Raw genomic sequence first — 72,089 nt, forward strand, 5'->3', positions numbered from 1 at the left:
GCAAGCTGATGTCCACATACACCATTCACGTGTTTTCATTTAGGCCTCTGCATTGTATATTCACTGAACCAATGCCAATACATCTTCTTGTGGGGGGCATCATTTAGTGCAGCACCACCCCCCTCTTGTTCTGCGTGGCACTCAGGAGGTATCCAGTCAGCTCCTAATTCCTTAGGACAAAGGTGCCTCCCCTTTTCCAGCACTCACATCCAGCATCACCATCTCAGGATGGTTTTTTCGTTTTTGCTTTTTGTTTTTTTGTTTTTGTTTTTGTTTTATTTTTTATTTATTTATTTATTTTTTTTGAGACGCAGTCTCACTCTATTGCCAGGCTGGAGTGCAGTGGCATGATCTCAGCTCACTGCAACCTCTGACTCCGACTCCCTGGTTCAAGCGATCCTCTTGCCTCAGCCTCTCGAGTAGCAGGGATTACAGGCATCCACCACCACACCCAGCTAATTTTTGTGTTTTTACTAGAGACGGGGTTTCACCATGTTGGCCAGGATGGTCTCCATCTCCTGACCTCGTGATCCGCCCGCCTCAGCCTCCCAAAGTGCTGGGATTACAGGTGTGAGCCACCGCGCATGGCTAGGATTGTTTTTTTAAAAACATAAACAGCATGAGGAAGCAGGCATGGTAAGACAGGCTTAGGGCCACGGATAGCTGGCTGCTGGTGAAGCAGCACAGGGCAGGCACATCTGTGGGTGGGGCAATGACAAGCCAAGGTAGCCGTAGTCCCTACCCCCAATAGCCCCAGCCCAGATAGCATTCAAATCTTCCTGGATGGGCCTGATGCCTGTCACTCACCCTCTCTCTAGCACTGCCTTGTGTTGGTTACTCAGGGCCTGGGAGAGGAGGTGGGGATTGTAGATCCAGGGTGGGAACCTCTTCACACCCAGAGTTCACCTGGCCACAGGCCAGCAAGCAAGCCCATGAAGCACAGCTCTAGACACTGAGCCTCGGCACCTCCAGCTGCACTTTCTAGTTATATATTAGGTTTTTAAAAACCATAAATAAACAAGCAGACACAAAAACAGCCACTTTGAGGAGAAAGTGGGAGCTAAAACAGCTGACCCTCAAACAGCTCTGCCAAGCCCCAGGCCAGGCCAGGCCAGGCCATCTGGACTCCAAGGCCCACATGATAGTTACAGAGGATGACAGTTCCCACAGGTACTTGTCAAGCACTGTGCTAGCTTCTCACGGAGTCTCAGAATGCCTCCTCACCCATACCCTGTGAGGGGAGGCCCTGCCTCACTAGAGCACAGGAGTTTCCTAAACTCTTTCCAGGAAATGGTTAGCAAAGTATAGAGCTGGGGGAAAGCCCACTCAGAACAAGTGACTCCCCAGGGTCTCCCTAGACTCCGTCCCCTTCTGCACATGGGGTCTGGAGGTGACGTGAACAGCCTCCTAACCCCCTCCATCCTGCGCTCTCCTCAATCAAAGTGGCTGTTTTTGTGTTTGCTTGTTTATTTATGGGATTTTAAAAACCTGATATTTTATTTATAGTAGTTTCAGGCTTATATGTGTGTATTTTTATAGACTTTATTAGAAGGAAGAGGGCTTAAGACAATAACATTTTTTTTTTTTGAGATGGAGTTTTGCTGTTGTTGCCCAGACTGTAATTCAATGGCATGATCTCACTGCAGCTTCCACCTCCCAGGTTCAAGCGATTCTCCTGCCTCAGTCTCCTGAGTAGCTGGGATTACAGGCATGTGCCACCACTCTGACTAATTTTTGGCATTTTTATTAGAGACAGGGTTTCACCTTGTTAGCCAGGATGGTCTTGATCTCCTGACCTCAGGTGATCTGCCTGCCTTGGCCTCCCAAAGTGTTGGGATTACAGGCATGAGCCACGGTGCCCAGGAAGACAGTAACTCTTTTTTTTTTTGAGATGGAGTTTCACTCTTGTTGCCCAGGCTGGAGTGCAATGGTGCCATCTCGGCTCACGGCAACCTCCACCTCCCAGGTTCAAGCGATTCTCCTGCCTCAGCCTTCCCAAGTAGCTGGGATTATAGGCATGTGCCACCAAGCCCGGTTAATTTTGTATTTTTAGTAGAGATGGGGTTTCTCCGTGTGGATCAGGCTGGTCTGGAACTCCTGACCTCAGGTGATCCGCCCACCTCGGCCTCCCAAAGTGCTGGGATTACAGGTGTGAGCCACTGTGCCCAGCCAACAATAACATTTTTAAAAGGTCTCAGTGGAGAATAGACTTCCATGTCACAAATGATGATATTGGCCTCCTTCTGCTGCCTTTGGGCAAAGTATAAATAGTGTGAGAATTGGTATGTTCTGGGTTGTGGTTTCAGTGTGGGAGGGCGGTTCCTCAAGATGGAAAAACAAATCTCACTGAGCTGTAGGAGCCACACTCACCTTTTATCACATTCCCCACAATGGTCTTTCACTTTTCTTCTGTGCTTAAATTTCTTTAAACATACATATTATTGGCCGGGCGCGATGGCTCAAGCCTGTAATCCCAGCACTTTGGGAGGCCAAGTCGGGCGGATCACGAGGTCAGGAGATCGAGACCATCCTGGCTAAAATGGTGAAACCCCGTCTCTACTAAAAATACAAAAAAACTAGCCGGGCGAGGTGGCGGGCGCCTGTAGTCCCAGCTACTCGGGAGGCTGAGGCAGGAGAATGGCGTAAACCCGGGAGGCGGAGCTTGCAGTGAGCTGAGATCTGGCCACCGCACTCCAGTCCAGGCGACAGAGCGAGACTCCGCCTCAAAAAAAAAAAAAACATACATATTATTTTGATTATATGTATAGGGTATATATATGTGTGTGTGTGTATATATGTATGTGTGTATATGTGTGTGTACATGTGTACACATACAGGTCTCCCTCTGTCACCCAGGCTGGAATGCAGTGGCCGAATGATGGGTCACTGCAGCCTCAACCTCCAGTGATCCTTCTACCTCAGCCTCTCAAGCAGTTGGGACTATAGGCATGCAACATCACACAAGGCCAATTTTTAAAATTTTTCTAGAGACTGAGTCTCACTACATTGCCCAGACTGGTCTTGAACTCCTGGGCTTAAGCAATCATTCCATCATGGTCTTCCAAAGTGTTTCGATTACAGGTGTTAGCCATCAAACCCAGCCAAAAATATTTTTTAAAGAACTGTTACAACCAAATTATGAGCTATGGTTGTGCCACTGCACTCCAGCCTGGGCACTAAAGTGAGACCTTGTATCCAAAAACAAAGCAAAACAAAAAAATTTATGACCTAATTAAACTTCTAAGGTTGCGTCATCTGTGTCCCATTCCTGCCCTGTAAGCTATCACTGTTAAATATAATGGGTATTGAGAAGACTATTAGATGTTAAGAAATTCCTATATATTTTCTAAGTGAGAACAAGGTATTCTGATGTGTCCCAAGATTTCCTCACCCCTACCACCAGTGTCTAAACTAGCAAATCAAACAGGACACCCACAAAGGACAGCTGGCCATTTTCAAATAGAAAATGAAATACCCCCGTTAGTGAGAGTAATCCAGTGATTTTAAAAAAGAGAAGTCAGACTGAGATGCAGCGCAGTCAGGGCACAATTACCCTGGAATAGCCACTTCACACGGAATGACTGAGGAGCCTTTCTAAGATGAACAAATTGGGGTAACATAATTCTTTCTTAACCATTTTCAGCCTCGGCTGCCCCCAACCCTCACCCCATTCCTAATGGACATCCCACGATGTGGTCAGCAGTGTGGTACAGCATGGTGGGAAAGGGGCTCAGGGATGGGATGAAAGTCTTTCCTGCATTATCAAAATGATTAAAAAGTTGTTTAAAAAAAATGTCCAAATGGACCCGGCACGGTGGCTCACGCCTGTAATCTCAGCACTTTGGGAGGCTGAGGCGGACAAATCACCTGAGGTCAGGAGTTCGAGATCAGCCTGGCCAACATGGCAAAACCCGGTCTCTATTAAAAATACAAAAAGTAGCACGGCGTGGTGGCATGCGCCTGTAATCCCAGTTACTCGGGAGGCTGAGGCAGGAGAATCGCTTGAACCCGGGAGGCGGAGATTGCAGTGAGCCAAGATCGCACCATTGCAATGGGCAATAAGAGCGAAACTAGGTACCAAACCAAACAAAAACAAACAAAAACCACAGTCCAAATGTTCTTTTCTTACCCTTAAGTAGTAAATAAGATGCATTATACAAGCAGACCCAGGTAAGGGAAAGAGCAAGTGCATCTCAAGTCTCAGCTCACTTCTTAATTAGCTGTAATTCCCGGTGCCCGTTACCCTACCTACTTCTGCCTGTTTTCCTATCCGTAAAATGCACTAATGCTGAGAGGAGGGAGTGCTGGTGCTTTGTCCAATCAGTGGCGCTGGCGTGGGAACCGCCCAGTTGGAGAGGAGGGCGTGGCTTCCGGCATTTGGTGGAGCTTTTGTATCTCGCCGGCGCCAGAGCTTGGGATAAGTCTCTGCTGTTCTTCGTCCTCCACCTCGGGAGCCCCCGGTGACTGTCACAATCTTTGTTGCCCTGTGATCTGCAGGTTCTGGGAGACGCACAGCTAAGATGCCAGGACATCCTGGAAGATGGGAAAAGGTGAGAGTGCGGGGTTGGGCATCCCGAGAGGAGAGAGCGGTGGGACCCTCCTCCCCACAGTCCGCTCCCGGGTCGCCCACCTGAATCCCCGCTGGTGCAGCTCCGCCCTAGGTCCCTCTCGCTGTAAGATGGCGGCTGGGCCCTCAGCCGGGACCCCGGCGTCCCGCCCCGACCAGACTGTGCGGCGCCTTGTCTGGAGCTCCCTGGGCAGCTCTGCACGCAGCCCGGAGTATTTCCCGGATTGTTCAGGGATGCCAGGTGGGTCATCAGGGCAGAATCCTGACTTGGTGTGTGTGCGTGAGAGGAGCTGCGGCAGGTGAGACTCCCAGTCTCTTTTGTTAAACATTTTGTTTGAGACGGAGTCTTGCTCTGTCAGCCAGGTTGGAGTGCAGTGGCGTGATCACTGCAACCTCCGCCTCCCAGGCTCAAGCGATTCCCGTGCCTCAGCACACGCGAGAAGCTGGGATTACAGACCTGCGCCACCACGCCTGGCAAATTTTTGTATTTCTAGTAGAGAAGTGGTTTCACCATGGTGGAAACTGGTCTGGAACTCCTGGCCTCAAGTGATCTGCCCGCCATGGCCTCCCAAAGTGCTAAGATTACAAGCATGAGCCACCGCGCCCAGCGTCTTCTATTAAAGGGAATCAATGCTAAAACGTTAACGAGTTTATTTGAGCAGTGACTGGTGAAATGGAAAGCACCTAGCCATAATATGTGCCTGAGCGACATAAAGGAAAGGGTTTTATGAAGGGCGTGTGAGAAGGCAAACCAAATTCAAAAATTGGTTACAGTTATGTAGTCATCTTATTTGTATGATTCAGGTGGAAATTTCCTGGTTATGTAATCAGAGGTTAATTGCAGGTTTATGATTGGTTAAGAATTTTGTTTCTGCCTAAAATAGTAATTTATAAGAAATCGAGTTAGGTTTTTTGTTTTTTACTTGTGAACACAGGTTACTAGAGCCACTTCAGTCTAATTTCCTGCTTTTTAATTATCTTAACACTCCACAGGAGGACTGGTTTCCTCTGTGACTTCCTAATGTATGGCAAACAGGACTTCAAATCCACTTTTTCTCCTAGCTTAACTCAGGAAATTATAAATTTCCACTTTCGTTCCCACATTCTCAAATGTAGGAATTGAGGACAACTTCCTCTCTCCAATTTACAACACTATCAACTATTTGTCCTTTATTGTACATTTCAAACACAGTGTTTTAATTGTTAATCATGTTTTTACACAGCAGTGAATGGCAGGTTTTTAAATATTTGTTTTCTGTCTGTAAACAGTTTTTTTTTTTTTTGAGACGGAGTTGTGCTCTTGTTGCCCAGGCGGGAGCCCAATGGCGTGATCTCAGCTCACTACAATCTCCACCTCCCAGGTTCAAGCGATTCTCCTGCCTCAGCCTCCCAAGTAGCTGGGATTACAGGCTCCCACCACAATGACTGGCTAATTTTTGTATTTTTAGTAGAGACAGGCTTTTGTCATGTGGACCAGGCTGGTCTCAAACTCCTGACCTCAGGTGATCCACCCACCTCAGCCTCCCAAGTCTAAACATTTTACATAAAAAAGGTAGAAAATAATCCTCTGGAACTCCACTGTTAAAAAAAAAAAAAAAAATCTCTGCACCTCTCCTCCTTTTATCTTCCCTAGGCACACATACCTTATTAGTACATATTTGGGTTGAAGTTTTGCTTTGGAGAAATTACAGGACCCTTTACAACAGCCCTCCAGCCTTTTCTTGGTCATGAGATTCAGAATGGTCTGGGATAACCCAAGATACCCACAGTGGCCATATCTCTTGGAGTGTCTAATGAATATCATCCCCTAGGTCATCTCTTAGAGGACAGCCTGAGGAGTAAGAGTATAGCCTCTCAGAAGAGCAGCTGGATGGCCTAGGCCTGTGGAAAATTTCCTTGTATACCATTTGTCTAAAAAGCTAACCACTTAGAAAATTAAAATGATTTCTCACAAAGGAACTCTTATGCACTGTTGGTGGGAGTGTAAATTAGTTCAGCCATTATGGAAGACAGTGTGGCAACTCCTTGAAGACCTAAAGACAGAAATACCATTTGACCCAGCAATTCATTATTGGGTATTTACCCAAAGCAATGTGAATCATTCTATTATAAAGACACATGCATGCGTATGTGCATTGCAGCACAATTCACAATAGCAAAGACATGAAATCAGCCTAAATGCCTATCCGTGATAGACTAGATAAAGAAAATGTTGTACATATACTCCATGCCACTGTGCACCCATAAAAAAAATGAGATCATATCCTTTGCAGGAACGTGGATGGAGCCATAAGCCATGATTCTTAGCAAACTAACACAGGAATAGAAAACTAAATACCACTTGAACTTAAAAGAATTTGGTAGCTTTTCCAATAATTCCCTGACAGCATTTTGATTTTGTTTGTATATGACACCTATTATGTATAAGACATTTGGATTACACAGATGAACAGGGTTCAACATACCTACCCTACAGGAGTTTATAGTTCATTGGCATGGATAGGTGTAAATGATTAATTTATTCTGGAGAATAATACTTGTAAATAAAAAGACTTGTATTGAGGAGCTGAATGGTAATAGTGATCAATTGTGCCACTGACATAGAGGGAAAATCAAAGAGGGCTTTATAGAGGAGGTGACATTTGAGTGAGTGTTAGGGTTTAATACAACCTTTTTTGTGTTAATGCTGCTGGTGCAGAGTATACTCTTTTTTTTTTTTTTTTTTGAGACTGAATCTCACTCTGTCACCCAGGCTAGAGTGCAGTGGTGCCATCTCGGCTCACTGCAACCTCCGCCTCCCAGGTTCAAGGGTAGCTGGGATTACAGGCGTGAGCCACTGCACCCAGCCCCAGAGTAAAAAATTATTTGCAGCCTGGCCAACATGGTGAAACCCTGTCTCTACTAAAAATACAAAAAATTAGCTGGGCGTTGTGGCGTGTACCTGTAATCCCAGATACTCATGAGGCTGAGGCGGGAGAATTGCTTGAACCCGGGAGGCGGAGGTTGCAGTGAGCCAAGATCGCCACTGCATTCCAGCTTGGGCAATAGAGCAAGACTCCATCTCAAAAAAGAAAACAAAACAAAAGCCTGGGTGTGGTGGCTCATGCCTGTAATCCCCGAACTTTGGCAGGCGGAGGTGGATGGATCACAAAGTCTGGAGTTTGAGACCAGCCTACCCAATATGGTGAAACCCTGTGTCTGCTAAAAATACAAAAATTCGGCAGGCATGGTGGCGGGCACCTGTTGTCCCAGCTACTCGGGAGGCTGAGGCAGGAGAATTGCTTGAACCCGGGAGGTGGAGATTGCAGTGAGCCGAGACCACGCCACTGCACTCCAGCCTGGGTGACAGAGCAAGACTCAGTCTCAAAAAAAATTATTAAAAAAAAAGTTACCCATTGACTCTGAAATATATTGAAGGGTCCTCCCCAATGACATAAAAATGAACAAGTGTGTAAACAGTTAAAAAGTTTCTTCTCAACCTTTTTTTTTTTTGAGAGACAGGGCTCTGTCGCCCAGGCTGGAGTGCGGTGGTGTGATCTGGGCTCACTGCAAGCTCTGCCTCCCGGGTTCAAGCTATTCTCCTGCCTCAGCCTTTCAAGTAGCTGGGACTACAGGTGCCCGCCACCACACGCGGCTATTTTTTTTTTTTTTTTTTTTGTATTTTTAGTGGAGACGGGGTTTCACCATGCTAGCCAGGATGGTCTCGATCTCCTGACCTCGTGATCCGCCTGCCTTGGCCTCCCAAAGTGCTGGGATTACAGGCATTGAGCCACCGCGCCTGGCCATACATTGGTCATTTTCTTATTTAAAACTAAGTGAGTAAACCTGACTGGTGAGTAGAAGCCTGAACTCAGTGACTCCAAGTTAAGGATAGTTTTGCCTGTAAAGGGAGAACATTGAAGGAGCAGCCAGTTCTGCCTGAGGAGCCTCCCCTACAGATGTCCCAGCCTGTTCACAATAGCCATAGACAGAGCATTTATACTTAGAGAAGCCACGGAGCCCTGAAAACCTTGAAATCCACAGGCAGATGCAGTTGGGATTGGCACAGAAGTGGGGTTGGGAAGCTCTTTCTGGGAATAGAGTTGTTACTATTCTGAGATTGTTTCTAGATTTTGTAAAATATGACAAATTTAGATTTAGGTAATAAGTCATTTAATTTTTTTGAGTCTCATTCTGTCACCCAGGATGTAGTACAGTGGTGCAATCTCGGCTCACTGCAACCTCTGTCTCCCATATTCAAGCTGTCTTCCCGCCACAGCCTCCCTAGTAGCTGGGACTACAAACGTGTGCCCCGATGCCCGGCTAATTTTGGTATTTTTAGTAGAGATGGGGTTTCACCATGTTGGTCAGGCTGTTCTCAAACTGTGGACCTCAGGTGATCCACCCATCTCAGCCTCCCAAAGTGCTGAAATTACAGGTATGAGCCACTGTGCTTGGCAAAAAGTTACTTATTTTTTTTTTTTTGAAATGGCGTTTTGCTCAGTTCCCCAGGCTGGAGTCCAATGGTGCGATCTCGGTTCACTGCAACCTCTGCCTCCTGGGTTCAAGCAATTCTCTTGCCTCAACCTCTCAAGTAGTTGGGATTACAGGCACCTGCCATCATGCCCAGCGAATGAAGTTACTTAATTTTAAAGTAGTATTGCAACAAGGGGAAAGCACCAACTATAAGATGTTGGAGAATTTTAAAGGTTAGAGAGAAAAGGACTTTCTTTCATAAGGAAGAGAAAACAAGGTCAGAAAAAAACTGGGAAGGGGAGGGATAGAACATGGTGAAAGTAGATGCTAGATCAGGGAATATTTTACGCAGAAGTCAGCCTGGTGTTTTTTTTGTTTGTTTGGTTTTTTTGAGGCGAGGTCTTGCCCTGTTGCCTAGGCTGGAGTGCAGTGGCACAGTCTCAGCTCACTGCAGCCTCCGCCTCCCAGGTTCAGGCAATTCTCTCACCTCAGCCTCCCAAGTATCTGGGATTATGTGTGTACTACCACGCCTGGCTAATTTTTTATATTTTTTTATTTATTGTATTTATGTATTTTTTTGTTTGTTTGAGACAAAGGCTAGTTTTGTTGCCAGGTAGAATGCAGTGGTGTGATCTTGGCTCACTGCAACATCTGCCTCCTGGGTTCAAGCCGTTCTTCTGCCTCAGCCTCCTGAGTAGCTGGGACTACAGGTGCAGGCCAGCACACCCAGCTAATTTTTGTATTTTTAGTAGAGACAGGGTTTCACCATGTTGGCCAGGATGGTATTGATCTCTTGACCTCATGATTTGCCCACCACGGCCTCCCAAAGTGCTGGGATTATAGGCGTGAGCCACCGCGCCAGCCTGAGTGCTATTTTAAATCATCCAGAATCAGCTGTGTATAATTCTCAGCAAAGTCAATGATTTAGAAGCATACTTTGCAAATTGTGTCGTGTGCAACAATAAACTGGAGATCTTCTTGAAATGCAGATTCTCATTCAAGAGATCCGGGGTTGGTCTTATGTTTCTGCATTTTTTTAAAAATTATTTATTATTTATTTATTTTTTTGAGAAAAAGTCTTGCCTATTTCCCACGCTGGAATGCAGTGGCAATACTTCTGTCTCAGCTTTTTGAGTAGCTGGGATTACAGGTGTGTGCCTGTAATAATTCATGGAGAATATGAAATTGAGAGTTTTATAGGATTTGCAGGTTTATAGCATTATAGCAAGAATGGCAAAAATCTTTTTTTTTTTTTTTTTGAGACTGAGTCATCTGTCACCCAGGATGGGGTGCAGTGGTGTGATCTGGGCTCACTGCGACCTCTGTCTTCCAGGTTTTAGTGATCTCCTGTCTCAGCCTTTTGAGTAGCTGGGATTGCAGGTACGCACCACAAAGTCTGGCTAATTTTGTATTTTTGATAGAGACGTTTCACCATGTTGGTGAGGCTGGTCCTGAACTCCTCAATTTAAGTGATCCTTCTCCTTTGGCGTCCCAAATTGCTGAGACTACAAGCAGGAGCCACCATGCCTGGCAACAATCTTTCTTGGACTATATTGACTATATACTAAATTTTATCCTAGCAATTTTTTATGTATTAATGAACAATACAACAAAATAATTTATGAGAAGTAATAATATTCGTCCCTGTTTAATATGTGTCCCTGAGCCAGACGCAGTGGCTCATGCCTGTAATCCCAGCACTTTGGGAGGCTGAGGCAGGTGGATCACAAGGTCAGGAGTTCAAGACCAGTCTGGTCAACATTGTGAAACCCCATCTCTACTAAAAATACAAAAATTAGCTGAGTGTGGCGGTGGGCGCCTGTAGTTTCAGCTACTGGGGAAGCTGAGGCAGGATAATTGCTTGAACCCTAGAGGCAGAGGTTTCATACCATTGCACTCCAGCCTGGGCAACAAGAGTGAAACTCTGTCTCAAAAAAAAAAAAAAAAAAATTATCAAATATTTAGTACATAGTAGAGCTTTTTTTTTTTTTTTTTTTTTTTTTAATTGAGACAGAGTCTTGCCCTGTTGCCAGGGCTGGAGTGCAGTGGCACAATCTTGGCTCACCGCAACCTCCTCCTCCTGGGTTCAAGCAATTCTCCTGCTTCAGCTCCCAAGTAGCTGGGATTACAGGTGCCCACCACCATGCCCAACTAATTTTTTATCTTTTTAGTAGGGAGGGGTTCTTCCGTGTTGGTCAGGCTGGTCTCGAACTCCTGACCTCAGGTGATCTGCCCGCCTCGGCCTCCCAAAATGCTGGGATTACAGGCATGAGCCACTGTGCCCAGTGATTCTTTTCTTACCTGGGCTTTGCTAATAGTAGAGGTTGTGACCTGTCTCCGGGTCCAGCACTTGGATGTTATGACTCTCTTCCCCTGCCTGGTCCAGGCCCACAGAAAAGAAAGTGACTTATCGCTAGGCTCAACGCACAAGTGATTCGATTCTTCTTCATGATCCCAGCCCACACAGCTTATTGTGACATCTTTAGACCAATCACCTAGGTGATGTGACTCTCCTTTTCTTCCTGGAAACTGTCCATAATGAGGAATGTGACACATCACTTGGCACGGCACTTATGTGATATGACTCTCTTCTTTTGCCTGGGCCTATCAAATTAGGTGATTGTGTCATACAGCTTTATTCAGCACCTAGATAATGTGACTGTCCTGTTTCTCCTGAGTCCTACCCACAGAGGTCATTGCAACATATCTCTGAGCCCCTCATTTAGGTAACTTGACTCTCCTGCCTGGGCCCTCCCCTCAGTGATTTTTGTGACACATTTTTTGATTCAGCATCTAGGTAATGTGACTTTTCCCCACTGCTTGGACTCTGTCACAGAAGGTATTGTGATGTATCACTGGGCCTGACACTTAGATGAAGATACTGTCTTCTTCTGCCTGGGCCCTGCATAAATTGTATATTTTGACATGTCACTGGGTTCAACATATGGGTGATTCAACTCTCTCACATGTACCATGAGCATGGGGTTATTGGGACATTTATTTTTGCTCATCACCTAAGTGATATGACTCCTCTCCCCCCTGAACCTTGTCAAAAGGAAAGATTGTGACATATCACTGAAACCAGAACTTAGGTGATGTGACTCTTCTATCTAGCAACCACATATTTTGGGAATTGTGACATTTCACTGGGCCAAACACCTAAAAAATGAGAGGCTCCTGCCTCAGCCCTGTCCACAGGGGTTCTTGTGACATATATCTGCATCCATTACATAAAAGATGTGATGCCTTTTCTGCCTGCACTCTGCCCACAGGAATGATTGTGACACACTGCAGGACCCAGCCACCAAGTGATGTGTCTCTCCTGCATGTGCATAACTTTCAGGGGAAAGTGGTAACATATCACTGGGTGAAAACCCAGATGATGTGACTCTCCTGCCTTGTCACAGCCCTCAGGGAAAAAATTTACATATCATTGGCCCAGCATCCAGGTGATGTGACTCTCCTGGGTGCTTTCTGCCAGCAAGTTGATTGGTAACATGTATCTCATCCCAGCTCACAGGTTTGATGATGACTCTAATACTTCATACCAGCCAATAGAAGAGATACTGTCTCTCACAGCTAGGCTTAGAAAAAGGAGTAAAATCCCGGGTCTCCTCTCTGCATGAAAGTTATAGAGAATCACCACTCTCTCGTATATTGTATAAAGCACTCGGATGGTACAGTGTACAGAGCATGTCATCATAGGACCCAGCAAACAGGTTAGATCATGTTTCATGTAAGCACTCCCTGCCAATTTTTAGAATTGTCATCCTCACACATGGTAAAAGCCCACTGATGAGTTCATAATTCTCATGCACAGATGCAGGCCACAGTTAAAATTGTGACTATCATATGTGAACATGTGTGTTCACATATCATATGTGGCCACAGTTGAGATGTTGACTCATTTCTAAACCCAGCTCATAGGTGGCTGAGGACTCTTCTCTCTGGAGCCAGCCAATTGGAGAGATGTTGACTCTCATACCTAGACTTAGGATCATGTTAGATCATGGGTCCAAAGCAGCGCAGAGTTCTCAGAGCAGGTTTCAACTCTCATGCACACCATATACAGTCCACAAGAGAGTGCCCTGACAGGGCCAAGCACACAGGTGAGATTGTGAAACATATTCACACCCAGTCAATACCAAAGATTGTCATTTACTTAAATAAACACACCCTACTTTTGAGGTTCTGAACCTCACTTTTGGAGGGAGTTGAATGTTAGAAAATTGACTCTCATTTGTGGAGTTTGTCCATAGTTGGGTTAGTGACTCTTTAATCAAAATTCAGCACACCTTTGTGACTGTAACTTCACTAAGGAGCTTTATTTATTTATTTATTTAGAGATGAAGTTTCACTCTTGTAACCCAGGCTGGAGTGCAGTGGCCTGATCTCGGCTCACTGCAACCTCTGCCTCCTGGGTTCAAGTGATTCTCCTGCCTGATTCTCCTGAGTAGCTGGGATTACAGGTGCCCACCACCACGCTGGCTAATTTTTTGTATTTTTAGTAGAGCTGGGGTTTCACCATGTTGGTCAGACTGGTCTTGAACTCCTGACCTCAAGTGATCCGTCCACCTTGGCCTCCCAAAATGCTGGGATTACAGGTATAAGCCACCGTGCCCAGCCTAAGGCACATAATTTGCAAAGGAAATTGAAGCTCTCACACAAATCCAGTCCACCATTGAGATTGTGCCCCCTGTACTTAGACCCAACATGCCGGAGGTGTTGACTCTCATCCCTTGACTGAGGACACGTGTGTAATTGTTGATGTCATCACAAGACCTTTCGACAAGTGTAATTGTGACATACACCTGGGCCCAGCTCACAGTGACATATCACTGGACCTAGACCCTTGGTAATGTGATTCTATTCTGCCTTGATACAGCCCACAGGGGTCATTGTGACATCCCTGGGCATTGCACCCAGGTGATTTGAGTCTCCTCCTCTGCCTTGGTGCTGCCCACAGGTGTATTGTGACATATTGCTGGGCGTATGTTATGTGACTCTTTTGCTTGTGCCCTAAACACATAGGTCATTGTAACATTGCTGAGTGCAACACCCAGGTGATGTAACGCTTCATCCTGGACCTGTCTACAGAGGGCATTGTAATATATGTCTTCACCAATCACCCAGGAAATGTGACTTTTTATTCCTGCCTGTTCTCCACTCACAGGGGATATTGGGACATATTGTTGGGTCCAGCACCTAGCTGATGTGACTTTTCTTTTTTCTAGGTTCTGCCGACAAAGGAGATTATGACATATTGCTGGGCCTAACACTAAGGTGATGTTACTTACTTGCTTTGGCTGTGCCCTCGGAAGGCATTGAGACATACTGCTGTGCCCAGCACCAAGATGATGTGAGTTCTCTGCCTGAACCCTGACCACAGGAAGCATTGTCACCTACCTATTGACCCATTGCAATCTCTCCTATGGGAAAAGCACAGATAAATGCCCTCTTTTACCTACGTGATTTGACACTCCTCTACTGCCTGGGCCATGCCCACAGAATAGAGTGATTTATTGCTGGACCAAGCAGTGATGTAATTATTCTGCTTGGTCCTTGCACACACAAGTCACTGTGATACATGTTTGGACCCATAACCTAGATGATGTGCCTCCTCTTCTAGGGTTTGTCCACAGTGGCAATTGTGATCTATCGCTTGACGTAGCTCCTATGTGATGTAACTCTTCTTTCATGCTTGGGCCCTTCCCACTGGGATGATTGGAACATAAAGCTGAGCCTAGCACCTAGGTTATGTGACTCTCTTCTTCTTTATGAGCCCTACCCGCAGGAGGCATTGTGACATATCTCTAGGCCTCTCACTTAGGTAATGTGACTTTTTTGCCTAGGCCCTCCCCTAGGTGAACCTAGGTGATATGACTCTCCTCTTCTGCTTGGGACCTGCATACATTGCGTGTTGCAACATGTCTCTGAGTCCAACACCAAGGTGATGTGACTGCCCTGCATGGATGCTCCCACGGAAATATTATAACATCTCCTTATTCATTATCTAGGTAATGTGACTCTTCTCTTCTGCTTAAGGCCTGCCAAAAGAAAAGATTGTGACAGATCACCGGACCCAGCACCTAGGTGATGTGACTCCCCTCATTTGCCTGAGACCTGCTATATTTTGGATATTGTGACATACAACTGGGACAAACACCTAGGGGCTGGAAGGCTTCTGCCTGAGTCCCTCCCACAGGAGACCTTGTGATGTTTTTTGTTTTTTTGAGATGAGTTTTGTTCTTGTTGCCCAGACTGGCATGTGGTGGCACTACCTCGGCTCACCGCAACCTCTGCCTCCCGGGTTCAAGCGGTTCTCCTGCCTCAGCCTCCCGAATAGCTGGGATTACAGGCATCTGCCACCATGCCCAGCTAATTTTCTAATTTTAGTAGAGACAGAGTTTCTCCATGTTGGTCAGGCTGGTCTCAAACTCCTGAAATCAGGTGATCCACCTGCCTTGGCCTCCCAAAATGCTAGGATTACAGTTTTGAGTCACCGTGCCCAGCTTTGTGATGTATTTCTGCATCCATCATGCAGGAGATAAAACCCTGTATTTTTGCCTGCATTCTGCCCACAGGGAAGATTCTGACATATCGTTGGGCCCAGCAACCAGGCGTTGTTGTGTCTGTCATGTCTAGGCCCAGTAGCCAGGACATCTCACTCTCCTACCTGTGCCCTGCTTTCAGGAGGGGATTGTAACATCCCTGGTGAAGCCCCCAGTGATGTGATTCTCCTGCTTGATGCCTGCTCTCAAGGAGGATTGTGACATAGCCCTGGCGCAACACACAATTGATGTCACTCTTGCATTTGCTCTTTACATACAGGTAGGATTGTGACATATATCTGGCCAAGCATGCAGATATAATGATAACTGTCATACCTTGCAGAAGCCAATAGGAAAGAGAATGTTGCTATCAGCTAGGCTGAGGAAAATTAGGAAGTCTTTCTGTACAAAAGTCATAAAGAATTAGTACTCTCTCACATATATAAAGCCCTAGTGTGTTACAGAGAATGTCATAACAGGGTCCAGCACACAAGTGAGATTGTATTTGTCCTGTGCACACCAAACCAACCTTTACAGTTGTCACCCTGACCCACTGACAGAGTCCACTAGTGAGGTCCTGAATCACATGTGAACACAGTCCACAGTTGGAATTGTGACTGTTATATGTGAACATCTGGCTACAGTTGGGATGGTGAGTGATTTCTAAATCCAGCTCATAGGAAGGTGAAGACTCTCCTATCTGGACTCAGTCAATTAGAGAGACGTTGACTCTCATGACGTTGACTCTCATATCTGGGCTTAGAACCTCAGGAAAGATTCTGGAGCTCCTTCTTGTGCAAAGGTCACAGGGGATTACCAATCTTGCATATTGTATAAAGTCCTCAGGTGACACAGAGAGTGTCTGTCCAATGCACACCCAGGCAACAGTAAGGATTGTCATTCTCCCATGTAAACACATCCCACTGTTGAAGTTCTGAATTTCACAGAGGCTGTCAAAAGTTGGATAATTGCCTGTCGTGTGGATCTGGTCCACAGGTGGGTTAGTGACTTCTAGACCAAGAGTCACCACACGTGTAAGTCTGTGACCACACTAAGAAGATACAGTCTGCAGAAGAAACTGGCTCTTTTGCACACATTCTGTCGATCATTGAGATTGCGACTCATGTACTTAGACTCAACATACAGGAGGTGTTGACTTTCATACCTTTAGAACCTGGACATGTTTGGAATTTCTAATCTAATCCCTGGACTTTCCTGCAGGTGTGATTGTATGCATCTGCAAGGCACCTTAGTGATCAGACTCTCCTGCCTTGGCCAAGCCCACAAACGAGATTGTAACATATGGTTTGACTCTGGACCTCCAAGATGTGACTCTTTTTTCCAGCCTTGGAGCTGCCCACAGGGTGCATTGTGACATATCCCTAAGCCCTGCATTCAGGTTATGTGACTCTCCTTTTTTGCTTAGGCCTGAATATTTTTCATGTTAAGACATATTACTAGGTCCAACACCTATAAAATGGGAGACTGCCACCTGGGCCCTTTCTACAGAGGGCCTTGTGACAGACCTCTGCATCAGTAACCTGGGAGATGTGACTCTCCATATTTACCTGTACTCGCCCCACAGAAAAAACTGGCCGGCCTAGGTACCAGGTGATATGTGTCTGCTGCCTGGGCCTGGACCACAGAGGGCATTGTTACTGATTGCTGGGCTCAGCACCCAGGTGATGTGATTCTGCTACCTGTGTGCTGTTTTCAGGAGAGGGTTGTAACTTATTCCTGGCTGAGTACTCAGGTGATGTCACACTCCTGACTGGTCTCTGCCCTCAGAAAAGGTTGTGTCAAGCCAGGCCTGGTGGCTCATGCCAGTAATACCCAGCACTTTGGGAGACCGAGGTGGGTGGATCACCTGAGGAATTTGAGACCAGCTGGCCGACATGGTGAAACCCCGTCTCTACTAAAAATACAAAAATTAGCCAGGTGTGGTGGCAGCCGCCTGTAATCGCAGCTACTCGGGAGCCTGAGGCAGGAGAATTACTTGAACCCGGGAGGGGGAGGTTGCAGTGAGCCAAGATCATGCCACTGCACTCCAGCCTGGGCAGCAGAGCAAGACTGTTTCGGGGGAAAAAAAAACTACAAAAATTAGCTGGGCATGGTGGCATGTTCCTGTAGTCCCAGCTACTTGGGAGGCTGAGGCACAAGAATCATGTACTTGAACCTAGGAGGCAGAGGTTGCAGTCAGCTGAGACTGTGCCATTGCACTCCAGCCTGGGCAACAAGAGCGAAACTCCATCTCAAAAAAAAAAAAAAAAAAGGTTGCGTCATATTCCTGGCTAAAAACCCAGATGATGCGACTCTCCTCTCTCCCTATTCACAGGCAGGATTGTAAAATAGATTTTTTTTTTTTTTTTTTTTTTGAGACAGTTTCATTCTGTCCCCCAGGCTGGAGTGCAATGGCATGATCTTGGCTCACTGAAACCTCCACTTCCCGGGTTCAAGCAATTTTCCTGCCTCAGCCTCCTCAGTAGCTAGGAATACAGGCATGAGCCACCACACCTGGCTAATTTTTGTATTTCTAGTAGAGACAGGATTTCCCACTGTTGGTGAGGCTGGTCTCAAACTCTTGAGCTCAGGTGATGCACCTGCCTCGACCTCCCAAAGTGCTGAGATTACAGGTGTGAGCAACTGTGCCTGGCCTGTAAAATATATCTTGACCTAGATCACAGATGCAATGATTACTCTCATACCTCACACTATCTAATAGGAGAGATGCTCTCTCTCTCTCTCTCTCTCTCTTTTTCTTTTTTTGAGACAGTTTCGTTCTTGTTGCCCAGGCTGGAGTGCAATGGCGTGATCTCTGCCCACTGCAACCTCTGCCTCCCAGGTTCAAGCGATTCTCTTGCTTCAGCCTCCCAAGTAGCTGAGATTACAGGCATGTGCCACCACACCCAGCTAATTTTGTATTTTTAGTAGAGATGGGGTTTCTCCATGTTGGTCACGCTGGTCTCGAACTCTTGACCTCAGATGATCTGCCCACCTCGGCCTCCCAAAGTGCTGGGATTACAGGTATGAGCCACTGCACCCAGCCCAACCAAGATGCTTTCTCTTACAGCTAGCCCTAGAGTCATGAATATGGTTCTGGGTCTCCTTGTACAAAGGTCATAAAGAATTACCACTTTCTTGCATACTGTATAAATCTCTTGTGGTACAGAGAGTGTCATTACAGAGTTCAGCATACAGGTGAGATTGTGTTTCTCATATACACTCCCAGCCAACTGTTAGAATTGTCACCCTCACAGGTGGACAGAGCCCACTGGTGAGGCCCTGAATCTCATACACATACACAGTCTACAGTTAAAATTGTGACTGTCATATGTGAACATCTGGCTAGAGTTGAAATAATGACGTATTTCTAAATCCAGTTCATAGGCAGGTGAGAATTCTATCTGTCTAAGCCCAGGTAGGAGAGTCAACATGGGGGACATGTTGACTCTCCTACCTGGGCTTAGGGCCAAACAGTTCATGGAAGGGATGAAGGCTCTCAGCTCACATGCGCAGATCCAGTTGGTAAGATTGTCACTAGCATACTTAGACCCAACATACAGAATGTGGTGACTCTCATGTCTAGAACTGGGATATGTGCAGGATTTTTAATTACTGGACCTTCCTGCAGGTGTGATTGTGACATATGTCTTTGTTATGCACTGGAGTGGTTTGATGCTCCTGTCTTGGTTCATCCCAAAGTGAAGATTGTGATGTATCACTGGACCCAGCATCTCGGTGATGTGACTCTTGTTTTTGGACACCATAAATTTTGGGTATTGTCAAATATTGCTGGATCCTGTACCTATGTTATGTGACTCTCCAACCTGTGTCCTGCATGTTGTGCCATATTGCAGCACAATGTTTCACATTAGACATCATTACATATTGCTGGGCTCAACACCCAGGTGATGGAACATTATTTTCCTGGGCTCTGACTACAGGGGGTTTGTGACATAACTGAATGCCCATAACCATGGTGATGGTACTCTTCTCCTGCCTGGTCTCTGCTCACAGGGAAATTGTGACATATCATTGGCCTAGCATCTTGGTGATGTGACTCTCCTCTTTTTTCTCAGGCCCCACATATTTGGGTATTGTGACATACTCAGATGTGACACTGGGCTCAACACCTAAGGGATGGGGAGTCCCCTACCTGGCTCCTTCCTCCAGGGGTCATTGTGATATACCTCTGCACAGGTATGTCACAGTTATTACCTAGGAGATGTGACTCTCCTCTTCTGCCTGCACCCTGCCTACAGTGAAAATTGTGGCACATTTCTGTGGCCAGCAACCAGGTGATGTGTTTCTCCTGCCTGGATCTTTATTACAGAAAAGATGGTTGACATATCACTAGGCCCAGCATCTAGGTGATGTGACTCTATTCTTCTGTCTGGTCCCTGCTTACAGGAACATTGTAGCATATTGCTATGCCCAGCACTTTTCTTTTAGGTTTTGCCTACAGGAGACTTTGTGATGTTGCTGGGCCCTGCACTGACATTATGTGACTCTTATGTCTCTGTTTTGTCCACTGGGGCCACTGTGACATATTGCTGGGTCCAACATCCAGGTGATGTAACTTTTATGCCTGGGGCCTGGCATCTGAGGACATTGTCTTTGCACCACCACACAGGTGATGTGATTTTCTTCTGCTACCTGGTCTGTACATACAGGAAGAATTGTGACCTTGGCCAGGTACAGTGGCTCACGCCTGTAATCACAGCACTTTGGGAGGCCGAGGTGAGTGGATATCTGAGGTCAGGAGTTCGAGACCAGCCTGGCCAACATGGTGAAACCCCGTCTTAGTTAAAACACAAAAATTAGCTGGGCATGGCGGCAGGCACCTGTAGTTCTAGCTACACAGGAGGCTGAGGCAGGAGAATCGCTTGAACCAGGGAGGTGGAGATTGCAGTGAGCCGAGATCGCGCCACTGCACTGCAGCCTAGGTGACAGAGCGAGACTCCATCTCAAAAAAAAAGGATCGTGACCTTTTGCAGCACATAGCTGATTTGACTGTGCTTTGTGGAGTATACCAAGCAGGTTGTCAGACTGATGGTCCCTTTACTGAAATTTTATTTCCACGATGGTGTTGGAAGGGCAGCAGCAGAATCCGTGCCTTTTCTCTTGGAGTGTGCGAGAGTCTGTAGTCCTGAGTATCTCACACAGATGTGGCAATTTATGTGATGTTCTAATTAAGACCATTAGTACAGAAACAGATTCAGACGTCTTCTCGGAAATAATGCATTGTTTAGCAAAGTGCATTGAAGTAATGGGAGATGGATGCCTTAGTAATGAACACTTTGAAGAACACCTTTGCCACATGTCCTCAGGACCTTCTGAGGGCTGTGTCATGGGGCATGGTCACTCATATTTGACTCTGAATAAATTTCTTCAAATATTTTAAAGAGTTTAACTCTTCGTTGACACAGCTGATGTATGGAGCACGCTTGCTGTGCCAACTAGTGTTTCAAAGCTTTTTAGATATTTTTACTCATTAAATCTTCAACAGCAAAAACTCTGTAGGTAAGTTTAATGATTGCTCGTGTCACAGACAAGGTGACTGAAAGAAGAAAAAATTTAGGAACTTGCCCAAAGTCAGCCAGGTAGGAAGTGGCTGAGCTAAAGTGTGCTCTGACCTAATCCTTCCTGCTTCCCTTTTACAGACAGTGTTGTTGTGCATTGATTAAACAACTATTCATTGATCACCTGCCATGGGCTGAGCACTGTGACTGGCACTGGGAATATAGTGGTAAACAAGACATAGCTCCCTGGAACAAAAGTATAAGGAAGTAAACAACAAACACCAAGATTATATCAAAGATGTGAAATGCCAGAAGGTGCTGCTGCTATAAAGAATTCCACAGGGTTATTGGGGGGTAGATTGTAATTAAAAGGAGGTGGGTAAAGCAAAGCTTTCCATAGAGGGCTAGAGCTGAGCCAGGTCTGGATGCTCTTATCAATGTGAGTACTTAGAGTTTGTCTCAGTTTATTTGTTTGCAGCCCCTAAAATCTAGAATTTGTCTCAGTTTCTTTGTATGCAGCCCCTAAAATCTTTGGAATGTCTGAAAAGAGAAGCATCTTTTGTATGTTAATGAGATGACTTCTGGCTGGAGGCTTCTGGACAGCCTCAGGACCAGGGTTGATTGCCAGAGAAACCAACTGTGTAACAGCATTAAAACTCAGCTGGCGGGGCATGGTGGCTCCTGCCTGTAATCCCAGCACTTTGGGAGGCGGATCACCTAAGGTTGGGAGTTCAAGACCAGCCCAGCCAAAACCGTGAAACCCCATCCCTACTAAAAATACACAAATTAGTTGGGTGTGGAGGTAAGCGCATGTAATCCCAGCTACTTAGGAGGCTGAGGCCGCAGTAAGGCGAGATCAAGCCACTGCACTCCAATCTGGGTGACAAGCAAGACTCAAAACAAAACAAAAAAAACAAAACAAAAAAACACTTCTTACCTCCTTGGATGGTAGAGAAGCCACCTGGGCTTTGTAAAAGTAAAAAGAGTACCTTATTTGATTCAACTAAATAAATAAATTGTTAAAGGGGAATATCAGTGAAAAGCTCTTCCACCCCAGCCTCACTAGTTAAGTACCAGTTAGGGGAAGTTTTTTTGGTATCCTTCTGAAATTGCTTTCTGCCTTTCCATGCATATCATTAAGAAAGGGCACACTCTTAAACCAATCTGTAACCTCATACCATTCTCAAAAAAAAAATTAAGATTAATTTTAAGTTTATACCAAAAGTGCACAATTTAGCAATTTAGCTGTTTTCATCAAGCCAACAATATTTTATAAGCATACCCAAGCCAAGATTATTCTGTCCTGTGCTGGGTTTTATCATTTATAACCCTTAGGGCAAATCTTAGAGTATTCTTGTAGGAATAATCATAAAACCACTTTTTTTTTTTGAGATGGACTCTCACTCTGTCACCCAGGATAGAGTACAGTGGTGCAATCTCGGCTCATTGCAACCTCTGCTTCCTGGGTTAAAGCCGTTCCCCTCCCTCAGCTTCCTGAGTAGCTGGGATTACAGGCATGCACAACCATACCTGGCCAACTTTTGGTATTTTTAGTAGAGATGGGATTTCACCATGTTGTCAAGGCTGGTTTCGAACTGCTGACCTCAAGTGATCCACCCGCCTTGGCCTCCCAAAGTGCTGAGATTATAGGCATGAGCCACTGCGCCCGGCCGAAACCCCCTTGATTAAAAAATTGTTGCTGGGCCCGGTGGCTCACAGCTGTAATCTCAGCACTTTGAGGGGCTGGGGCAGGTGGATCACAAGGTCAGGAGTTCAAGACTAGCATGGCCAAGATGGTGAAACCCCGTCTCTACTAAAAATACAAAAATTAGCCAGGCCTGGTGGCAGGCGCGTGTAATCCCAGCTACTCGGGAGGCTGAGGCTGAGGTTGCGATGAGCCCAGATCACGCCACTGCACTCCAGCCTGAGCGACAGAGTGAGACTCCATCTCAAAAAAAGTTAACAAAATGCTAACAATATTTAAGACATTGCTGATACTATTTTACCAATAATTTTAAAGTTGCCCTATTTGTTAAAGATTATACGTAAGTCACATAAACCTTTTTTTTTTTTTTTTTGAGACGGAATCTTGCACTCTCGCCCAGGCTGGAGTACAGTGGTGCCATCTCTGCTCACTGCAAGCTCCGCCTCCTGGGTTCACGCCATTCTCCTGCTTCAGCCTCCCGAGTAGCTGGGACTACAGGCATCCGCCACTACGCCTGGCTAATTTTTTGTATTTTTAGTAGAGAGGGGGTTTCACCGTGTTAGCCAGGATGGTCTCCATCTCCTGACCTCGTGATCCACCCGCCTCGGCCTCCCAAAGTGCTGGGATTACAGGCATGAACCACCGTGCCCAGCCTCTAATTTCTTATTTCTGATTTAAAGTTGGATGTCTGGCCCGGCGCGGTGGTTCACTTTGGGAGGCCGAGGTGGGCGGATCACGAGGTCAGGAGAGGGGGACCATCCTGGTTAACACGGTGAAGCACCGTCTCTACTAAAAATGCAAAAAAATTAGCTGGACGTAGTGGCACGCGCCTGTAATCCCAGCTACTGGGGAGACAGAAGCAGGAGAATAGCTTGAACCCGGGAGGTGGAGGTCGCAGTGAGCCAAGATCGCATTGCGCTGCTGCACTCTGGCCTGGGCGACAGAGTGAGACTCCGTCTCAAAAATAAATAAATAAAGTTGGATGTCTTGTAAGATAATGCTGAGTAATGCAGAAATACATATAGACATTTATGCATGTGATTTGTCCTTATACTCACACAGACCCCCCACACCACAAAAGAAAACAGGTAACTACAGCCTGACCATTAGGGCCAAGATCAAATAGCAAAATGTTTGCCTTTAATGTGTTTTCTTCATATATAAACATCGGAGGTCAAGACTGTGGACAGGGCTGGGCTCCTGCCTGTAATCCCAGCACTTTGGGAGGCTGAGGGGGGGTGGATCACGAGGTCAGGAGTTCAAGACTAGCTTGGCCAAGATGGTGAAACTTTTGTCTCTACTAAAAATACAAAAGTTAGCTGGGCGTGGTGGTGGGTGCCTGTAATCTTAGCTACTCAGGCGACTGAGGCAGGGAATTGCTTGAACCCAGGAGGTGGAAGTTGCAGTGAGCCCAGGTCGTGCCACTGCGCTCCATCCTGGACGAGCGCGGTGGCTCACGTCTGTAATTCCAGCACTTTGGGAGGCAGGGGCGGGCAGATCACCTGAGGTCGGGAGTTCGAGACCAGCCTTACCAACATGGGGAACCCCATCTCTACTAAAAATACAAAAGATTAGCTGGGCGTGCTGGTGCATGACTGTAATCCCAGCTACTTAGGAGGCTGAGGTAGGAGAATCGCTTGAACCCCAGGGGTGGAGGTTGTGGTGAGCTGAGATCGCGCCATTGCACTCCAGCCTGGGCAAAAAGCGAAACTGTCTCAAAAAAGACTGTGGACAGATATGAAGACATAGAGTTTTTTCTGCTGTCACCCCATCAGTTTTTGTTCAGTGTCTAATCTCTGGAAGGAAGGTGGGCAACAGGTGGCCAGCAGTGGTCTGTGTGTGGCTATCTTATTCTTGCTGCTTTCTGCTTTTTTTATGACCACTATCTGTTCCAACCTGGGAACTGAAGAGAGATGTTGGTAGGAAGAGGCTTTCCCCCACCTCTGATGTGCAGGCCCTTCATTCAGCTGACATCTCAGGCACACTTCAATATGGCAGCTATTGGCCACGTGTGGCTACTGGGTGCGTGGAATGTCGCTGGTCTAAACTGCGGTATGCTAGAAAGGTAAAATACAGAGTTAGTTTCAAAGATTTAGTTTATATAGCTTTATATTATATATATAAACTATATATATTTCATTAATTATTGGTCACGAACTGATAATATTTTGGATATATTGGGTAAATTAAATTGTTACATTAACTCCACCTTTTTCTTGTTTATTTTTAAAGTTGGCTACTAGAAAGTTTAAAATTCACATGTGGCTTATATTTTATTTCAGAGGATTGCCTTTTAAAAAAAATCTCAGGCTGCTTACTCAAATGCCAGAAGCCAGGAAGATCATCAAAACTGAAATTTTAAAATTGTTATATATTTTTCATTTGTGAATAGCCATATAGTATATTATTTATAAATACATGAAACCTTATACACGAGGTTAAATGCAAATACCCTCCGGGGTGGGCCTGGCTCAGCTCAGGGAGGAAGGCCTGCCTGAAAAGGCTGCACCTTAGGCTGTCACTCTTACTTCATTCAGTCCAGCATTTGGTCACGTCTTCTGTCACTCAAGGCCTGAAGGGGCCGGGCCTTAGACGTTTTCCAATCAGGGACGCTGAGCTGGGGACCGTCCAATCAGGCACGCAGCTGGAGCGGACAGGGCGGCTTCCGGGATTTGGCGGGGCCTTTGTCTCTCGCTGCAGCTGGAGCTCTAGGTCTCGTCTTCCCTGCTCTGAGTCCCTGCTCCTAGAGGCCCAGCCTCTGTGGCCCTGTGACCTGCAAGTATTGGGAGATCCACAGCTAAGACGCCAGGGTTCCCCTGGAAGCCTAGAAATGGTGAGAGTGGCGGCTGCGACATCCGGAGAGAGAGGGAGGGGCTGGTTGGAACCGGTGGGAAGTGGCTGTGGCGGACTCGGGCCTCCCCTCAGTCATCTCCGCAAACAGCCCCGAGTTCTCCTTGCCCAGCTCGGCCTCAGTCCCCTTCAGCCATAAGATGGCGGCTGCGCTGATAGCCAGGCCCCCGGGCGTCTTGTCTGTTCCCAGCGCAGTGACTGTGCCCAGATCTGGAGCCCTCTGGGTAGTTCTGCACCCGCAGCGCCGCGTCTCTCCCGGATTGTGCAGGGACCACGGGTGGGTAGTCCGGAGAATCCTGACTCGGGGTGCGGGTTCATGAATGGGAAGAGCTTTAGTCCGCTGCGTTTCCAGTTCATCTTTCGCCCTATTAAAAATTTATGGGAGGCAGGGCGCGTTGGTTCACGACTGTAATCCCAGCACTTCGAGAGTACGAGGCAGGCGGATCGCCAGAGGCCAGGAGTTCGAGACCAGCCTGGCCAACATGGCGAAACCCCGTCTCTACTAAAATACAAAAATTAGCCTGACGCAGGGGCCCATACCTATAATCCTAGCACTTTGGGATACTGAGGCACGCGGATCACGAGGTCAGGAGTTCAAGATCAGCCTGACCAACATGGTGAAATCCCGTTTCTACTAGAAATACAAAAAATTAGCCTGGCGTGGTGGCGTGGTCCTGTAATCCCAGCTACTCAAGAGGCTGACGCAGGAAAATCACTTGAACCCGGGAGGCGGAGGTTGCAGTGAGCCGAGATCGCGCCATTTGCCCTCCAGCCTGGGTGACAGAGCGGGACTCCGTCTCAAAAAAAAAAAAAAAGCCGAGCATAGTGGCGCATGTCTATAATCCCAGCTAGTCGGGAGGCTAAGGCGAGAGAATCGCTTGGACCCGGGAGGAGGTTGCAGTGAGCCAAGATCGCGCCACTGCACTCCAGCTTGGGCGACAGAGTAAGACTCTGTCTCAAAAAAACATAAAACAAACAAAAAATGGCAGTCTCCGCAAAAATATTAAATAATTTCATCAAAGAGTGGTTCAAAAATTTTAGATCACCCCTGTGGGTTGTAGTTTTTGGTTCATAAGAGGGGCTTGAAAGACTTTTATAAGGTGCATGATGCAAAAAATCCCAAATTCAATAATTGGTTAGGTACAGTTATGTTTTTTCTGTCTTACTGTCTTTGTTTCTCCTTTTTAGGGTTTTTTTTTTTTTTAATGGAGTCCTGCACTGACGCCCAAGCTGGAGCGCAGTGGTAGGATCTGCAACCTTCGCCTCCCAGGTTCAAGCGATTCTCCTGCCTCAGCTTCCCGAGTAGCTGGAATTACAGGCTCCTGCCACCACGCTCAGCTAATTTTTATATTTTCAGTAGAGACAGAATTTCTCTATGTTGGACAGGCTGGTCTCAGCCTCCTGACCTCAGGCGATCCACCGGCCTTGGCCTCCCTAAGTGGTAGGATTACAGGCGTGAGCCAGCGCTCCCCACCTCAGTTTCTTAGTTTCTTAATTTTCACCTTGAGGGTACTAATTTCCTCGTTATGTAATTGGAGCTTAATTGACAGTTTGTAGTTAGTTAAGCCTGAATTTTGTTTCCTCTAATGTAGTAATTTACAAAAAAAAAAAAAATGCATTTGAGTTAGATTTTTTTCAAAGCAGGAATACAGGGCCTAGATTTCCACCTCAGACTAATTGCCTGCCACTTAGCTATTTTCATACTCCACAGAGGACTGATTTTCCCCTACATTTTTTACAAGCGTTCCAAGCAGAGTCTCCCGTGTATTCCCCAGTTCTCCTTACCTCCAGCCTAACTCTGGTTTGAAGTAAAAATGCATAGTAAATTTCCAGTTCTGACAATCTCAAGAACTGAAAATTTAGTATTTTACTTGAAGGAACTGTCAACTTTCTCTCCCTAATTCACATTATGAACTATTTGTCCTTTAGTGTACGTTTTTCATACTGTATTTTAATTATTTACCGACAACACATTGAAAACATTTTAAAAATGTATTTTCTGTTCTTAAATATTTTCCATGAGAAGAAAGCAAAGAGTAATCTCCTGACACTGTATTGTAAAAAATCTGTGCCTCTTTTCCTTTTATCTTCCTGAGCACAGAGATCATGTTTTAGGGGTCAATGTTTTTTGGAAACTTTATGAGGTGATGTGTCCTCAGCCACCCTTTAGTTTTTTCCTGGTCCTGTACTGTCAGAATAAACCAAAATACCCACCGTGTCTGTCTGCTAGAGTTAATATTAGCTCTTGGGTCATTTTCTCTTGTAGAACAAGCTGAGGTATGGAGTGTAGCCTCTCAAGGAAGCTGGTGAATGCCCTGGGGCTTAGAGGAATCTCCTGGTGTATTCTTCCTTTGAAAAGCTAACCCTTTGAGACATTAAGATTATTTTTATCCAAGCCAGCTTTCATTTCTTGGAGACACATTGCTGGTCAGTGATCAGATGCTGGTATTGAGGGGAAAACAGAAATAATTTGTGCCACCCGGATTCTCTTAAGATTTGTGAAAAAAAATCGTATCCCCAAAGACAGAAAAAAACCTGACCTCAGTGAGATAGTATAAGAACTTGCCAAGTAAAATGCATTTGGGGCACTCACTGGGGCGTAATGCAGTGTCTCCTGAGAGGGTGGTCACTGGGCACTTAAGTGAGCAGGATGGGGTGAGAGAATCTCTCCAGGAATTGGATGGCCTGACTTGACACATGAGTCAGACACATTGGTTTTCTAATCAGCACTGCCACTCCTTTGTTTTGTCACCTTGAAAAGATCTATTCACTTATATTGACTCTTTTAAACTGTAAATTGTATTTTATTAGTAGAGCTTGAAAGGTAAGAAAATATTTACAAAAACATAAAATAGGCGGGTTTCAAAAAATATCTAATCATATATTCCATTGTTAAAAATTCTCTTTTTTTCCCCCAATGTGAGTTTAGACATTTTCTCAGGTGTGTTTTTTATTTTTTGAAACGGAGTCTCATTTTGTTGCCCATGCTGGAGTACGGTAGCATGATCTTAGCTCACTACAGCCTCTGACTCCCGGGTTCAAGCGATTATCCTGCCTGAGCCTCCTGAGTAGCTGGGATTACAGGTATACGCCACCATGCCCAGCTAATTTTTGTATTTTTAGTAGAGACGGTGTTTCACCATGTTGGCCAGGCTGATCTTGAACTCCTGACCTCAGGTAATCCACCCACTTCGGCCTCCCAAAGTGCTGGGATTACAGGGGTGAGTCACCGTGCCCAGCCTTCTCAGGTGTGTTTTTATGCCTGGATGTTTTCAAACAGAATTTCGAAAAGAGTTAGCTTTTAGAGAGCTATCAAGGAAAAGAATAAGGATAATCTCTTTTCCATTTTGGCTGTAGAAAATGAATACACAAGAAAATGTGTATTCATTCACATTTCACAAGAAATGTGGTAGATAATTGCTGAGTTACATAGATTCATAAAAACATCAGTTCCTCTTATTGCAGGGTAAGTTTCTGAGAGTGAATATCTCTGTTCTATATCTTGTAATCTTGATGTATGAGTTTCATGCTAATTTTTTTTCCCCCGAGACAGAGTCTTGCTCTGTCATCCAGGCTGGAGTGCAATGGTGCGATCTTGGCTCACAGCAACCTCCGACTCCCGGGTTTAAGCAGTTCTCCCTCAGCCTCCAGCATACCTGGGAATACAGGTGCACGCCACCACTCTCAGCTAATTTTTGTATTTTTAGTAGAGACAGGGGCTTCAGCAGGTTGGCCAGGCTGTTTGTTATTGAACTCCTGACCTTGTGATCTGCCCACGTCGGCCTCCCAAAGTGCTGGGATTACACGTGTGATCTACCACGCCTGGCCAGTGCTAAATTTTATAAGATAAAACTTGGTAGGTACCTCCTAGAAGTGTCCCCATATGACTAATTGTTTACTACATGATTCATAATGGAGATAATAAAGTAGTACATTTATTGTCTGAAAGAAATAGATTCTTTTGCTTTTCTTGTTGAGGTATAAAATGTAAGCACCTTAAATTTTTTTTTCTTTTGTATGAGCACTGTGTTTGAGTAATTTTACTGGATTTTTCAAACACTTAGTTTCAAAACCTGAGTGAATAACTCTTACTTGAAAATTAAAACTTGAGCCCAGTGACTCCAAGCTAAAGGCTCATATTGAGCCTGCAGAAGGAGGTTATTAAAGGCCCAGTTAGTTCTTCCTGGGGAGCCTCCCCTGCAGATTTCCCAGCCTGTTCACTCCAGCCATGGAAGAAGCCTTTTATCTGGAGAGAAGCTACAGAGCCCTGGAAAGCTGGGGACCCACAGACAGGTGCAGTTAAGATTAAGATGGAACAGGACCGAAAGGATCTTACTGAAGATAAAGTTATTCTTGCTTTGAGACAGTTTCTAGACTTATAAAAATAAAACAGGCCGGGCGCGGTGGCTCAAGCCTGTAATCCCAGCACTTTGGGAGGCCGAGACGGGCGGATCACGAGGTCAGGAGATCGAGACCGTCCAGGCTAACATGGTGAAACCCCGTCTCTACTAAAAAATACAAAAAAAAACTAGCTGGGCGAGGTGGCGGGCGCCTGTAGTCCCAGCTACTCGGGAGGCTGAGGCAGGAGGATGGCGTAAGCCCAGGAGGCGGAGCTTGCAGTGAGCTGAGATCCGGCCACTGCACTCCAGCCTGGGCGACAGAGCCAGACTCCGTCTCAAAAAAAAAAAATAAAAATAAAAATAAAACAAAGTTAGATTTGTATTAAAAAATTAAGTTCCAAAGGAGTATTGCAACAGGAGAAAGTACCAACTATAAGATCTTTAAGGATCTTAAAGGTTAGGCAGACAAGGGTGCCTTTTCTTCATAGAAAGGAACAACCAAGATTAGAAACAAAGTGGGAGGGGAATGGCAAACGGAGGGTGAAAAAAATCAGATTCTAAGTCAGAGAATGTTTAGCATGTTCTTAGGAGGAGCATATAATGGGGTTGTACATTGGCTCAGACTGAGGGTAGCTGAAAGCTCAGGAGCTGTGGGAAGGAGATAAACTTAAGTTTGATTAAGTAGTATTTTATTTTGATCACTGAAGACAAATTCAGCTGATTTTTCTAAGAGAAGAAGAAGAAAATGGGCAGAGTCTATGTCTGGCTATGTGATAGGTAAGAAAAGAGTGCATCATCTAAGTCATAATGGGATGTGTGTTTCTTTCCATAAACTGTTTCTGAAGCACACAAAAGATGGAGAATTTTATTAATTATAGCCATTTACCAGGATTACTTATGTGCTTCATCTTTCCCCACCTCTTTTCTTTGTCTTACACATTTCTTTCATTTGACTTTTCTTGGGTTGTATCTTTTATAATAATCCAGTCAACATAACTACAGTGTTTTCCTGAGTTCTGTGTATAGCACTGTTAAGTTATTGAACTTGAGCAAGTTTATGGGAGTCCTGAATTTTTAAACAGTAGCTCATAATGGCCTCATAATTTGGAAGCATAAATGGGCCCATGGGGTTTGTTACTGGCATCTGTAGTAAGAACAGTATTTTGAGACCAAGCCCTGAATCAAGGTCTGTGCTGACTGTGGGTGGTGTCAGAATTTGAATGTTAGACAAAGAATTGGTGTTGGAGAGTTGCTTGGTATTCAGCAAACTCTATAGATTTTGTGCCAGAATAAAAATACCATAAAGGGCTGGCCTGGAGTAAAACTCAGAGTGTCTGGGAATGGGAGGCTCTACTCGCCTGTGTACTGGCTGTCACACTGCCCATTGTTTTCTGATTCCAGGTCTCCTCTTAGAGTGAGAGAGGACTGAAAATTTAGAGGAAAGAGAAGCTCTGATGACAGACCTTCTCTTTCCACAGCTGCCACCACAGGATTCCCACCAACTCACAATCATGCCCACTAGACACTGATGCATCCACACCCCTCTCAGGACAAGGCACCACCCTCAGGAACTTCACAGCATTTTTGATTCTAGCATTTCTTGCAAAAATCCTACAAAAGTGTCTACAAGTCTCCTGGCATATTCCCGTTCCCCAGACACTGAATCTGCAGCAGCAACCTGTTTTCCCCACCAATTTAGGGTTCTGGGCCACTTGTTCATAATCTCACGTGCCTGCATGGACCTAGAAATAAATAGCACAAACCGATCTTTCAGCTTACATATTGCACTTACCCCCACCCATAGAGTTTTTTCCTTTCAACTTTTAATTTTAGTTCAGAGGTACACATGTAAGTTTATTACATAGGTAAAATTGCGTCATGAAAGTTTGATGTAGATTATTTTTTCACTGAGGCACTAAGCATAACACCAAATGGGTATTCTTTTATTATTATTATTTAATTTTTTTTATTTTTTTTTTGAGATGGAGTTTCGCTGTTGTCCAGGCTGGGGTGCAATGGTGTGATCTCCGTTCACTGCAGCCTCCACCTCCTGGGTTCAAGTGATTCTCCTGCATCAGCCTCCCAAGTAGTTGGGATTACAGGTGCCTGCCATCACGCTCAGCTAAGTTTTATATTTTTAGTAGAGATAGGGTTTCACTATGTTGGCCAGGCTGGTCTCGAATTCCTGACTCAGGTGATCTTCCCAACTCGGCCTCCCAAAGTGCTGGTATTACAGGCATGAGCCACCGCGCCCGGCCCAAATAGGTCTTTGTCCTGCCAACCTCAACTAGGCCTGTGTCTGTTTTTCCCCTCTTTGCATCCATGTGTTCTTATTTAGCTCTTACTTAAAAATGAGATAATGCATTTGGTTTTCTCTTTCTGCGTTAGTTTACTTTTTTTTTTTTTTTTTGAGGCGGACTCTTGCTCTGTCACTCAGGCTGGAGTGCAGTGGCATGATCTCGCCTCACTGCAACCTCTGCCTCCCAGGTTCAAGTGATTCTTCTGCCTCAGCCTCCCGAGTAACAGATTACAGGCATGTGCCACCACGCCTGGCTAATTTTGTATTTTGTTGTTCATCAAGGATGTTAGCCTGAAGTTTTCTTTGTTTTGTCTCTGCCAGGTTTTGGTATCAGAATGATGCTGTTATATAAAAAGCTGGGGAGAAGTCCCTTTTTTTTTTTGTAATAGTTTTAGAAGGCATTGTATCAGCTTTTCTTTTTACACTTGGTAGAATTCAGCTGTGAATTTTCTGGTGTTGGGTTTTTTTAGTTGGTAGCCTATTTACTACTAACTTAATTTGGAGCTTGTTATTGATCTATTTAGGGCTTCAACTTGTTTAGTCTTGAGAGAATTTATTTGTCTAGAAATTTATCCATTTCCTTTAGATTTTCTATTTTTGTGTATAGAGGTGTCTATAGTAAACTTCAATAGCTATTTGTATTTTTGTGGGGTCAGTGGTAATGTCCCTGCCGTCTTTTTTTTTTTGTTGTCTTTTTTTTAATGAGATGGAGTCTCACTCTATTGCCCAGGCTGGAGTACAGTGGCGTGATCTTGTCTCTGCAACCTCTGCCTCCGGGGTTTAAGCAATTATCCTACGTCAGCCTTTCAAGTAGCTGGGATTACAGGTGTATGCCACCACACCTGGCCTAATTTTTGTATTTTTAGTAGAGATGGGGTTTCACCATGTTGGTCAGGCTGGTCTCGAACTCCTGACCTCAGATGAGACACCTGCCTTGGCCTCCCAAAGTGCTGGGATTACAGGCATGAGCCACTGTGCCTGGCCCCTGTTGTCCTTTTTTTTTTTTTTTAGGCGGAATCTCACTCTGTCACCTAGGCTCAAGTGCAGTGGAATGATCTCAGATTACTGCAACTGTCACTTTCCTGGTTTAAGCAATTATGTGCTTAAATCTGCTGTTTACAAAATGAAGGGGGCCAGCCCCTCTACAATCTGTGGGTTCTCATCAGGTGGGACCAGAGACTGAGAAAAGAAGTAAAATACAGAGACAAAGTATAGAGAAAGAAAAGTGTGCCTAGGGGACTGGTACTGCTCAGTATAAGGAGGACCCGCATCCTCCCTCCGGCACTGGTGTCTGAGTTCCCTCAGCATTTATTGATCATGATCTCTTCCAGATAATGATATGGCAGGACAATAGGGTAATAGTGTAATAGGGTAATAGTAGGGAGAGCCTCTGAACAAAGGTCTCTGTGTCATAAATAAGTTTAAAGAAAGGTGCTGTGCCTTGATGTGCACGCACACAAACATCTCGCATCTCAAACATTTTGCATCTTGGTGCAATAAAGAGCAGTATTGCTGCCAGCATGTCTCACCTCCAACCTTAGAATAAAGAGCAGGATTGCTGCCAGCTTGTCTCACCTCCAGCCCTAAGACAGTTTCTCCTATCTCAGTGAATAGAACATACAATTGGGTTTTACACCAAGACATTCTATTCCCAGGGACAAGCAGAAGACAGATGCCTTCCTCTTAACTGCAAAGAGGCCTTCCTCTTTTACTAATCCTCCTCAGCACAGACTCTTTACGGGTGTCAGGCCGGGGGACGTCAGGCCAGGGGGATGGTCAGGTCTTTCCCTTCCCATGAGGCCATATCTCAGGCTATCACATAGGGAAGAACCTTGGACAATACCTGGCTTTCCTAGGCAAAGGTCCCTGTGGCCTTCCACAGTGTGTTGTGTCCCTAGGTACTTGAGATTAAAGAACAACGATGACTTTTAACAAGCATACTGCCTTCAAGCACTTTTTTAACAAAGCACATCCTGCACAGCCCGAAATCCATTAGACCTTAAGTCAGCACAGCACATGTCTCTGGGGGCACAAGGTTAAGGCTAAGGTTACAGATTAACAACATCTCAAGACAAAAGAATTTCTCTTAGTACAAAACACATGGAGTCTCTTATGTCTACTTCTTTCTACATAGACACAGTAACAGTCTGATCTTTCTTTTCCCCACACAAAAGACAGAAAAAAACTGGTCTGTTTAGGATCTACCTCTTTCCTTAAATGTTCAGTTCCATTATGTCACATTTAAGCATGAGTGACACCATTTTGGTTAGGTTTGTCTGTTTGAACCTAGTGCACAAGCTCAGTCCAGAATAATGTCCTCCGATGATTTTGTTTAAAATTGTTTCCCTTTTTGGTCAGAGTGTGACCAAAACTCTGGGCCTTAGTGCCATTCTCAGTTTTCATGCTTTTTGGGTTTGTCCTTCTCTTTTTTTTTTTTTTTTTTTTTTGAGACAGAGTCTCTCTCACCCAGGCAACCTCTGCCTCCCGGGTTCAAGTAATTCTCTTGCCTCAGCCTCCAAAGTAGCTGGGACTACAGGCGTGCGCCACCTCGCCTGGGTAATCTTTGTATTTTTAGTAGAGATGGGGTTTCAACCTGTTGGCCAGGCTGGTTGGTCTCAAACTGCTTACCTCAGGTGATCCACCTGCCTTGGCCTTCCAAAGTGCTAGGATTACAGGTGTGAGCCAAGGCACCTGACCCTCTGTTGTCATTTTTAATTGTGCTTATTTGGATCTTCTATTCTTCACTAATCTTGCTAGTGGTTTATCTTCTTAATTTTTTTCAAAGATTTAACTCCTGGATTACTTGATATTTTCTATGACTTCTCATATCTAAATCTCCTTCAGTTCAGATCTAATTTTGGTTATTTCTTGTCTGCTGCTAGCTTGGGAGTTGGTTTTCTCTTGCTTGCTTGCTTGATTGATTGATTGAAACAGTCTTGCTGTGTTGCCTAGCCTGGAGTGCAATGGCACAATCTTGGCTCGCAGCAACCTCTGCCTCCCGGATTCAAGGGATTCTCCTGCCTCAGCCTCCTGAGTAGCTGAGATGACAGGCGAGTGCCACCATGCCTGTCTAATTTTTGTATTTTTAGTAGAGACAAGGTTTTACCTCCCAGGCTGGTCTTGAACTCAAGTGATTCGCCTTCCTTGGCCTCCCAAAGTGTTGGGATTACAGGAGTGAGCCACTGTACCCGGCCTCATTCATTTATTTATGATGTTAGGTATTTAAATTGATTTCTGAGCTTTTGATGTGAGTAGTTAGTGCTATAAATTTCCTTCTTAACACTGCCTTGGCTGTGTTGTGGCGATTCTGGTTTGTGTATCTTTGTTCTTATTTGTTTCAAAGAACTTACTGATTTCTGCTTAATTTTATTATTTATCCAAAAGTCATTCAAGTGAACGTTTTTAAATTTCCATTTAATTGTATAATTTGAAGTGGTTTTCTTTGTATTCAGTGATATTTTTGCCAAGCTGTGGCCTAAGTGTGTGTTTGGTATGACTTTGGGAAAACTGAATTTGCTGAGGACTGTTTTATTTCTGATTGTGTGGTCAATTTTGTATGTGAGTATGTGACATGTGGTGATGAGAAGAATGTATACTGTGTTGATTTCAGTTGAAGAGTTCTATAGGTGCCAGTTAGGACTATTTGGTCAAATGTTGAGTTTAGGTCCTGATATCTTTGTTATTTTTTTGCTCCAGTGATCTGACTAATAGTGTCTGTGGGGTGTTGTAGTCTCCCACTGTTATTGTGTCAGAATCCAACTCTCTTCATAGGTCTCTAATTATTCATATGCACTCATGGATTTTTTTAGAACACCTTTCTGTCTTCTGCTTTTTTCTTTAGTGTGCCCAAGGCTGCTCCTTAGATGCCTAAACCTAGAGTCTACTGAAATTCAGATGTCCAAGAGATCAAGAACCTGTCCAGAGATTTAGCTGTTTTTGTTTTTGGTTTGAGATGGAGTCTTACTCTGACGCCCAGGCTGGAGTGCAGTGGCACGATCTCAGCTCACTGCAACCTCTGCCTCCTGGGTTCAAGCGATTCTCCTGCCTCAGCCTCCTTAGTGGCTGGGATGACAGGGGCACGCCACCACGCCTGGCTAATTTTGTATTTTTAGTAGAAACAGGGCTTCACCGTGATGGCCAGGCTGGTCTCCTGACCTCAAGTGATCTAACCACCTCGGCCTCGTAAAGTGCAGGGATTAAAGGCATGAGCTACCGTGCCTGGTCGAGATTTGGCTGTTATGGGAGAAAATATAAATTAGAAATTTATATTTCTATATTTTATTAATTTATTATTAATCATTAATAATTACTACTAATGTATATTAGTCTTTATTTTCTTACCTCATAATAAGGGAGGATATTTTGTTCATCTCTCTTTATTGAGGCATTTTGATTATATGTAGATATTCTCTGCTTTTTGAAATACACATAAATCATATTTACAGCTAAAGAAACCTTTTGTCATTCTTTCTGTCTCAGGATTGTCTATCTAGGTATCTAGGACCGCAGAACCATTACAGTGTTTTTGCTTTGGCAAAGTTGTTTTTTTTTTTTTTAAGGTGGAATCTTGCTCTTGTCGCCCAGGCTGGAGTGCAACGGCGTGATCTTGGCTCACTGCAACCTCCGCTTCCCACGTTCACACCATTCTCCTGCCTCAGCCTCCGGAGTAACTGGGACTACAGGTGCCGCCACCACGCCTGGCTAATTTTTTATTTTTAGTAGAGATGGGACTTCACCATGTTAGCCAGGATGGTCTCGATCTCCTGACCTTGTGATCCGCCCACCTCGACCTCCCAAAGTGCTGGGATTACAGGCGTGAGCCACCGCGCCAGACCCCAAAGTTGTGTTTTTTTTTTTTCAGTCTCTTAAAGTAGATACAGATTTGTTTAGAAACTTATTTTAAGAGCACACAAAAAGTGGAGCACAAAGATAGGATTAAACTTACCAATACAGAATGATAAAGACTAAAAGATGCTGAGGAAGTTTCTTTGACAAAAAAACTGATTATCCAAGGTAATTATCCAATATTTGCAGGCTGAAGTACTTACACTGCAAAAGAAAGAACAGTTCTGTGTATAAACTCAACAGTGGAGTCAGTGGTTATGCTTTGGTTCCTATTTACTACTTCAAAACAATTAGCATGGTTATGTGTAGTGTTTGTAGACAACTTGCCTTCATATGAATTATACAGTATTTTCTTCCTTTCTTTCTTTTTTTTAGACGGAGTCTTGCTCTCTTGCCCATGCTGGAGTGCAGTGGCATGATCTCAGCTCACTGCAACGTCCACCTCCTGGGTTCAAACGATTCTCCCACCTCAGCCTCCTGAGTAGCTAGGGTTACGGGCATGAGCCACTGTGCCCGCCCTAAATTGTGTGGTATTTTCTACAATAGTATGAATATAAGACCACAATATTTAGGATGAATGTCTTAGTCATTTTAATATTAGTCATACTTTTGAAATATAAAGTATTTTAACTAAATTATGGTTACAGAAAATTTTTAAAAATTCTACATTATTACTGTACATTAAAAGTACATTAAAATTATTTATGCTTAGATGTTTATATCTAATAACCAAAAAAATTCACTACAAAATTGTTGTGGTAGATATTAGCCTGACATGCATATTAATTTACCCAATAGATGTAGGTAAGCATGATTTCAGTGTCTTTTATTTTACTAAACTTGAATACTGCTATTACAGTACAAATAAACGTGATGCGTAATGTGACCATGCAAGAAATGTAGTAGCTTTTCAGTTAGCTATGTTGTAAGCTCAAATATATTTTACTACATAAACAAAGTCATATTCCAATTCTTCATCAAAAACTGTTGGTGAAGGCTGGGTGAGGTGGCTCACTTCTTTAATCCTAGCACTTTGGGAGGCCAAGGCAGACAGATCACTTGAGGTCAGGAGTTTGAGACCAGCCTGGCTAACATGGTGAAACCCTGTCTCTACTAAAAATACAAAAATTAGTGGAGGGTGGTGGTGGGCGCCTATAATTCTAGCTACTCAGGAGACTGAGGAAGGAGAATCGCTTAAACTTGGAAGGCGGAGGTTGCAGTGAGCTGAGGTCACGCCACTACACTCCAGCGTATGTGAGAGAGCAAGACTCTGTCTCAAAAAAAAAAAATTAAAACTAAAAAGTGCTGTTGGAAATTGTCAGATGTATTCCAATATAAATCCCCCATTTAATGGCTAGGAGATAAGAGAGCAGCAGAGATAAAAGAGAAATTTTATAAAATTTTGCTGAGGATATGTCCCCTTTCTTCATAATACTCATGCTTATCATGCTGAGAGTGGCTGTGCAGTTTGGGTGTTTAGAGAGACGTTTATTTTAGGGGAACATTTTCTGGCCAACATGATCAATCTTATATCTAATCTGAGTTTTTTTTTTTAAAGATGGCTCTTCTTTTGTACTCTCAATATAATTTTGCTAAGATGAAGAGCGATTTTTCTCTTCAGTGCTTTGGGTGTCTGTTTCAGAAGCCCTATTACTATCCCATGGTGTCTGTGAATGAGGTGGGCTGTCAAAGGGAGAACTCTTTATGTGGACTCATGCTGAAAATCCAGCAGTATTTTTTTTCATGTCACCATTATAAATAGAAACTGAAGCTGAAACAATGCTCCCATTCCCATTATCATGAAGGTGCAATTTTACCTAGGAGGGCTGAAGGCTCTCTCCTGCAGTTCAGGCTTCGTTACCTGATGTGGGACTGGAGTGCTGCTCTGGCAGTTGGGGTTCATGTAAGATGTGAGCTGCCAGCTATGAGCCCTGTGGTAGGAGTCAAGAGAGGACACTGGCTGTCAGAAAAGGGCAAGCAGAGTCTAGTAAATTGCAAAATTACCTCCTGTCATGAGGATGTGAAAAGTTAATTTTGTCATTGAATATAACCAATTAGCATACACGGATCGCCTCCCCCATTACCAGGTGAATTTAGGATGAACCATGTATTACATGGTGCTGTGAATTCTTTTACTTGTGGACTAATTATGGGAGTGTCTTTTTGTCTTTGCAATCTCTCTTTTTTTTTTTTTTTTTTTGAGACGGAGTCTCGCTCTGTCGCCCGGGCTGGAGTGCAGTGGCCAGATCTCAGCTCACTGCAAGCTTCGCCTCCCAGATTTACACCATTCTCCTGCCTCAGCCTCCGAGTAGCTGGGACTACAGGCGCCAGCCACCTCGCCCGGCTCGCTTTTTGTATTTTTTAGTAGAGACGGGGTTTCACCGTGTTAGCCAGGATGGTCTTGAACTCCTGACCTAGTGATCCGCCTGTCTCGGCCTCCCAAAGTGCTGGGATTACAGGCTTGAGCCACCGCGCCCGGCCTGCAATCTCTTAAGAAGATTGACTGTGATGCATGTCACATTCTGGTTTAATTGTGTAATGAAATAGTTTACTTTCTGTTCTATCATTTTGGAGTTTCTCTAGGGCTGGAGAAATTTTTTCTTTTAATTATATTTTCCAAACATTGTCTAGAATTACTAGACATAATATAAACACATACGGTTCCAGCCAAACTTTACTCTAGAGGGGGCTTTTCCTCTCAGGCTTCCAGTCACTTCAGATTTCTACAAACTTCACAGGGTAGCAGTCAGCCATTTTACCTCTTATTTTGTCTGGCCCCACCTTGAAGTCTGGCCTCACAGAACTGACTGATTGGAAGTTTTGACTGGTGAATCTGTTACATTTTTTAGAGCTGGTGCTCACAATTTTCTGAAACGCGAAAGCAGATAAAATTGGAAAAATAAAGTATGTATTTTAGCATCTTAATTTTTAAATTTTCTGTTAAACCAATACTTGCAGAGACATTTTATTTAGCAACTTGTTTTCTATTCCTGCAGATCCAGTAGTTGCTCCACAAGTCACAAAGAAGTAAATATGAACACAATAAAAATTTCTTTAAACTACATTAAATTCTTTCTGTATCTCTCTCATCTGTCAATATTTAGTATTCTGTACATTTTTTTAAAAACCAAGGACAGAGAAACGAAAGATGAAATAACAGTGCTGAGTCCTTAATCTAAATCCTGGGAATTATTAAACATCTGTGCTAACTCCCAGTTTGTTATGAGAATTAAATCACATAATGTGTTATTCCAAGCATAGTGCTCTGTGACATACTCTTGAGCACAGGCGTTGCTACTTTCTTTTGCCTCTGTAAACTTTACAGAACCAGCAAAGAGTATGATACTTACAGATGGAGATTAGTTGTCTTCATTTGTGCCAGAAGTATTTGTGTTGTGACAAGAGTGCTGAGTGTAAGGGACAGTGCCTGCTTCTCTAACTAATTCTAATGATGAGCCTAGAAGAAACAACATCAGCATTGACTGGGGACTTATTTAAAACACACATTCATGAACCCTTTGTAAACCTACAGAATCAAATTACATAGGGAAGGTCCAAAGTTACCAAGTGATTTATATGCTTATTAAATATTACAAGACAACTGGGCGTGGTGGCTCATGCCTGTATTCCAGCATTTTGGGAGACCGAGGTGGGTGGATCACCTGAAGTCAGGAGTTTGAGAGCAGCCTGTCCAATATGGTAAAACCCCATCTCTACTAAAAGTACAAAAATTAGCCGGGCATGGTGGCAGGTGCCTGTAATCTTAGCTACTTGGGAGGCTGAGGCTGAAGAATCTCTTGAACCCAGGAGCTGGAGGTTGCGATGAGCAAAGATTGTGCCATTGCACTCCAGCCTGGGTGACAACAGCAAAACACCGTCTTAAAAAAAAAAAAAAACATTGCAAGGCAATGCTTAGCTAAATGGTTATCAGCCGGATGAACTTCTCTTAGGTTGGTGCAAAAGTTAATTGACATTTTTGCCATTCTAAGTAATGTGGATTACTTAGGTGTAGACACTCAGATTACATGTGTAATTATTAGAAATCCCTTTACTTGTGCCCTCTTCACAGGTTCTGTTTATTGTTTTGTGTGGACATGTTTATGTTGTTTTAATTAAGTGCCTCATGTGACTCTAAGGTAAGGCCAGAATCAACTATGAGGGGTTCAAGATACATTCATGTGAGTTATGTTTTACTTTTCCACTGAAGGATGGTCACAGGGCCTGTTCTGTTTGGGTTTAGTAAAGACAGGGCAACATGGCTCATATTACCATTATTGTAGCAGAAATTGCTGGTGTCTGTGGTGAGGAGGGTACCTAAGGACAGGAAAGGAGAAACTTCTATTTTTCTCTTCATCATTTCTGAATCTTTTCTGAAGAGTCACCCAGAAATGGGTGGACTTTTTCTGATGATTTTGGTCCTTTTGCCTGTGGGTGTGGTCGTAGCATTTAAACAGGTGGAATGTTCTCAAGATGCAGGTGTAATTGGTCCAGAAAATCTCATCTGAAAATAAATCCCAGAGAAGGAGGAGATAGAGGAAAAAGTGGCATTTTTTTTTTCGGCTGAACTTGTCTCAGATCAAGAGCTGTGTCCGCTCTGCCTCCTGGAATGCTATGTGTTTAGTACTTGCAAACCTTGCCTTCTATAGTTGTGTTTTTTTCTCCCTAATGAGTTTGTTTTAATTACTTTTTAAAATTCTTATGATAATCAAGGGTCTCTGAAAAATATTTCTTTTCTATATACCAGAGTCTTCTCTAAATTTTTTACATTGTGCCTTTTTATATGCTTTGCAAAATTCTCACCATTAATTTATGATCTGCAGTATTAAAAGTGTTCTTTTTGTGGCTGTTGAACATGGAAAAGTGTGGATACTCAAGATTACTATTGGGGAAAATCTGGGATCCTTAGTAAAGGTGGAGAACATGTAATGTTGAAGTTCCATTTGTGTTTGCTATTAGCCCTATGCAGAACAGAATTTAGAAAATGCTTATTTAAACAGGATGGCATTTATTACCCAGAAAGTTCTGAAAAAATATTATCAGGAGATACCTGTTCTCGAGGGTGCTAAAGAAAGATTACTTAAAATCACTATTAAACATTACAGAACATAGAAGATCTTGAATAGAAGATTCCTATATTTTGAGATATCCTGTATCAAGATAGAAGATACCTGTATCTTGAAATTTGCATAAAACTGTTGTTTCCACATAGTTGAATTTAGACTATAATTTACTTATTGGAAACAATATTTCAGCAGTGATGCTGTGTCCTTCTGAGTGTTTTAGAACATCATGAAAATTTGTCCTAGTGCAGTTGATGCTAATGATTCACTTGGTAAAGAGCTCTCTGACAGATTTTTTCACTGTAGTGTTATTTTTTTCTTCGTTATTAAGTATCTTTATGCAGCTGATGGGTATAAGTTATCAAATGTAATCTGGCAGCTGCTCTTCTTTCTTAAGGTTTCTTTCCATATATTTGTCTTTGGAAAATGAAGACTATCATCTCTCTCTTATAGGCTATGAAAACCAGAGGGAAAAAAACAGGTTATTTCACTTATTGGATGTTTGATAAAATATTTTTCTTTGGGGCAAAATCATTGGCATTTCTTGTGAGCTTATTAAAAATTCAGCACAGACTTTATTCCAGATCTTCTGCAAAAAAAAAAAGCATAACAAGATTTCCAGTTTATTGTACACATTAAAATTTGAAATATACCTTGTAACTCAACATATCTTTCATCTCAACAGAACTCATTATGTATAATGTGAATATAGCACTCCAGAATGTACATGCTTGTGTTCATGCCCTTAATTTTATATTTTATTATCCAGAAAAGTATCATATATAAATTGATGTTGTGGATCTTATTCTAGTCTTTTCTCAGAGTTAGAGAATACATCAGAGAATATTTCTGTCTTTAAAATTACTTCATTTGGGTAATTTCATTCACTTTTATAAGTCAGAACCAGTACTCTTTAGTCATTCATTTCAACTTGAGTCAAATTAAAAATTTTGCCCATGGCCACTTGGTAAATATGTGTGTGTGTACTTTTCAGGGACCATTGACATTTATGGATGTGGCCATAGAATTCTCTCTGGAGGAGTGGCAATGCCTGGACACTGCACAGCAGAATTTATATAGGAACGTAATGTTAGAGAACTACAGAAACCTGGTCTTCCTGGGTGAGAATAACTTCAATATACAATTCCTAATATACCCTAAAGATTTCATTTTTTTTTTTAGAATGTTTTTTGGTAATTGATCTTTGTATAAATGAGTATCAGATCTCTATTTCTAAGAAAATCTTGGGGGCCAACCGTGATGTCTCATGCCTGTAATCCTAGCACTTTGGGAGGCCAAGGCAGGTGGATCACCTGAGGTCAGGAGTACAAGACCAGCCTGGCCAACATGGTGAAACCCCATCTCTACTAAAAAAAAATACAAAAATTAGCCAGGTGTGGTGGTACATGCCTGTAGTTCCAGCTACTTGGGAGACTGAAGCAGGAGAATCACTTGAACCCAGGAGGCAGAGGTTGCAGTGAGCCGAGACTGCACCAATGCACTTGAGCCTCGGTGGCAGAGTGAGACTCCATCTCAAAAAAAAAAAAAAAAAGAAAGAAAGAAAATTTTGGGGATTTGTCAGTGTAGAAAAAAAAAATTCAAGATGTTTCATTTTGATCTGGACTTTTTACATTCCTGAACTGATCTATATCCTTCCCTCTAAATTAGTGGTAATTCCAGAAATTGAGTGGCATAAAATGTTGTTTTCTATACCTTAAAATCTAATTATCATCTCCAGTTTTTGATTCAGTAATACTAAGTAGTAAAATTAAGAACCTACAAATTAAAAAAGTCTAAATATTTAGAAATTTCTGTTTTAAATTAGTATTTTGTAATTAATTTACTATTCTATTAATTACACTCTCTTTACTGAGCACATTATTTGAAGAATATGAGCAGCATTCATGTTATTTATTTTTAATAAAACAGGTATTGCTGTCTCTAAGCCAGACCTGATCACCTGTCTGGAGCAAGGCAAAGAACCCTGGAATGTGGAGAGACATGAGATGGTGGCCAACCCGCAGGTAGGTGATAGTGAATATAACAGAAGACACAGATGAGAGGTCCAAATGTCAAGGAGAAAGTCAGTTTTTGAAATACGATTTGGGGCCGGATGCAGTGGCTCATGCCTGTAATCCCAGCACTTGGAGAGGCCAAGGCGGGCGAATTACCTAAGGTCGGGTGTTTGAGACCAGGGTGAACAACATGGAAAAACCCCGTCTTTACTAAAAGTACAAAATTAGCTGGGTGTGGTTCACATGCCTGTAGTCCCAGCTACTCGGGAGGCTGAGGCAGGAGAATCGCTTGAACCCGGGAGGCAGAGGTTGTGGTGAGCTGAGATCGCGCCATTGCACTCCAGCCTGGGCAACAAGAGTGAAACTCCATCTCAAATAAATAAATAAATATATAAACGAATAAAAATAAATACAATTTGGGAGTTGTGCTCCAAGAAAAATAGTTTCAGGGAAGCCTGAAGTTTATTTTTTATTTTATTTTTTCTCTTACATAGGTGTGTCTTTTGTCTTATCCTTCTAACTTTTCTAAGGAATATACTTTCCCTTCAGTTATCTTTCCAGTTTTCAGTGAGAGCCAAAGTCCCCTTTTTGGCATATACAAGACTATAAAATCTGCTTTTTTAATGTTTTGGCGGACACATAAATATCTGTGAAATTTTAAGAAACTCTATGTTAAACTATTTTTTAAAGTTTTCTTTCTACATCATGTCTGAAATATGTGAGAATAGTGGTTTCTGTTTCATCTTTTTGTTCATTTTTTTCTGCACATTTCATCCTGTTTTTATTATAGTCTTGAAATATAGTTTGAAATTATAAAGTATGATGTCCTCCTGCTTTGTTCTTTTTCCTCAAGATTGCTTTCATTATTCAGAGCTTATTTGAAGTTTCAAGTAATGTTATGATTGTATTTTTCATTACTGTGAAAACAAATACCACTGGGATTTTGATAGGGAGTTTATTAAATCTGTAGATCACTTTGGATAATATGTCACTTTAACAGTATTTATTCTTTCAATCCATACACACAAAATATTTTAAACTTTGTGTCCTTTCTAATTTCCTCCATTGATATATCATTTATTGTAAAGGTTTTTTAGATCGTTGGTTAAATTTGTTCTAAGAAATTTATTATTTTAATGCTATTGTCCATGAGATTGTTTTCCTCCTTTATTTTATCAGATAGTTTAAGTTTATGGAAGTTTAAATTTATGGAAGTATAAGTTTATCTTATAAATGTATGTTAATTTTATATTTTGCTAATTTACTGAGTATATTAATTAGTTTAGACATGTTTAAATGTACTGTGTATGATTTTTTATATATGAGATTATATGATCTACAAACAGCAACTTTTTACCTATTTGTCTTCCATTTTAATGGCTTTTTAAAAATTGTTTTGACTATTCTGCTGCATACTTCCAGTGCTATTTTAAAATAGAAACATTGACACTGGGCACCATATAGTTTTGCACTGGTGTCTGTGAATTTCAAGAAACAAACACCTCTTCAAGTTTTTATCAACTGGTTTCAGGAGGTAAAGATCTTTTGTTGGGCTCCCAAGATAATAGGATGCCCTCTGAGTTTGTAATGAAGAGGGGTTGTAGGTTGCTCACAAGGCTGCTATGTCTGCACAAGGGTTTACTTTAGTTGGCTTGTTACAAGGGGATTGTGTAGTTGTAATTTGCATTTTATTTTTGGACAGGCTGAATATCCTTCAGGACTTTGATCAGTAGGGCAGTCACTAGGCAGGTTTCTGTAGTCATGTCTGCATGTGGTAAGCATTACATCAGGATGTGATTGAGTATGGCTTTCACTGAGCATCAAAGAGGATTTTGCCAGGTCACTGTGTGGGTTTCTATGTAGGCAGAACTGGCCTTGAACTGAGTCATGGAACTGCTTCAGGGACCACAGTAAAGGCTAAGGTCTTGCAAACCTGCCTGCATGACTATAAATGGGTATCTTCCTCCAGCCCTGTGGAAGGGCAGGACCTCTCCCAGACTGTGACTAGGAGGAATATGAGATTGTTACAGGGTAAGTTTAATATTCTCAGTGGGACCAAGTTGGGTGGGCTCTTTTTTGGTCTGTAGCCAGGAATAGAGGTGCTATAGTTTGCCACCTGAATGAATGCCTGCCTTCTGAAAAGGATGCGCCTCAGTCTTGGGCATTATCAGTTTCATAACTCCCTCCCTGGATCTCAAAGCTCGCTCTCTCTTTTTTTTTTTTTCTTTTGAGACGGAGTCTCACTCTTGCTCAGGCTGGAGTGCAGTGGCACCATCTCAGCTCGCTGCAACCTCCGCCTCCCAGGTTCAGGTGATCCTACTCCCTCAGCCCTCAAGTAGCTGGGATTACAAGCATGTGCCACGATGCCCGGATAATTTTATTTTTGGAAGAGGGGCATGGAGTCTCGCTGTGTTACCCGGACTGGAGTGCAATGGCACAATCTCGGCTCACTGCAACCTCCACCTCCCAGGTTCAAGCGATTCTCCTGCCTCCACCTCCCAAGCAACTGGTACTACATGCACATGCCACCACACCCGGCTAATTTTTGTATTTTTAGTAGAGACGGGGTTTCGCAGTGTTGGTCAGGCTGGTCTCGAACTCCTGACCTCGGGTGATTTGCCCACCTCGACCTCCCAAAGTGCTGGGATTACAGGCGCGAGCCATCCTGCCTGGCTGTGCCTGTATTTTTGTATTTTTAGTAGAGATAGGGATTCGTCATGTTGGCCTGGCTGGTCTCGAACTCCTGACCTCAGATGATCCACCCACCTCAGCCTCCGAAAGTGCTGAGGTGACAGGCGTGAGCCACTGCGCCTGGCCTTTTTTGTTTTTTGTTTTTTGTTTTTTTTGTTTTTTGTTTTTTGTTTTGAGACGGAGTCTCATCTCTGTCACCCAGACTGGAGTGCAGTGGCCCGATCTCGGCTCACTGCAACCTCTGCCTCCCGGCCAGGTTCAATCAATTCTGCTGTCTCAGTCTCCTGAGTAGCTGGGATTACAGGCATGTGCCACCATGCCTGGCTAATTTTTGTATTTTTAGTAGAGATGGGGTTTCACAATGTTGGCCAGGCTGTCTTGAACTCCTGACCTCAGGTGATCCACCCACCTTAGCCTCCCAAAGTGTTGAGATTACAGGCATGAGCCATTGTGCCCAGCCATGCCCAGATAATTTTTGTATTTTAGTAGAGATGGAGTTTCGCCATGTTGGCCAGACTGGTCTTGAACTCCTGGGCTCAGATGATCCACTCACCTTAACCTCTCAAAGTGCTGAGATTACAGACATGAGCCACTCACTACGCCTGGACTTTTTTCTTTTTTTTTTTTTTTTTGAGACAGACTCTCATCTCTGTCACCCAGGATGAAGTGCAGTGGCCTGATCTCAGCTCACTGCAACCTCTGCCTCCCAGCCGAGTTCACTCAGTTCTGCTATCTCAGCCTCCCAAGTAGCTGGGATTACAGGCATGCACCACCATGCCTGATTTTTGTATTTTTAGTAGAGAGAATGTTTCAGCATGTTGGCCAGGCTGGTCTCAAACTCCTGACCTCAGGTGACCCACCTGCCTCAGCCTTCTAAAGTGCTGGAATTACAGGCGTGAACCACCGCGCCCAGCCTTTACAGCCCCCTTAAAGGCACTTATTTTGGAGGTAAGGACTTGCTGCATACCCCAAGCTGGTCTTGAACTTTTGACCTGAAGAAATTCTCCAACCTCAGTGTACCATGTAGTTGTCATTACAGGTGTGAATGATGCTTGGCTGTCTCATAAAGGCATTTTTGTTAGGGATGGCTGACAAATTTTCTTGCTCTCAGGGTGTAAGAAAATATGTCATCTTGGCCGGGCGCGGTGGCTCAAGCCTGTAATCCCAGCACTTTGGGAGGCCGAGATGGGCGGATCACGAGGTCAGGAGATCAAGACCATCCTGGCTAACACTGTGAAACCCCGTCTCTACTAAAAAATACAAAAAACTAGCCGGGCGAGGTGGCGGGCGCCTGTAGTCCCAGCTACTCGGGAGGCTGAGGCAGGAGAATGGCGGTAAACCCGGGAGGCGGAGCTTGCAGTGAGCTGAGAACCCGCCAGTGCACTCCAGCCCGGGCGACAGAGTGAGACTCCGTCTCAAAAAAAAAAAAAAAAAAAAAAGAAAATATGTCATCTTTTATTTTTCCATCAAACTAATGTCACTCTATTCATTTTTCTTTATATTTTGTGTTTCAAATTTGTCCATAATTTTGGATTCACACATTTAGGACAATATGTCACAATTTAAGTGTTATGCATGAAGTAAATTAGATACTTAGTAGGCACTCCACATTTACTAAAATAGTTACTTATACATTTGTTTGCTGCAGGCAAAGAGGAATTACAGGATTTGCACTTTCTTTTTTTTTTTTGAGACGGAGTCTGGCTCTGTCGCCCAGGCTGGAGTGCAGTGGCCAGATCTCAGCTCACTGCAAGCTCCGCCTCCCAGGTTCACGCCATTCTCCTGCCTCCGCCTCCCAAGTAGCTGGGACTACAGGCACCCGCCTCGTCGCCCGGCTAGTTTTTTGTATTCTTTAGTAGAGACGGGGTTTCACCATATTAGCCAGGATGGTCTCGATCTCCTGACCTTGTGATCGCCCGTCTCGGCCTCCCAAAGTGCTGGGATTACAGGCTTGAGCCACCGCGCCCGGCCCAGATTTGCACTCACTTTCTTCAGCCTATATCTAAATAAAAACATAATTTATTTCTAAATATTTGTTTTATATATATCAGAGGCTTTAATTATATTCTGCAAAAATATATATTTCTTTTTAGTTTAGCAATATAAGGCTATTATTTTCTTCTAAATTTGATTTTTTTTTTTTTTTTTTGAGATGGAGTCTCACTCTGTTTTCCAGGCTGGAGTGTAGTGGTGTGATCTCGGCTCACCGCAACCTCCACCCCCTGGGTTTAAGTGATTCTCCTGCCTCAGCCTCCCAAGTAGCTGGGATTACAGACATGCACCACCAGGCCTGGCTAGTTTTTTGTATTTTTAGTAGAGATGGAGCTTCATCATGTTGGCCAGGCTGGTCTTGAACTCCTGACCTCAAGTGATCTGCCCTCCTTGGCCTCCCAAAGTGCTGTGATTATAGACGTGAGCCACCATGCCCGGCCACAATTTTTTTAAGGCTAAATAAAATTCCATTGTGTATATATGTTACCTTTTTTATGTTTATGAATCAAGAGACATCTGGGTTACTTCAGCCTTTTGCCTTTTGTGAATGCTGGTACAATAAATATAGATGTTTACGTATCTCTTCTAGGTCCTGTGTTGCATACTTTGGATATAGATTCATAAATGGGATTGCTGTATTTAATTATAATTCCACTTTTAATTCTGTGTGAAACATAACATTTTAAAATAATGGCTGCATCCTTGTTTTCCATCAACAATCAATCTAAGTTTCATTTTCATAGCACCGTCAACAGATTTGGTGGTCGGTTTTTTTTTTGTTTTTTTTTTTTGGTTTTTGGTTTGAGACAGAGTCTTGCTCTGTTGCCCAGGCTGGAGGCAGTGGTGCGATCTCAGCTCACTGCAATATCCGCCTCCTGGGTTCAAGCGATTCTCCTGCCTTAGCCTCCCAAGTAGCTGGGACTACAGGCGCATGCCACCATGCCTGGCTAACTTTTCATATTTTTAGTAGAGACGGGGTTTCACCGTGTTAGCCAGGATGGTCTTTATCCAGCCTCCCAAGGTGCTGGTATTATAAGCATGAGCCACCGTGCCTGGCCAGATTTGGTGTGTTTTTTAGAAAAATGATAGTGGTCATTCTAATGGGTGTGGGGTGATTTTGCTTTTCCTTGTGATTTCTATGTGTGTCTTCACAAATTAGTAAATTTATGTGTCCTTTCAAATGCTCTTTCCCATTTTTGTATCTTTGTGTGTGTTTTTTTGTTTGTTTTTGAGACACAGTCTCCCTCTGTCACCCAGTTTGGAGTACAGTGGCGCAATCTTGGTTCACTGCAACCTCTGCTGCTCAGGTTCAAGTGATTCTCCTGCCTCAGCCTCCTGAGTAGCTGGGATTACAGGCGCCTGCCACTGTGCCTGTAGAGACTGGGTTTCACCATCTTGGCCAGGTTGATCTTGAACTCCTGACTTCGTGATCCATCCACCTCGGCTTCCCAAACTGCTGAGATTACAGGTGTGAGCCACCGCACCCCACCTGTTTGTGTTTTTTTTAAGATGGAGTCTTACTGTGTCACTCCGGCTGGAGTGTAGTCGTGTGATCTTGGCTCACTGCAACCTCCGCCTCCTGGGTTCAAGTGATTCTCCTGCCTCAGCCTCCCAAGTAGCTGGGACTACAGGCGTGTGCCACCATACCTGGCTAATTTTTGTGTTTTTAGTAGAGACGGGGTTTCACCATGTTAGCCAGGCTCATCTTGAACTCCTGACCTCAGGTGATCCACCAGCCTCGGCCTCCCAAAGTGGTGGGATTACAGGCATGAACCACCACGCCCGGCAATGTATCTTTTATTTTTGTTTTGTTTTGTTTTTTTTGAGACAGAGTCTCGCTCTGTCGCCCAGGCTGCAGTGTGGTGGCATGATCTTGGCTCACTGCAAGCTCCGTCTCCTGGGTTCATGCCATTGTCCTGCCTCAGCCTCCCGAGTAGCTGGGACTACAGGTGCTTGCCACCACACCCTACTAATTTTTGTATTTTTAGTAGTGACAGGGTTTCACTGTTAGCCAGGATGGTCTCGATCTCCTGACTTCATGATCTGCCTGCCTCAGTCCCCCAAAGAGCTGGGATTACAGGTGTGAGTCACCGCACCCGGCCCAGCTGTATATCTTTTTAAATGAAAATTTTGTTCAATTATTCATCCTTTTCTAAATCAAGTTATTCAAATTTATTGCTCAGTATTAAGAGTTGCTTATATGTTCTGAGTATTAACTCCTATTATATGATTTGTAAATATTTTTACCAGTTTCCTAGGAGGCATTGGCACTTGAATTTTTTTTTTTTAATCTGCAGAAATTTTGAAGTATAGTGTGGTTAAATTTTCCTTTTCTTTTTTGTTCATACATTTAATTTTGTATCTAAGAAAATGGTGCCAAGACCAATATCATGTCTTTCCCCTATATTTTTTTCTAAAAGATTTGTTAGTTTTTTTTAATGTTTAAGTATTTTATTTAAATTATTTTTGCATATGGTCAAAGGAAAGGATCCAGCTGTATTAGTGTAGATGTCCAGTTTTGTTTTTGATTTGCCTTAATGCGACCCCCAGGGCAAATGCCAGAGAAAAGGCAAGTAGGCAAGGCAAAAAAACTTTATTTACAAGCCAATGTGAAGGAGGGGGCGAGGTTCACCGTCCCGGTGGTGGAGGCCAGGAAGTCGCTCCGCCTTCTCAGGCCAGGTTCCTAGGTCCGCATAGGAGCAGGGGCCAAGGAAGTTAGCATCGCACGCGCGCCCGCAGGGAGCGGCTTTTATGTCCTGGGCCCGGGAGTGGGCGGGCAGTGGGCGGGACATAGGCGGGTCAGGGGTGGGGCGGTAGGCGTGGCTAGGTGGGTTCCGGTTTTTCTCCGTTGGAGATCGGGTTGCGCCTGTGCAGTCGACCCGTGTCTTTCCCGGAAGCGGGAAAGTTGAGGGTGAAGAACCCGGAACTGCGCCATCTTGCCTCCGTTGGTCCAGTTTTCTCTTCCCTTTCCTTTCCTTTTTCCTTTTTCCTTTTTCCTTTTCTTTTATTGAGATAGAGTTTCTCTCTGTCAGACTGGAGTGCAGTGGCGCATCTCGGGCTCACTGCTACTTTCGCCTCCCAGACTCAAGCAATTCTCCTGCCTCAGCCTCCTTAGTAACTGGAATTATAGGAGCCTGCCACCACACCCAGCTAATTTTTACTCCTGACCTCAGGTGATCACCCTCCTCGGCCTCCCAAAGTGTTGGGATTACTGGCATGAGCCACCACGACTGGTAATATCCAGTTTGCAACATGATAGATTCTTTAGTTTTTGAGACAGAGTTTTGTTCTTGTTGCCCAACCTGTAGTGCAATGGCACGATCTCAGCTCACTGCAACCGCTGCCTCCTGTGTTCAAGCGATTCTCCTGCCTCAGCCTCCCAAGTAGCTGGGATTACAAGTGTGTGTCACCACGCCCGGCTAATTTTGTATTTTTAGTAGAGACGGGGTTTCACCAGGTTGGTCAGGCTGGTCTCGAACTCCTAACCTCAGGTGATACACCCACCTCAGCCTCTGAAAGTGCTGGGATTAGGAGTATGAGAAACTGTGCCTGGCCTCATCATGATTTTTTGAAGAGATTATCTCTTCTTTACTGTGTGGTCATGGCAACTTTGTGGAAAATCATTTAATTATATACAAAAGAGTTCATTTCTGGGCTCTCTATTCTGTTCTTTCATCTGTTTATCTGTCTCTGTGTCAGTAGCACATTGTTTTTGTTATTGTAGCTTTTAATATGTTTTGAAATCAGGTAGTATGATGCCTCATCTTTTTCATGGGTGTTTGGCTAGTTATAGTTTGTAATCAAATTCAAAAGTTCTTAACAATGTTTCTGTAAAAATGTGCTATTGAGATTTTTATAGAAATCTCACTCTGTTGCCCAGGCTGGAGTGCAGTGATGTTATCTTGGCTCACTGCAACCTCTGCCTCCTGGGTTCAAGCAATTCTTCTGTCTCAGCTTCCCAAGTAGCTGGAACTACAGGCTCATTTCACCATGCCATGCTAAGTTTTGTATTTACAGGGTTTCACTGTGTTGGCCAGGATGGTCTGGATCTCCTGACGTCATGATGCACCCGCCTCAGCCTTCCAAAGTGCTGGGTTTATAGGTGTGAGCCACCGAGCCTGGCCACAGTTTCTTTTTCTTTTCTTTTCTTTTTTTTTTTTTTTGAAGATTGTTGGCCATGTTTTTAATTTATTATTCTTTAATTTTTAAATTTAATTTTACTTATTGAGACAGAGTTTCACTCTTGTTGCCCAGGCTGCGGTACAATGACGCGATCTTGGCTCACCACAACTTCTGCCTCCTGGGTTCAAGTGATTCTCCTGCCTCAGCCTCCCGAGTAGCTGGGATTACATGTCCCTGCCACCATACCTGGCTAATTTTGTATTTTTAGTAGAGATGGAGTTTCTCTATGTTGGAGAGGCTGGCCTCAAATTCCCGACCTCAGGTGATCCGCCCTCCTCAGCCTCACAAAGTGCTGGGATTACAGGCATGAGCCATTGTGCCCAGCCTGTTGGCTATTTTATTGTCTCTTGAGATTCCTTATACTTTGGGGTTGTTTCAATTTCTTCTAGAGTGAATGAGAAATTTAAAAGAAACTTGCATTAATTCTATAATTACGTTGAGCAGTATGGACATCTCTAAAATAATAATTTCAATCTTTGAACAGGAGTGTGCTCAAGAGTCTGTTGTTTAATTTCAATATATTTGTAGATTTTGCAGTTTTTTCTATTATTTTATTTTATTTTTTGGAGACAGAGCCTTGCTCTCTTGCCTAGACTAGAGTGCAGTGGTGCCATCTCAGCTCACTGTAGTTTCCAACTCCTGGGTTCAATCGATTCTCCTGCCTCAGCCTCCTGAAGTAGCTGGGACTACAGGCGTGCGCCACCACGCCCAGCTAATTTTGTATTTTTAATAGAGATGAGGTTTCACCATGTTGGCCAGGATGGTCTCAATCTCTTGACCTCATGATCCGCCACGCTCGGCCTGTTTCTTTTTTATTTCTACATTGATATTCTTTTACTTCTTTCTTTTCTTTTTTTGTTTTTTTGAAACAATCTTGCCCTGTTGTCACCCCAGCTGGAGTGCAGTGGTGCAATCTCGGCTCACTGCAACCTCTGCCTCCCGGGTTCAAGCAATTCTCCTGCCTCAGTTTCCTTAGTAGCTGGGACTACAGGCATGCACCACCATGCCTAATTTTTTTTTATTTTTAGAAGACGCGGGGTTTCACTGTGTTGGCCAGGCTGGTCTTGAACTCCTGACCTTGTGATCTGCCTGCTTTGGCCTCCAAAAGTGCTGGGATTATAGGCATGAACCACCGCCCCGGCCTATTTTACTTCTTATTTTATTTTGTGTATCTGTGCAGATACATTATCTGTGGTATCTTGGGGTTTACATAATACTTCTAAAACATATAACAATATATTTTAATCTGGTAAAAAGTAAACTTAAGTTGCATACAAAAATTATTCCTCAGATTTTCAATTCCTTTATTCTCTAAAATTCCTTCAGATTTTAAAAACAATTAAAAAATTTCTGCGCCATTATGATTATGCTGAGAAATTTTATTTTGTGTATGTGCATATCTTTCTCAGAAAATAATTGTCATTTTCTGGAATCATGTTTTTGCTGTAAAAGAAACTGCTTTCAGCATCTTTTATATTTGGGCATATGCACTGCCCATATTCTTTTTCAGAATTTGGTTATTTAGGAAGGCTTTTTTCTTTTTATTTGGCAAGATAGATTTCCTGATGGTATTATTCTCATTTGATAGCTACTTTTTTTTTTTTTTTTTTCAGAAGTTTTGACCATATTACACCGTTGTCTTCTGGCCTGCAAAATTTTAGATGACAATCCACTGATTATCTCATAAGACTCTGTAAATGACACATCACTTTTATCTTGCAGCTCCCAAGATTGTCTTGTGTGACTTGAAATTGTGCTTAACCTGTGTTTCTTATAAATATCTTTGTGTATCATAGTTTGTTTGTTGAGTTTCTTTATTTTTACATTTTTTATTTTAGGATTTTTCAATTATAATTTTTTGTGTGTTTTTTACCTCCACAATTTTGTTTTTTTTTATATTTGTAATATTTTTGTTCTTAACCTCATTTTTAAAAAAATTCTTGATAGTTGTATGTGTTCCTATTTCACTCATTGAGTATTCAATTTATTTTATTTTCTTTCTTTCTTTTTTTTGTTTCAGACGGAGTCTCGCTCTGTCACCCAGGCTGGAGTGCAGTGGCACTATCTCTGCTCACTGCAACCTCCACCTTCCAGGTTGAAATGATTCTCCTGCCTCAGCCTCCAGAGTAGCTGGGACTGCAGGCGCATGCCATCATACGTGGCTAATTTTTGGTATTTTTAGTAAAGATGGGTTTCACCATGTTAGCCAGGATGGTCTCAATCTCCTGACCTCATGATCCACCTGCTTCAGCCTCCCAAAGTGCTGGGATTATAGGCATGAGCCACTGCACCTGGCCTCATTTTCAATTTTAAAAAGTAATGTATACTTTATTCAAGGTGTTTTTCTGAAAACTTTATAATATTCTTGCGGGGACTTTATTGTCCTATTTTGTATACATGGTAATATTTAATTGAGATTTGGATATTAAAAAAAGCTATCTATCACAATTTTTATAATGTAGCTTTGTCCTGGCATAGTCTGAAAAATTTTCTCAGCTAGAAATTCTGAGAGTGTCTTAAACATGTTCCTAGGATGTGTCTTGTCTGAAATTTGTTTTTTAATTTAAAAAGTTTATTCATGTTTCTTCTTGATAATCAGTCACCACTTGCTAAACCTGTTCGCTGTCTGTGATACTGCAGTCTCTCTGCTGCTGTAACATTTAGCTTTGGTTTCAGCAGATTCAAACCGTCATTCCAAAGTATACCAACACTTTTTTCAGCACTTTATGTCGTGCAAGACAGAAACCAGTGTCTGGAAGGGCTCATAGAAATGAAAAAAAGATGTATGTGCCAGTGTTCTACTTGTCTTTAAAAAACAAAGAAAGAAAGAAAAACGGGGTTGGCTATTCACTTTTTTTTTTTTTTTTGAGAGGGAGTCTCGCTCTGTTGCCCAGGCTGGAGTGCAATAGCGCAATCTTGGCTTACTGCAGCCTCCACTTCCCAGATTCAAGCAATTCTACCTTAGCTTCCCGAGTAGCTGGGATTACAGGCGCCCACCACCATGCCTGGCTAATTTTTGTGTTTTTAGTAGAGACGGGGTTTCACCATGTTGGCCAGGCTGGTTCCAAACTCCTAACCTCAGGTGATCCACTCACCTCGGCACCCAAGTGCTGGGATTACAGGCGTGAGCCACCCTGCCTGGCTGGTTATTCACTTCTAAAGGCACTATATTATATTGGGGAGAGGGATGAACTGTGTTGGGTAAACATAACAGACTTTTCTCATTATTCTTTATGACTCTTTGCATTGTCCTCTCCTCCTGGGGCACTGTACACACTTAACTCATGTATAAATTTTTCACAAATATATTTTGGTTTGTGTATTTTTCTTACATTTATATGTCTATAAGAAAATTAGGGCCTTTGGTATTTTGTTGTGCAGTTTTGTTTTGGTTGTTTTTGAGTCAAAGTATTGCTCTGTTGTCCAGAGTGGAGTGCATTGGTGTGATATCAGCTCACTGCAACTTGTGCCTCTCAGGTTCAAGCAATTCTCCTGCCTCAGCCTCCTGTGTAGCTGGGATTACAGGTGCATGCTATCATTCCCGGCTAATTTTTTTGTATTTTTTAGAAAAGATGGGTTTCACCATATTGGCCAGACTGGTCTCAAACTCCTGACTTCAGGTGATCTGCCCATCTCAGCATCTAAACGTGCTGGGAGTACAGGCATTAGCTACCATGCCCGGCCTTCTTATGCAATCTTGTTTATGTAGTTTGTATAATTTTGTAGGTTAGATTTGTAAAGAATATGTATCTGAATCTAGTATGTGGAGTAAGTTGTTATTTTTATTTCTTTCAGGTATGTGTTGTTATTTCACCCAAGACCTTTGGCCAGAGCAGAGCATAAAAGCTTCTTTCCAAAGAATAGTACTAAGAAAATATGAAAAATGTGGACATCACAATTTACAGTTAAAAAAAGGCTATAAAAGTGTGGATGAGTATAAGGTGCACAAAGGAAGTTATAATGGATTTAACCAGTGTTTGTCAACTACTCAGAGCAAAATATTTCAATGTGATAAATATGTGAAAGACTTTCATAAATTTTCAAATTCAAATAGACGTAAGACTGAAAAGAATCCTTTCAAATGTAAAGAATGTGGCAAATCATTTTGCGTTCTTTCACACCTAACTCAACATAAAAGAAATCACACTACTGTCAATTCCTACAAACTTGAAGAATGTAGCAAGGCTTTTAATGTGTCCTCAACCCTTTCTCAACATAAAAGAATTCATACAGGACAGAAACACTACAAATGTGAAGAATGTGGCATAGCCTTTAACAAGTCCTCACACCTTAACACACATAAGATAATTCATACTAGAGAGAAACCCTATAAACGTGAAGAACGTGGCAAAGCTTTTAACATATCCTCACACCTTACTACACATAAGATAATTCATACTGGAGAGAATGCCTACAAATGTAAAGAATGTGGCAAAGCTTTTAACCAGTCGTCAACCCTTACTAGACATAAGATAATTCATGCTGGAGAGAAACCCTACATATGTGAACATTGTGGCAGAGCTTTTAACCAATCCTCGAACCTTACTAAACATAAGAGAATTCATACTGGTGATAAACCTTATAAATGTGAAGAATGTGGCAAAGCCTTTAATGTGTCCTCTACCCTTACTCAACATAAGAGAATTCATACTGGGGAGAAACCTTACAAATGTGAAGAGTGTGGCAAAGCCTTTAACGTGTCCTCAACTCTTACTCAACATAAGAGAATTCATACTGGAGAAAAACCATACAAATGTGAAGAATGTGGCAAAGCCTTTAACACATCCTCACACCTTACCACACATAAGAGAATTCATACCGGAGAGAAACCCTACAAATGTGAAGAATGTGGCAAAGCCTTTAACCAGTTCTCACAACTTACTACGCATAAGATAATTCATACTGGAGAGAAACCCTACAAATGTAAAGAATGTGGCAAAGCTTTTAAGCGGTCCTCAAACCTTACTGAACATAGGATAATTCATACTCGAGAGAAACCTGACAAATGTGAAGAATGTGGCAAAGCTTTTAACCAATCCTCAAACCTTACTACACATAAGAATTCATACTGGAGAGAAACCCTACAAATATGAAGAATGTGGCAAAGCTTTTAACCAATCTTCAATACTTGCTAAACATAAGAATTCATACTGGAGAGAAATCCTACAAATATAAAGAATGTGACAAAGCTTTCTATCCATCCTCAAACCTTACTACACATAAGATAATTCATACTGGTGAGAAACCCTACAAACATGAAGAATGTGGCAAAGCTTTTAACTGGTCCTCAACTCTCACTAAACATAAGGTCATTCATACTGGAGAGAAACCCTACAAATGTAAAGAATGTGGCAAAGCTTTTAATCAATGCTCAAACCTTACTACACACAAGAAAATTCATGCCATAGAAAAAACTGACAAATATAAAGAATGGACCGGGCACAGTGGCTCACACGTGTAATCCCATCACTTTGGGAGGCCAAGGCTGGTGGATCATGAGATCAAGAGATTGAGACCATGCTGGCCAACATGGTATTTAGTAGTATCTATTTAGTAGTCTCTGCTAAAAAATACAAAAATTAGCTGGGTGTGATGGTGCATGCCTGCAGTCCTAGCTAAGGAGACTGAGGCAGGAGAATCCCTTGAACCCGGGAGGTGGAGGTTGCAGTGTGCCGAGATTGTGCCACTGCACTCCAGCCTAGTGACAGAGCGAGACTCTGTCTCAAAAAAAAAAAAAAAAAAAAAAGTGGCAAAGCTTTTAACCAATTAACAACTCACTATACAGAAGATAATTTATACTGGAGAGAAACCCTAGAAGTGTGAATAATGTGGCAAAGCCTTTAACAAGTCCTTAATTCTTAGCAGACCTAAGAGAATTACTGGAGAGAAATTCTACAAACCTGAATGATAACAATGCAGTTGACAACACCTGAACATTTCTAAACACCTTTAAATGGTTGTCACACTTGATTGTAGGTAAAATACTTTATACTAGAGCTAGAAACCTCTACAAGTGTGAAGAATGTGGCAAAACATTTAACCAGCGCTGACACTTTATTGGACAGGAAATGATTTATACTTGAGAAAAATTATGCAAATATAAAGAATGTGAAGAAGCCATTAATATCTGCTCACATCTTATTCAATATCAGAGAGTTCATACTTAATAGAAGCATTAAAAATGAAATTACTGTCAATAGATTTTTCAGAAAATACAAGCTTTTAAAGTGAAGAAGAGTATTTATTTTGAAGACAAGCATTAAAATATCAAGAGTGAGCTGGGCATGGTGACTCATACCTGTAATTTCAGCACTTTGGAGGCCGAGGTGGGTGGTTCACTTGAGGTCAGAATTTCAAGACCAGCCTGGCCAACATGGTGAAACTCCATCTCTACCCAAAATACAAAAATTAGGTGGGTGTGGTGGTGCATGACTAATCTCAGCTACTAGGGGGTTGAGACAGGAGAATCGCTTGAACCTAGGAGGCAGAGGTTGCAGTGAGCTGAGTTTGTGCCACCGCACTGCAGCCTAGGCACTCCAACTGCACTCCATCTCAAAAAAAAACTAACATGAAGAGTGTTGTGGTACCGTTACTTGTATTACAGATCTTATTTTACACATTTTGTACTAGAGGAAAACCCTGAAGTTGTTGCTGAAACTTTCTTGAACATCAGAGAATATATCTTGAAGAAAATCGCTGCAAAGGTAATAAATTTAGGAAAACATTTTTTTACAAACTACAGCCTAGGAAACACCAGAGAGTTCATACTAAAATATATTTTTGCAGATGCAGTAATATAAAAAATTGGTTATTTGAAAATTAAGTCTGTAAATATCAATTCAGAGTAGATATATCTAAGGAACTGACACTTCAGACAGTGCACTAAATCAGAGTGCTGAGTTTAGAAAATAAAACTGAAATTTACATAAATATTTTGTATATAACTTTAAAAAGTGTAAGATATTTGGAGAGTTATTGCATTCAAAGTATGCTTTTCTTTTTTTGTTTTTTGTTTTTTTTTTTTTTTTTTTTTGAGATGGAGTCTTGCTCCCATCGTGCAGGATGGAGTGCAGTGGTGCTATCTCGGCTCACTGCAACCTCCACCTCCCAGGTTCAGGTGCTTCTCCTGCCTCAGCCTCCTGAGTCGCTGGGATTACAGGTGTGTACCACCATGCCTGGCTAATTTTTGTATTTTTAGTAGAGACAGGGTTTTGCCATGTTGGCGAGGCTTTGCTTTTTTTTTTTTTTTTCAGACGAAGTCTTGCTCTGTCACCCAGGTTGCAGTGCAGCCTCTGCCTCCCAGTTCAAGTGATTCTCATGCTTCAGCCTTCCGAGTAGCTGGGATTACAGGCATGAGCTACCACGCCTGGCTAATTTTTGTATTTTTAGTAGAGATGAGGTCTTGCCATTGGGCAGGTTGTCTTGAACCCTGCCTCAGCCTCCCAAAATGCTGGTATTACAGGCGTGAGCCACTGTGCCCACCAAAATATACTTTTTTCTTGAAAAAAAATTTATAGGTTTTTTAATATGTGAATAATGATGGAATTCAACTCTCAAATTCATGCTGTTTCTTTATTCCTATTGTATTCACATGTGAAAGTATGTGATGAATGGTTCCTGCGTGAAAGATATGAGAGATTCTTTTTTATTAGGTGGGCATTATTATCTCTTCTATGAAAGAGTAAAGACATTAAAATGTAAGATGTATGATGAGAATCTAAGTAGGGATGCTCTTTGTGGTTAACTTATAATATTGAGTGATGCATGATACTTATAATATTGAGTGATGCATGAAGTAGGTGTTCAGTTTAATCTGCTTTATGAGAAAAATATTTTTAATTTTAGTTAAAATTTAATAGTGTTATTTTACTAATTGTACTTTTATGTGATACAATCTAGTACATTTAAAAACTTTGAAGTTATGTGTAGACTTAACTTTTTAATTTAACATTTTTAACATGTTAAATACCATTGTGCATTCAATAAAGCATTATTTTGCCACTAACCTTAACCCATTCCACCTTACTCAAGAGTGTAGGTAAAAGATAGTATTATTTGTTAACATAATAAAGTAGTATCTGTAGTAATCTTTTTTTGCTAGTGGCTTTAAACTGCAAAGAAGTTAAAGAATGTTGTTCCTGTATGTTAAATTTTTATTTTTTCTTATTTAAATTTACTTAATATTTTTGGGTACATAGTATGTATATATATTTAAACCACATATGGCATATTTTGATACATACAATATATAATAATGACCTCATGGTAAATTAGGTATCTATCATCTCTAGCATTTATCCTTTGTATTATAGAAAATTTAATTTTACGCTTTTTGTTAGTTTAAAATGTACAACTAAACTGTTACAAATGGCCTTACCTCTGGCATTTATCCTTTGTATTACAGAAAATTTAATTTCTCACTTTTTGTTAGTTTAAAATGTACAACTAAACTGTTACCGATGGCCAGGCACCATGGCTCATGCCTGTAATCCTAGCACTTTGGGAGGCTGAGGCAGGTGGATCACCTGAGGTCAGGAGTTCAAGACCAGTGCTGCCAACATGTTGAAACCCTGTCTGTACTATAAATACAAAAGTTAGCCAGGCATCTTGGTGAGCACCTGTAATCCCAGTTACTCAGGAGTCTGAGGCAGGAGAATCACTTGAACTTGGGAAGTGGAGGTTGCAGTGAGCTGAGATCGTGCCACTGCACTCCAGCCTGGGTGGCAGAGTAAGACTCTGTCTCAAAATGAGTAAATAGATATTGACTACAGGGTAATTTCTATTATTGTATTATTTAGAAGTATGAATAAAATGCATACATTTGTGAGTCTTATATACATATTTTTATAAATTTCTTATATATTTTTATTTGAACATGTGGCCTCTCTGCCTGCAAACACAGAAAGACTTTTAATTTTGATTTACATGAAGTTAAAAATGCACATGTATCACTCTAAAGATAAACCTTAGGAAAGAAATTATGGAGTGAGTGTGTTTGTATGAGTATGAGTTTGTACCTATTTTCAGAAGAATAAAGCAATATTGGAACAAAACAAATTGTTTTAATGAGGTGATTACTAGATAATAAAAACCTCAAAAATGCTGAAAGAAAATTTTTGCTCTCAGCTTTGTATTAAATTCATTACTGTAAAACCGTATGGCTTATGGTTCAGAATCTCTCCATACAAACTCTTTGCCTGGTACTCATGCCAGACCTATAATTTTGTTATAATTTTTTGTTTTATAGTTTATGAAGTATCCACTATGTGAGCTGGTCATGATTATAATAATTTTTTATAAAATTCAGTAGTGCACACAATTTTTAGATATAATTCCATAACTAATGTTATATTTTATTTAGAACATTCCATTTTGTTCTTTTAGTTGCAGATGCCTATATAAGCCTACTTTTCTTTAGTTATTGTCCTTTTACTTGTTATAGTTGACATAAGTGAATTTATTTATTGAGTCATTTTTTTTCATGTAAGTACTAGGGTACTAGGGAAGTTTCATAAGTCATGAGAATGTTTTCATATATAAATGTATCAAAGAAACATGACAGTGAGGCCGGGTAAGGTGGCTGATGCTTGTAATCCCGGCATCTTGGGAGGCCAAGGTGGGCAGATCACCTGAGGCCAGGAGTTCAAGACCAGCCTGTCAAACATGGCAAAACCCCATCTCTACTAAAAATACAAAAATTAGCTGGGTGTGGTGACATGCGCCTGAAATCTCAGCTACTCGGGAGGCTGCGGCAGGAGAATCACTTAATCCCAGGAGGTGGAGGTTGCAGTGAGTTGAGATCAGGCCACCACATTCCAGCCTGGGTGACAAAGTGAGATTCCCTCTCAAAAAGAAAAAAAACAAAAAAGGAAACATGACAGTGCTTGCTGTGTAACTGATGTTCCATAATAAGCCATAAATATTTCTGCTGGAGTTAGTTTGTAACTTCAAGTCAGCGGTTTCTGGTTTTTTTTTTTCCTGCTCCATTGGAGTATGTGTCTGTTTTTCTTCAATTACCATACTGTTTTACCTAATAAAGCTTTTTTAGTGTATTTCAAAGTCAGGTAGGGTGATACCTTCACACTTTTTTTTTTTTCTTTTTTCTTTTTTCTCGCACTTTCTCCCAGACTGGAGTGCAGTGGCACAGTCTCGGCTCACTGCAAGCTCCGCCTCCCGGGTTCACGCCATTCTCCTGCCTCAGTCTCCGGAGTAGCTGGGACTACAGGCGTCCGACAGCATGCCCAAGTAAATTTTTGTATTTTTAGTAGAGAGGGGGTTTCACCGTGTTAGGCAGGATGTTCTTGATCTCCTGACCTCGTGATCTGCCCGCCTAAGCCTCCCAAAGCACCCCCCCTTTTTTTTTTCCTTCATTGCTTTGGCTACTTTGGGTCTTCTGTGGTACAATATAAGTTTTAGATGTATGTTTTAAAATTTATACCAGTGTGTCACTGGTATTTTCCTAGAGATTGCATTATGTCTGTAGATTATTTTGTGTAATACAGATATTTAATGATAATAACGCCAATTCATTTATAGGTAATATTTTTCCATTTGTGTATTATTTAATTTTGTACTTCAATATTGTTTAGATTATAATGCACAGGGTTTTCCACTTTTTGGTTAAATTATTTCAAAGTGTAATTACTACAGTTATTGTAGATTAGTTTTTTTTTTTTTTTTTTTTTGAGAGGGAGTCTCTCTGCTGCTCAGGCTGGAGTGCAGTGGCACAATCTCAGCTCACTGCAACCTCTGCCTCCCAGGTTCAAGCTATTCTTCTGCCTCAGCCTCCTAAGTAGCTGGGACTACAGGCATGTGCCACCACATGTGGCTAATTTTTGTATTTTTAGTAGAAACTGAGTTTAACCATGTTGGTCAGGCTGGTCTCGAACTCCTGACCTCATGATCAGCCTGTGAAATTTTGCTAAAATTTCTGAATTAGAAAAAGAAAACATTTTTTCTAATAAATTAATAAACGTCTTATGGCCATATCCCAAAAATGGTGAAGCAGAGGGTGTAGGTTATTTAAGATCATGCTGCAGACCAGGCACCTTGGCTCACGCCTGAAATCCCAGCACTTTGGGAGGCCGAGGCGGGCAGATCACGAGGTCAGGAGTTTGAGACCAGCCTGACCAACATGGTGAAACCCCGTCTCTATTAAAAATACAAAAATTAGCAGGGTGTTGTGGCACGTGCCTGTAATCCAGCTACACAGGAGGCTGAGGCAGAATAATCACTTGAACCCGGGAGGCAGAGGTTGCAGTGAGCTGCGATCGCGCCATTGCACTCCAACCTGGGCGACAGAGCAAGACTCTGTCTCAAAAGTAAAAAAAAAGCTGCTGCAAATGCTCATTCCGTCACAACCATGCTAGTGAAAAAAAGGAAATGGGTTAGAAGGTAGTTTTAGAGTATGTTTCTTACTCTTTCGCCCTGTAAAATTTTTGTCTTTATTACTTGCCATGTAGAAGCCTGTACTTCAACAAAAGATGTCATTAATTTCAAGTAAATATGCTCCCACATATATTCTCCCTAGAAAGGTACTGGTGTATTTCCAGTCATGTTGTAGCGTTTCTGGCCGTTTTTGTGCTGCTGTGTTTGTGTGAAATAAGGCAGGAAGTGAAGCGGAGTCAACCATGACATTTCTTGTTTCTAAAGCCACAGCTTCTAAAATTTAATGTTATGTCAACTAGAATAATGACAGTATTTAAGAACTAAAAAAAAATTCTTTATATTTTTTATAGTTTATAAAAATTTATTTTTGAATTATAAGTTAAACAAGTTGAACATGCAGATACCTAAAAATGTCAGCTAGGTGATAGTATTAATATTTTAATAGCTTATAATTGTGAGTCACAATTGCCCCATCAGGTTTACTGAAAAGCAGTTATTTATCTTCTGTGTGTGAATGGAGAATAAGCTTTTTATAATCCTAAGCATACAGATCTTTTAAGATTAGCGCTATGTTTAGATCTGAATAAAATTTATAGGCTTGTAATAACAGAAATTTTAATACCTTTTTTCTAATAGAAGTGAAAAACAGTAGAAGTCATTTGTTAAAATGAGTTTGAGAAATTTCACATGTATTAATTAAATAATATTTAAACCACATTGTAAGTTACTGATCAGTAATTCCAATCTATTTTATTTTAGTCACTGAGAAAGCATAACGTTCTTTATTCAATCAGAAAGAGTATTCTTATTAATGTTTCTGAAACTTATAGCAACTGTAGACTGCTCAATGGATGACAAGGTTCATGCAGACAACAAATTTTCTATATAATAGGCTCATTTTAAGTTTAAATATAAACACTCATTATTTCAAAAGTAAAATTAATGGTTCTTATAAGAGGAATAATGTTGTAATTCATTTACTGAAGTGTTTGTCTCAGACTTTGTAATGAATACTTTAAACCAAAAATTAAGTTCTACATACTATCTGTGGATAAAAAGAAGTGGTTTCTAAATTTATCTTTATTTTTACTAAATAAAAAAATTTAAAGCCAAAATGTTAGGTCAGGATTTAAAATAAGCATTGGGTGACAGGTTGTTGGGCATAATGGTTAAGATTGAAACTCGATATCAGCTGGTTGCTGATTGCATCCCTAACTTTAGGGTTTTGGTAAAATTAAAGCAATTAATACAAATAGAGGTGCCCAAATAGCACCCAGCACATAGCTAGGGTACAGAAAATTTATTAGCTCTTAATTGTTAATTCTATTAGATCATGCTCAATGTTAAACCTGAAAACAAGGTGGCCACATTAGTGGTTTGTAACCCATGTTTATTCTAATCTAATTCTAATTTAGTCAGTCTGAAGATATAATAGTAGTTAAATGTTTTTAATACCATCATTGGTATATTCCCATATATTAACATACAGCATGGATATAAATATTAAGATAAGATTTCTCATTGAGTACTGTTCTTTAGCACTCCAGTAACACTAGATAAATAAGCACTTAAATACCAAGTGTTTGTCAGTTTTAAAATTAGAAAAGAAGGAAAATTGTTTCCTCATTTACTTGTTTAATACATTTCTTATTGCCAAGTACATATGTTCATTTGATTTAATATGTTGAAATGTGGTTTAAAATACATATTCAAATAACTTTTCTCTAACAAATGAAGAAATAACTTATTTACGAATGTAGAAATAATGTTACTCTAAGCAGTTGCTTTAGAGTCTGTCTTTTATAGTATTGTATTCTTTTGAATATTAAAAATAAACATTTTATTCCTGAGTGTTGGGTTTAGACTATTCATTATATTAAAAGTTCACTTACGGCTGGGTGCGGTGGCTCATGCCTGTAATCCCAACACTTTGGGAGACCGATGTGGGCGGATCACCTGAGGTCAGGAGCTCAAGAACAGCCTGGCCAACATGGTGAAGCCCAGTCTCTACTAAAATTACAAAAATTAGCCGGGCATGATGGCGGGCGCCTCTAATTGCAGCTACTCGGGAGACTGAGGCAGGAGAATCGCTTGAACCTGGGAGGCGGAGGTTGCAGTGAGAGACCATGCCACTGAACTCCAGCCTGGGTGACAGTGAGACTCCGTCTTAATAAAAACAGAAAAAAGAGTTTACTTACATCACTAAAGGAGCAAGCCATTTGAAATATATATATATATATATATATGAAAAATATACGTATGTTTTCTAAGATTTTAAAATGAACACTTTTTTTCTCGTCAAATTTCTTAAAGTTTATTTCTCTTTAAAGTATTAGTAGTATTTTTGATTGGCAAATCACAGTTGCATAAATTTATGGGATACAATGTGATGTTTTAGTATATGTATGTAATGTGGAATGATTGAGTTAAATAACATCTATCAACTCGCTTACCTATCATAAGCGAGTTGATAGGTAAGACATTTGAAATTTACTCTTAGTCATTTTAAAATACAATTACGTTATGGTTTACTATAGTCACGCTGCTGTGAAATAGATCTCAAAAACTACTTACCTTGTCTATTTGAAACTTTGTACCCTTCAATCAATCAAAAAACTCTTAATTTCTTCCCACCACATCAAGTCTCTAGTAACCATTATTTCACTTTCTTTTTTTTTTTTTTTTTGAGTTAAACTTTATTAGATTCTACATATAAATGAGATTATGAAGGATTTGGCTTTCTGTGTCAGGCTTATTCCATCTAGCATAATGTCTTCAAATGTATATTGTTTCAGATGACAGGATTTAGCCCTTTCCAAGGCTAAGTACACAATAGTACTCCATTGTGTATCTATACCATATTTTAAGAAATAATTTAAATATATACTTATTGGTCAAAAGACTTGTGTGTTATAAAAATAGTTCTGTGTTGCTGGGCACGGTGGCTCACACCTGTTGTAATCCCAGCACTTTAGGAGGCTGAGGTGGATCACCTGAGATCAGGAGGTGGAGACCAGCCTGGCCAACATGGTATAACCCTGTCTCTACTAAAAACCCAAAAATTAGCCGGACTTGGTGGCACACGCCTGTAATCCCAGCTACCCAGGGGGCTGAGGCAGCAGAATCGCTTGAACCCAGGAGGCAGAGGTTGCAGTGAGCCAAGATCCCGCCACTGCTCTCCAACCTGGGCAACAGGGCGAGACTGTCTCAAAAAACTGAACAAAAAACAACAAAAAGCCCAAAAAGCAAAGGACAACAAACAAACCCTTCAAACAGAAAATAAATAATTTAACACTCATTTATAATATAAATTAACAAAAATGGAATAATTGGATACATTTTCATTGTTATATATGTGTGTGAATCTATAAAATGGTACATAAAGAAGAAATTAAGCCAGAAAAAAGATATTTGTAATGAATTAAGTTGGAAAGTAGTTAATTATTATTTGCAGGTATCTTTGTTTACTTAGATAACAAAAGCAACTGAAAGAATTTGAAAAGTCTATTCAGGTCCAGGCGCGGTGGCTCACACTGTAATCCCAGCAGTTTGGGAGGCCGAGGCGGGTGGATCACCTGAGGTCAGGAGTTCAAGACCAGCCTGGCCAACGTGGCAAAACCCTGTCTCTACTAAAAATACAAAAATTAGCCGGGCGTGGTGGTGGGCACCTGTAGTCCTAGCTACTCAGGAGGCTGAAGCAGGAGAACCACTTGAACCTGAGGTGGAGGTTGCAGTGAGCCAAAATCACACCATTGCACTCCAGCCTGGGTGACAAGAATGAAACTCCATCTCAAAAAAAAGAAAAGTCTATTCAGGTAGATAGATAAAATTCTAAGATGACTCCCAGCTGTTGCACACCTGCGGTGTTACTTTTTTAGTGTAAAAAAAGTGTGACTGCCCGTATGCGGTGGTTCACGCCTGTAATCCCAACACTTTGGGAGTCTGAGACAGGTGGATCACCTGAGGTCAGGAGTTCGAGACCAGCCTGGCCAACATGGTGAAGCCCCATCTCTACGGAAAATAAAAAATTAGCCAAGCATAGTGGAGGGCGCCTGCAATCCCAGCTACTCGGGAGGCTGAGGCAGGAGAATCCCTTGCATCTGTGAGGTGTAGGTTGCAGTGAGCTGAGATCATACCACTGCACTGCAACCTGGGCCACAGAGTGAGACTCCATCTCAAAAACAAGTGTGATTTACTGTGGTAGGGAATTAATTACTCATGAAATTAGGTTATTAATGTGTTGACTTTGTGTTTATCAAAAGGGAGATTATCCTGATTGGGCTAAACTTAGTTAGAGCTGCTTTTAAGAGAAAAAGGCACATCAGAAAAACACTCCTGCTGGCCTGGAAGTAAGTGACTTCTAGAGGGGTCGTTTTGTAAGCTGCTTATGGTGGTCCCCTGGCAGGAAATATATTTATATGTTGTCATAATTCCTGCCTCCCACATGTTGTTTCCAGTAGGGAGGACAGGAGGATCCCAAGGAAGAGGAAAAAAAGGGGGTCTCATTCATGCAATAAATAATCACCTCTCATCTGGGATGGCTTAAGATAAACAGAGGAGACCACCACATGACCACATCAATGAGAGAAAAGGAAACGTGGTTGAAAGAATTCACTGGGATTATGGAACATTTACTAAGTTGTAGTGAATGATCAGCTCCTGAGATACCAATATTCCACCATGAAGGCTGAACTCATTCTGATTAAATGAGCATGTCTGCATAAGTCTGGTGACCCAGTTTTACACTATCTATTACAGAAATACCATGGAGACCAGTGGGTACCCTTCTAAAATTGAACTTATCGTGAAAAGCATACCTGATTCTTTAACGATTGAAAACCCTTGAAAAAAATTTTATTGATTGATTTATTTTGTTTTTTGAGACAGAGCCTCACTCTGTTGCCCAGGCTGGAGTGCAGTGGTGCAATCTCGGCTCACTGCAGCCTCCACATCCCAGGCTCAAGTGTTTCTCCTGCCTCACCCTCGTGAGTAGCTGGGATTACAGGTGCACCACCACACCTAGCTAATTTTTGTATTTTTAGTAGAGACGGGATTTCACCATCTTGGCCAGGCTGGTCTTGAACTCCTGACCTCATGATCCACCTGCCTCGGCCTCCCAAAGTGCTGGGATTACAGGCGTGAGCCACCGCACCTGGCCTAATTTATTAATGATAAACTTCTCATTTTTGAGAATTCCACTCTACTGTCATATAATATTGAACATTAAATACCTTAATATGAAAATTTATTTGAGACAGAGTCTTGCTCTGTTGCTCAGGCTAGAGTGCAGAGGTGCCATCTTGGCTCACTGCAGCCTCTGCCTCTCAGATTCAAGAGAATCTTGCGCCTCAGCCTCCTGAGTAGCTGGGATTAAAGACATGCTTCATTATGCCCAGATAATTTTTGTAGTTTTAGTAGATACAGAGCTTTTTCCGTGTCAGCCAGGCTGGTCTCAAACTCCGGACTTTATATGATCCTGCCTCCTTGGCCCTCAAAGTCCGGGATTACAGGTTTGAGCTACTGCATCCAGCTAAGATAAATATTTCTGGAATGCATGTAAAGTTATGTAGATAGATCCTCTTAAATTAACATAAAAGTAACAATTTTTGAAATGGGATAAAGTTAACTACATGTTTTCAAAGGCTTGGCATAATTGCTGTGCTTTTTGAAATGATTAGATTGCTAACAAGAAGCAAAGACAGTATTTTGGCTTCACTCAATTATTCTTGACCTTTTGAAATCTAAAATTCTGGCTAAATAGTTTGAATGGAATATATTCTATGTTAAGAAGAATTATGGTGGGCAGGAAAATGCATTCTATCACGCCTGTAATCCCAGCACTTTGGGAGGCCGAGGCGGGCGGATCACGAGGTCAGGAGTCCAAGACCAGCCTGGCCAACATAGTGAAAGCCTGTCTCTACTTAAAAAAATTAGCTGGGCATGGTGGCAGGCACCTGTAATCCCAGCTACTTGGGAGGCTGAGGCAGGAGAATCTCTTGAACCCTGGAAGCAGAGGCTGCAGTGAGCTGAGATTGTGCCACTGTACTCCAGCCCGGGTGACAGTGTGAGACTCCATCTCAACAACAACAACAACAACAAAATGCATTCTACATGCATTGTGCTTCTCTGATTTGCTTTAACACTGAAAGATTGAAGATTGCAAATCTAGTCTCTCAATTTCAAGTAAATTAACAAAATATTTTTCAGCCAGTCAAATAATTGTATAGGACTAATGGGTAACAGATATCATTAGCTGCTAAAAAAAAAAAAAAAAAAAAAAAATTATGATTAGGTTGAGTAGGTATCTAGCCATAGAAATGACAGTCCAATTAAATTAAGAGCCTGATAGGTGCATGTGGAAAGCATTGATGTGCAGTGTGGTACACCTCCACTCAGCAGCACCTTCCTCTGCCTGTTTACAAATACCAATTTCCCCTGAGTGACTCAGGGTGAATACTGGAAACTGAGAATGTTGTGGTCAGAGTGATTACTGGAAGCGTGGTTAACATATTCCTTTTATATTATAAAGAAATTTTATGAATCTTACTTTGCAAAGGCTTTTAGTAAAAGATTATAGTTTTGAACTCAGTTTGAATTCATAAAGTCAATATTCAAGATAAGTCAGAGACTCTTAAATGTCAGCCATATTTCATAAAACATATTTGAATTAGATCAAGTCTTCTTAGCTAAGAATTTTATTTTATTACTAAATGTAGAGAAAAATAGAAAACCAGTACTTTGGGCCAAATAACGGTGTTTGGCACAGGAGTATCACCCAAACAAGTGCTCTTTATCATTCCCGGGACCAGCTGGCCTGTTTTCCACTAATACAGAGTGGAGAAGACATTGAAATGGTTAAAAAAGGTGATATAAGTTGCATATTTATACAAAATACAATTTTTAATAAAAAGAATTTGATGTACAAATATAGATGAGACTATTAGGATAAGGTTATAATTTTTTTGCTTCTATTGACAGAATAACTTCATTCACAGTATTCTTATTTCAAATAATATATTTTCTGCTGTATATTTGCTAGCTTTTGGTTTATAACCTGAGCTCTATAGAAATCAACAAAATGATTATTTTACCACAAGTGTTTTATTCATGCATATGCCTATTTTGCTTACCCACTTTGCCTATTAGTGAGTAAAAGTGATGTGTGGGTAAGATGCCAATGTGTCTTCTCTGCATCGTTTTTTTCATCCATTCGCTGAAGATGAAAGAAAATATGATCCCTGAAAGATCATGAAGACGTCGTCTTAACCAGAAAAAGAAAACCGACAGGGCATGGTGATCTAAGCAGAGAACATATTTTGCTAAGCCTCTGAAATTTCGGTATACAACCATCATTGCTATAACAAATGTGTTATTTCTTCAGTATTGATTCTTCAGTCTATGATTCAATTCCCTAGTTAATCCAATTTGAGAGGAGAATAACTTATTTGTTAACTTAAGAGATGTAGACAAGACCTATTATTTTTTATCAACATCTCCAGCCCCAGGCAATTATCATTATCAGAAAGTAGTTTCTGCTTCTGTGTATTTAAACTTTTTTACACTTTTTGTGTACACTTTTTTACACTCTACATAGAAATGAGATCATGTGATATACTTTTATTCTGTG

General features: G+C 42.1%; 1 protein-coding gene across 1 annotated transcript; it reads left to right on the top strand.

Moving 5' to 3' along the window:
* The first annotated feature begins 4,407 nt into the window (after positions 1-4,407).
* LOC117066446 (zinc finger protein 724-like) lies at positions 4,408-58,605 on the top strand. Its single transcript, XM_033181888.1, is given in 9 exon segments — positions 4,408-4,550; positions 14,257-14,381; positions 15,040-15,115; positions 15,716-15,853; positions 43,189-43,315; positions 44,124-44,222; positions 56,870-58,133; positions 58,135-58,215; positions 58,217-58,605. Coding segments are annotated over 6 exon segments (1,974 nt in total). The 5' UTR covers positions 4,408-4,550; positions 14,257-14,381; positions 15,040-15,115; positions 15,716-15,769; the 3' UTR covers positions 58,536-58,605.
* The last annotated feature ends 13,484 nt before the right edge of the window (positions 58,606-72,089 follow it).

This window comes from Trachypithecus francoisi, unplaced genomic scaffold (genome assembly GCF_009764315.1).
Source record: "Trachypithecus francoisi isolate TF-2019V2 unplaced genomic scaffold, Tfra_2.0 Contig00137, whole genome shotgun sequence".
Classification (NCBI taxonomy): Eukaryota; Metazoa; Chordata; class Mammalia; order Primates; family Cercopithecidae; genus Trachypithecus; species Trachypithecus francoisi.